We start from the raw sequence: 71,428 nt of genomic DNA on the forward strand, positions 1-71,428 counted from the left end.
CAACCTACCTGACGCAGGCTCCAGGGAGGGAGAAGGTCTGGCAGCTGCGTACTCTCACGGGCCTAACCACGAGGTCCCGACAACCAGCACTGAGAGAAAGCGCTGTTCCACAGGCTGCCTGTAGATGCGCCGGGCCGTTGTTGCTCCTGAACAAGACGGAGGGGTCCGGTTGGAGCGGACCCCGGCTCATGGGCTGGTGAGAGCCACGACTGGCTGTATGGATGGATCCCAGGGGCGAGCTGGAGCACACACCCAGCGGAGGGAAATCCTGCAGGCTTAGGACGTCATACCTGTTATCCAGCGGTAGATCTGGAGACGGAAGAGGGAGATTTGGGTGTGCCCCAGTGTCCCTGTTCACTACTGACGAGGGTTCACTCGGCTTGAGTGGAGATGAGCTCACCAGAACTGGAGCCACCGCTCTGCCTCCCGGATGGAGCACTGCCACTCCGCGGGGCGAAGGCAGGAGGTGGAGGGTACCGATGACTTGGGCTTGGCTCCCCGGTGGTGCCAGCGGGACTCTGCAAGTGCTGGTGCCAGTGATCCGGTGGTGATGGAGCCAGTCCACGGCAGGGCGGTGTTGTCGGTGGCTGTCATGCTCTTGTCACCAGCGCCGAAAGCCCTAAGATGGACCACAAGCTTCGCCTTAGTCATGGCGAAGATGGAGAGACCCAGGGACTCTCCCTCAGCTTTGAGAGCGTGGGGAGACAGGACTCGCACACATCATATCGCAAACTGTGCTTGGAATCCGTCATCCCGGGACACAGAACCACCACAGGGAGGTGAGTTTAATTCCGGCCCTGGAGCCGAAATGTCCAGGGAGCCCTTTTCTTGATTCTTCTTGTTATTATTAATTATTGTTTCAGACGCTTTATAACAAGAATAACAATCAAACATTCTTTTGGTTATTTTTAAAAGAAAACACGTATTTAATAAAGTTTATACAGAAAACTTTTTCTTCAGAGTCTCAGTTCAGAACAAGTTTCTCCTGAAAGTCAACAGCAGTCGGCAGCATCACAAGAGCTGAACGGACAGAATCATCATAAACTTACACCGTTGTTTCAAAACATTCATCAAGAAGAAAAACTCAAATAAAATGTGGAGTTTTGGAGTTTTATTAAATTCAGCCCTCGTGTCTCACTACTGACATTTTTGTCTTTGAATGTTTCGATGGTTGTGGCTGTGTGAACACATATGACACACGTTTTGGCTCCTCTAACCTGATTTAATCTTTATTTAATCAGGCAGTCTCCTTGAGATCAGGATCTCTTTTTCAAGAGCGACATGAGAACAAGAAACATTCAGAAGAACGCAACAAAAACAACACAATCATACAACAACAGGAGATTACAAAGAGATACAGAAAAACTCCTGTTGATAAAACTTTAAACTCTCAGGAAAATGTTTGACTTTATCTTTAGGAAAGTTTGTAATTCATCTCAACATTTGTGTGTTAGAGACGGACATTTAAGGTCAAATACTGGATTGGCCCAAAAAAGACCTCTGCCTCTCTGTTCTCCTCAGTTTGACTCTAATGGAGCTTTGAGGACTAAAGACCAACACATTTATGGTCTTTGACCCGATAACGCCAGGCAAATCTTTTGTGACAAACACTGCAGCTGTGAGGGTTTTCTCCTGTGTGAGTTCTCATGTGTAACTTTAACTTATCCTTTACTCCAAAAGATTTCTTACAAACTGAACAGCTGTAAGGTTTCTCTCCTGTGTGAGTTCTCATGTGTTTCTTTAGATATCCCTTCTGTCCAAAAGATTTCTTACAAACTGAACAGCTGAAGGGTTTCTCTCCTGTGTGAGTTCTCATGTGTTTCTTTAAATTTCCCTTCTGTCCAAAAGATTTCTTACAAACTGAACAGCTGAAGGGTTTCTCTCCTGTATGAGTCTTCACGTGTCTCTTTAAATGTCCCTTCCCTGCGAAAGATTTCTTACAGACTGAACAACTGAAAGGTTTCTCTCCTGTATGAGTTTTAATGTGATGCTTTAAACTTTCTCTATATGCAAATAATTTCTTACAGACTGAACAGCTGTGAGGTTTCTCTTCTGTATGAGTTATCATGTGTTTCTTTAAAGTTCCCGTCTGTCCAAAAGATTTCTTACAGACTGAACAGCTGTAAGGTTTCTCTCCTGTATGAGTTATCATGTGCCGCCTCAGATTTGCCTTGATGCCAAATCTTTTCCCACACTCAGAGCACTTAAATAGTTTCTCTCTACATTTTGAATCACTGACAGGAACTTCATCATCTTCCAGAGACTTTGAACCTGACTGAGGTTCTCTTGTCTCCTTCCAGTCAGCACTGTCATCAGTCTCAGGTTCAGAAGAGTCTCCAGTCTTGTCTTCAGTCTCTGGTGTTAAATGTGTATCTGAATGTGTGTTCCTGTCTGGTTCTGGTTCTGGTCCTCCACAGTCCTCTCCATCAGCTTCTGTCTCCATCTGTGAGGACTGAGGTTTCTCTTCATCATCTTCACTCTTCACAGGGACAGGAGTGAATGTGAACTTGGTGATATCAGCCTCCTCCAGCCCTTGAAGCTGCTCTCCCTCCTCACTGCTCCACGGTTCCTCCTGTTCCTCTTTAATGTGTGGGGGCTCTGGGTCCTCCTGGTCCAGACCAGAGCTGCACTCCTGCTGCTCAGGGGGAACCTCTTCTTTAACCACCGACAGCTGCTGGACGTCTGCAGGAAACAGGAAACACACACAGAGGAAAACTAAGATTGTGTGTGTTCATCTGTTTGAAACAGAGACAGGTCGACACGTGAGCTGCACTGAGAATGTTCTGTCTGCATACTGTGATGGCTTTTGTGTGAAACTATCAACTATTGTTTTTGTTTCCTTTATGGGAGCCAGCCAGGAGGTTCCACGACCAAAGTTATAGAGTCACTCTCCAAATGTCAGCCCAAATACACAAAGGAGGTACGACTTAAATGTCAAACCAATTGTTCACACTACCTGAACAAAACAGGTCATTTGTAGGAAAAAGGAGACCCAGGGGCTGCAAGGCAGAGGCGAAGCTAAAGGCTCAGCGAGCGGAGAATCGGAAGCGCTACAAGCCATCGATTCCCTCTGTGGCTCATCTTTACAGAGACATGGCTAAACCACCTCGTACCGGATGCTATCGAGGACCTGCCGGGATTCACTGCCATGAGACAAGGACACAGAAGCAAGTGGAAAAAGCAAAGGTAGAGGACTCATCATATATGTGAACAACCGCTGGTGTGACCAAGGACATATCTCTGTAAAGAAAGTCTCATGTTGACGGGACCTGAAGTTGATAGCTGTTAGCTTGCGGTCATATTATCTGCCGAGAGAGTTCAGTCACGTGATCACCGTCCGTGTTTACATCCCTCCCAGAGCAGATGCAGCCACTGCCTGTGACAAGATCCAATCAGTCACTGCAGGGCTGCAGACACACCACCCTGAGGCGTTTATGATCATCTCTGGGGACTTTAATCATGCAAATTTGGATTCTACTTTGGCTTTTTTCACCAGGTTGTAGACTGTCCCACCAGAAACAACAGGACAATTGATCTCTTGAATGCTAATGTGAGTGATGCAAACAGAGCGTCTCCCCTCCCCCCACTGGGGAAGTCTGATAACAACCTGGTTCACCGTATACCTGGTTCACTGTATACCCCCCCGGTCCAAGAACAGATGGTGGCAACTTGCACCATCAGGAGGTGGTCCCCGGAGATGGAAAGTGCCCTGAGAGACAGTTACAGCACCACAGTCTAGGATGTGCTGATCAACCCGCACGGTGAGGACGTCGAGGGGATGACACATTGTCTGACAGAGTACCTGAACTTCTGCGCAGACGTGGTCTCCCCTGTCAAGAATGGCCGCAGCTCCCGGTACTTCCTAGTTTTTATTTTGTTTTTAGCGTATTTCTTTATTTATTATCTGTACCCCGCGCTGTGGATACACACTGTCCACACATCAAGATGTTTATCCAGCGGTTTGGATATCTCTTAGTTAGCTTTTTCGTGCTTTGGTCTTTCCTGGTGACTGGAAGCCGTGCCTGCTCTACAGCCGGCATTGTTTAAAGTCACCACCAGCTGATCGCCCCGGGGCCCCAAACCCTCTTCGTCGGGGAGAGACCCACAGTACCGAAGGAGCTAAGGAGGAGACATCGAGGCCGCAGAACAGGAGATAAACGGAGCAGGAAGTTTAAACCCTGCATCCCTGCAGTTCTTACTGGAAACGTAAGGTCCCTGGCAAATGAGATGGACGAACTGGAAGCGCTCGCCAGGACACAGCAGGAATACAGAGAGTCCAGTATCATGTGTTTCACAGAAACGTGGCTACACGACCAGATACCGGACTCAAACGCCACCATCCCCGGCTTCCACGCAGTCCGAGCCGACAGAGACCCCACTGCGAGCAGCAAGAAGAAAGGAGGGCTCGCCGCGATCGTCAACAACAGGTGGAGTCACCCCGGGCACATCTCTGTGAAAGACCGGTTCTGCAGTCCAGACATCGAGCTCATCGCGATCAGACTGCGTCCTTATTATCTGCCACGGGAGTTTACCAGCGCCATCGCCATTACTGTTGGAAATGCAGACGCAGCGGCCGACGTCATCAACGCTGCGACCGCGGCACTACAGACGAAACACCCCGGAGCATTCGTCATCATCACAGGTCACTTCAACCACGTCTCTCTCTCATACACTCTCCCAACGTTTCACCAGTTTGTCAAATGCACAACAAGAGACAATAAAACCATAGATCTGCTGTGTGCAAATGTCAAAGAGGCATACAGCTCCACGGCCCTCCCTCCCCTGGGAAGGTCAGACCACAACCTCGTCCTGCTCTCCCCATCATACACGCCTGTGGTTCAGCAGCAACCAGTGACAGAAGAACTGTGAGGAAATGGTCTCCTGAGGCCATGGAGTCACTGCAGGGTGCCCTAGAAGCCACTGACTGGGATGCACTTTACATACAACACAGCGAGGACATTGATGGCATCTCTGATTACATCACTGATTACATTGAGTTCTGCAGAGACACCATCCACAGTAAAGAGGTCCGCTGTAACCCAAATAACAAACCCTGGGTTACCAGCTACCTGAAGGCCCTACTCAACGAGAAAAAGAGGGCCTTCAGGTCAGGGGACTGTGCCGAACTCAAGCATGTTCAGAGAGAAGGAAAACTACAGGAGAAGACTGGAATCCAAACTGGAGAACAATAACAGCAGGGATGTATGGAGGGGGATGAGTGAGATCACCGGCTTCCAGAGGAAAGGAGGAGGAACAGCTGAGAGAAATGAACAATGTGTGAACGAGTTTAACCTGTTTTTCAACAGGTCCGACCTCAGCTCCCCCAGCAGCTCTACACCAGCCGCACAACCCCACACCAACCCCCGCAGCAGACACCAGGTTCAACCACCTCCTGCTCCCCTCCCCCCAACCTCCCTGATGGCCCCCACCAAAGACCGTCTCACACCCCCCTCCCTGCTGGCCTCCCCCAGGACCCTCGCACTTCCCCCACTGCTGCCTACAAACTTCTGCAGCAGTCACCACTCTGCACCACCTCCCACCCCCCAGTCTGGACTTAACATCACAGCCAGCCCTGTGAGGAGAGAGCTGGAGAGGCTCAGTCAGAGAAAAGCTGCTGGACCGGACCGCATCAGCTCTCGCGTGCTGAAGGCCTGTGCCGGCCAGCTCTGCGGAGTTCTCCAGTACCTCTTTAACCTGAGCCTCCACCTTCAAAGGGAAGGAAAACATCCTGCCTTGTTCCAGTGCCCAAAAAAGGACATCCTGTGGCTCTTGATGACTACAGGCTGATGCACTGACCTCTCACATGATGAAGGTCATGGAGAGGCTGGTTCTTAAACACCTCAGGCCCCAGTGTGCCCATCACAGGACCCCCTACAATTAGCAGATCAGCCCCATGTTGGGGTTGATGTGAATGCAAAAGGAGCCGTTGGGCTCGGGTTCTTGCAGCTCTTGTCGGGTTCTAGCTCTTCTGGGTTTGAACCCTAATTACACAGATGACCAAACAGAAATAATGGAAACTGCTTCATAAAGCAGCAAACAGAATTCAGTGAGTTTGCATTTTTGAAATGAACTCAGGGTTTTTCCTCAGCATCATTCAGGCTCTGATGTCTGGAGGCTGCACGTCTGCTCATCAATCACACTTAGTGATCACAGACACTGATTAGAGATGGATTTGCATTTACAAATGCTTACAAATGTTTTACTTTATCTGCTGAACGTGAACAGAGTTCCTGGAGGTTTAATAGAGCTGACCGCGACCCCTGCAGTGAGTAACGTCACAGAAGACCGACTCCTAAAATGTGCTGACTTCACAGATTCTGAATCATCAGCAGGGTCGTCAGAGTGAACAGAGACAAGAAGCAGAGAAGGGAACAAACCTGCTCTGTGGAGCCGCAGCTGAGGGTTGAAGACAGCGTCCAGTAGCTTCTGTTGTCGCTCCTTCTCCTCTTTTGAACGACAAAGTTCCTCCTCGTACTCTGCTATCGTTCTTTCAAAGAGCCCAAATATCTCTTCAGCAGCCAAAGTGAGGCGCTGCTTCACCAACGCTCTCTGCAGTGAGGACTGAGGTTCCTCTTCATCATCTTCACTCTTCACAGGGACAGAAGTGGATGGGAACTTGGTGATATCATGATCTTGAAGCTGCTCTCCCTCCTGGCTGCTCCAGAAGATCTGCTGTTCCTCTTTAATGTGTTGAACCTCCTGCTCCAGACTGGAGCTGCACCCCTGCTGACACCAGCAGAATTCAAAATGACGTCATCAAACGTCAGCACCTCAGGTTTTCCTAGACACGTCACATCCGGACTAGATTCTACTGAAGAGTCGACATTTTCTATCAAACTCACTTTTACATTTGTGAAAGTTGGATTCTGAAAATGCAAAGAAGCTAGATTTCTCTTTTCCCTTTTTTCAGAACCAACAACATAAGACCAGGTCCAGAACCAGAGCCACTGTTCCTGGACCTGTCAGATCTGGACCGGATCACAGTAGAGAGGCTGAAGTTTCTAAAGAGCAGAGAGAAGAAGCAGAGAAGGGAGCAGACCTGCTGTGTGGAGCCGCAGCTGAGGGTCGGAAACAGCGTCCAGTAGCTTCTGTTGTCGCTCCTTCTCCTCTTTTGAACGACAAAGTTCCTCCTCGTACTCTGCTATCGTTCTTTCAAAGAGCCCAAATATCTCTTCAGCAGCCAAAGTGAGGCGCTGCTGCACCAACCACCTCACCCGCTGCACTGCACTCATGCTGCTAACTCACAGCTAGCATGCTAAGCTAACTCGGATATCTCTGGATTTACCGGGAGATGAGTCAGAGGTGAAACCTTCAGAATAAAAGGTGAAACCTTCAGAATAAAAGGTGAATTCAGAGCGGTGATGATCAGTGCTGCTGGAGCTCACACACACTTTCTAGACACAACTACGGACTCTGCTCACACACGTCTGTTCTGGACGCCATCTTGATCACAGTGTGTCGTTCTGTAAAGAATACAGCTTCCGGGGCGGCGGCTTCTTCTTCTTCGTGTTATTTGGCGGATTGTAAACCAGCTGTAAGGAGCATACCGCCACCTACTGTACTGGAGTATGTAGGACAGGATCTAGTAGCCTATAGTTTTACATTAAATGATCTTATAGAATAATAATAATGACACAAAACAAGACAAAGCAGAAAAAACTGATATATACAAACTCAGAAAGGCTCTGAAAGACCTGGCTGAGGAGGCTGAGGAGGGAAGCTTCTGGCTTTGGCTAAGAAGGAAGGACCAGGCATGGGGAAAGCAAGGGTTAGCTGCAGGGAGACGTCCCTGCTGTTGCTCCACCACCGTGAGATGTCCCAGGATTAATGGAGCGAAACATCAATAAAGGGTGGCTACCTGCAGCTACCCGCAACCGCACCGCCGGAGGTGCAACAAGCAGAAATGTTAAGCAGGCAGTCACTTGCCTGTACTACCATCTACAATGTCATGTTTAAGCATTAGAGCCAATGAGATGATAGCACATCTCCTCTTGCTACAAGAATCTCATCTTTGCTGTTTGAGCCTCAGAATTGAGGCGGCGTCACACACTACTTTGTGTTGACGACTTGACTTCAGTATCAGACATATGGGACTCTGACATTTTCTTTTCTTTTCTGGAATCATAATAAATTCTTCCCTAACAACCCTCTGCCCGGGCACTTACGTCCCTCTGAACTTACACAGATAAAACCGAAAATGTTGAATTGAAAATACGATGGTGGTGATAAAAATGAATTAACAGTTGGAGCAAATGAACTGACATCTCCCTGAGTGGAAAGACCTTACAAGGTTAGCGAGAGCCCTGATGAGGCAGGACCAGGACCCAGTAGCAGAGAAATGACAGGTGCAGGCATGTTTGGCAATAATGTGCATGAGGTCAAAGAGGGGGTTTGCATTTAAACAGTATGTATCAACATTCACTGCTTCAGACACCTTTGAACAAGAATCACAATCAGACTTTCTTTTGGTTTGTTTTAAAGAAAACACATATTTAATAAAGTTTGTACAGAAAACTTTTTCTTCAGAGTCTCAGTTCAGAACAAGTTTCTCCTGAAAGTCAACAGCAGTCGGCAGCATCACAAGAGCTGAACGGACAGAATCATCATGAACTTACACCGTTGTTTCAAAACATTCATCAAGAAGAAACACTCAGATAATCTAAAAGTTACAAATCATCATCAGTTGCATCATACAACAACAAAGATTTACAAACAGATACATCAGAAAAAAATGTCTTTTTATAAAACTAAAAAAGTCTGTTGTGGAAATGGATTCTTCAATAAAGATCAACAAACAGGATCAGCTTTTTCTCCGTGGTTTATTTTGCCAAAGCATTTTCCTCTGCAGACAAAAATACGTTCATCCCCAAATCCTCACAAGTTAGAGTCTAGCAGGGAATGACGATTTGCCAAATCCCGCACAGTCTTTTAGTTAGAGGGACAGGACGCGAATAGCCTTGGTTGGGTGACGTCTTTAGACCAAACAAAAACACGCCTTAGACGTTACAACTCTGAACATTCTGAACCTCTCTCATCACAAGGTCTCTAACACAGGGTACAGATGCACAAATATGCCAATATATCATCATGAGTTAGTTATTTCCATTATCCATTAAGAATGTGAGACAGAGGAGACACTGAACTGTGTCTGACCTGACAAAACTATGATTATGAATTACAAATATCCAAAATTCCCACAACAAGTCTCTCAGGAAAATGTACGACTTTATCTTGAGGAAAGTTTGTGATTCATCTCAACACAAGGTCAAATACTGGATTGGCACAAATATAAGACCGTTTTTTGTTCCTGGAAATCCTTCTGATAAAGAGCCTCTGCCTCTCTGTTCTCCTCAGTTTGACTCTAATGGAGATTAGAGGACTAACGACCAACACATTTATGGCCTTTGACCTGACTACGGAAAGCAAACTGTTTGTGACAAACACTGCAACTGAAAGGTTTCTCTCCTGTGTGAGTTCTCATGTGATTCTTTAAAGTTACCTTGTCTCCAAAAGATTTCTTACAAACTGAACAGCTGAAGGGTTTCTCTCCTGTGTGAGTTGTCATGTGTCTCTTTAAATTTCCCTTCAGTCCAAAAGATTTCTTACAGACTGAACAGCTGTAAGGTTTCTCTCCTGTATGAGTTATCATGTGGATCTGTAAATCGCCCTTTTCTCCAAAAGATTTCTTACAGACTGAACAGCTGTAAGGTTTCTCTCCCGTGTGAGTACTCATGTGTATCTTTAAATATCCCTTCAGTAAAAAGGATTTTTTACAGACTGAGCAGCTGTGAGGTTTCTCTCCGGTATGACTTTTCATGTGTCGCCTCAGATGTGTCTTGATGCCAAATCTTTTCCCACACTCGGAGCACTTAAATAGTTTCTCCCTACTTCTTGAATCACTGACAGGAACTTCATCATCTTCCAGAGACTTTGAACCTGACTGAGGTTCTCTTGTCTCCTTCCAGTCAGCACTGTCATCAGTTTCAGGCTCAGAAGAGTCTCCAGTCTTGTCTTCAGTCTCTGGTGTTAAATGTGTGTCACTAACAAAGGTAAGGGCCACTTTCTCTCTTCTGTGGAGTCTCTTGTGTTTCACAAGAGCTGCTCTATATTTAAAACACTTCTTACAAACTGGACAGCTGAAAGGCTTCAGGCCAGTGTGACATCCCTCATCGCTCACAAAGACTTTGTTTGGTTTCAGAGCCGACTGAGATTCACTGGGAACTCTCCAATAATCACTGTCATCAGTCTCAGAAGAGTCTCCAGTCTTGTCTTCAGTCTCTGGTGTTAAATGTGGATCTGGATTTAAGTCCCTGTCTGGTTCTGGTCCTGGTCCTCCACAGTCCTCTCCATCAGCTTCTGTCTCCATCTGTGAGGACTGAGGTTTCTCTTCATCATCTTCACTCTTCACAGGGACAGGAGTGAATGTGAACTTGGTGATATCAGCCTCCTCCAGCCCTTGAAGCTGCTCTCCCTCCTGACTGCTCCACAGTTCCTCCTGTTCCTCTTTAATGTGTGGGGGCTCTGGGTCCTCCTGGTCCAGACCGGAGCTGCACCCCTGCCGCTCAGGGGGAACCTCTTCTTTAACCACCGACAGCTGCTGGACGTCTGCAGGAAACAGGAAACACACATTGAGGGAAAACTGTTAACTAGGGGTTTAACATTGTGTATGTTAATATGTTTGATGCAGAGACAGAATGACAAACGCATGGTACTGTACTGAAAATAAGCAGATTTTCCTGTGCTTACTTAATGATGTTGCTATAGGCCCAGTCTACGGGGGGACAATCCTGCTCCTGATCCTCTGAGCTTCTCTCCTCTCTTCTTGTATCATTCATGTCTCATCAGTGCACGTTACTAATTTAACTTCTTCCCTGGAGTTGTTTGTTCTTTGTCGTCTCTCGGGTCTCTGAGCGTGGTGATACCTGCTGCCGTGGTCCTGCATGATGCTTCCTGCTGCTATTATAACTGTTACTCATATATCATTTGATTTTTTATATATATATATATAAATAAATAAATAAAACGTAACATAACATAATATACATGTATATCTCATTGTATCACAGCTGTTATTACCACTACTCATCATCATCAGGTTGGTACTCGAGCTGAGGGAGTCCACAGACGAGTCCGTAAGGAATGCAAATGCAAAGTTTCAAACTGGCCGCAAGTGGAACGCCCTGTCGAGGTCGACCAAGCTGTCGGTCGGCTTTAGCACCGGGAGATTATGGGCAGAGTGCCGGCAGGAAGAGCAGGGCTAGGGTGGGGAGAGGCGCCACGCTTTTGGTCCAAGGCCAACCGCAAAGAGAGGAAGGAGATGGTGGTAGCAGAGGTGACAAGGACAGAGGAAGCCCACTACAAGAGTCGACAAGGCAGTTGGACAACCTGGGAGGGAATCGTGAACCGGAACATCAGTTGGTCAGGAGTGTGGAAGATCCCCCAGGCAAGACTCAGCTTCCTCATTCACTCAACGTACGACACGCTTCCCTGCCCTCTGAACCTTCACCAGTGGTTGGGTAGAGAAGAATCCTGTGCACTCTGCAATGCCCCCAACACAAGCCTCCAGCACATTTTGTCAGACTGCAAGATTGCTGTCTCACAGGGGCGCTACAGATGGTGCCACGACCAGGTCCTCAGAAAGCTAGCTGAAGTGCTAGGGGAGTGTCCACAGAGTAGCAAGCAACCCCCATCAGAAGAGGACCCTACCATCTTTGTCTCGGAAGGAGGAGTAAGGAGAAGCCCCAGGCCAAGAAAACCGGCAAGGCCCTTCTCTCTCGGCCATGAGTGGAACATGAGGGGTGACCTGGACAGGCAGCTCAAATTCCCCACAGAGATAACCCCGGCATCCCTCCGGCCAGACATAGTTGTGTGGTCAACCAAGGCAAGATCTGTGCACCTCATCGAGCTCACAGTACCACCTGAGGAGGGGATTGAGGCCGCGTTTGAACGGAAGAAGGCCAAGCACACAGAGCTCGCTGATGAGTGTCGGGAAGCTGGCTGGAAGACTGCCATCTACCCAGTGGAGGTCGGATGTCGAGCCTTCTTGGGCTTGTCGACCATGCGCCTCTTGAGGGAAGCAGGAGTAACTGGAAGGAAGTTAAGGAGTGCAACAAAGGATCTGGCAGAGGAGGCTGAGAAAGGGAGCTTTTGGCTCCGGCTAAGGAGGAAGGATCAGTGTTGGGGGAAGAACATCTAACCCCAGATAACAGCCACAAGGGAGAACAGCCATCAGCTGCAGGGGTGACAGGGAGACATCCCTGTCACTGCTCTGCCACCAGGAGACGTTCCAGGATCAAAGGGGCGAAACGTCGAAGAATGGTGGTTCCTGGCTGATGACCCTGCAGCTGACGACCCTGTGGCTCCCCATGGGCACTGGAGGAGGTGCGACAGGCAGCAATGCCAAGCAGGTGGTAACATCTTCCAGTGCAATTACTAATCATATTTACCACAATAATTATTATCATTGTCATATTCTATCACCTAACATGGAGTTGGATGTGGTGCATCAGAAAGCCCACGCAAACAAAGGTAAATCATCTTTGTACGGGTGAAGAGGACAATGGGTCAGCAGCATCCCATAGCACTGTGCCATGGGGATCAGTATGGATGTGGCTGGCTCCGTGGCAGTGACAGGTGAAAGGGAAAAAACACCTCTTGGTGCTTCCAGATTCAATGTCAGGATAGGTGGTCATCAGTACAGTGAGGGAAGCTAACAGCAGGAGTGTTGTAGCATGCTTGATCAAGTTTTCAGTACCTTTGGATAGCCCAAAGAAGTTCAAACAGACCATGGAACCTTTTTTCACAATGTACACGTGGACCAGTGGATCCAGTGACATGGAGTATGAGGTTCTACTCGCCACCGTACTCTCCGCAAGTGAACGGGATGGTGAAACAAACCTGAGGGCTCTGAGTGAAAAAGTACCCTTATAAGTTTAATGTTGTTTAGCTGATGCTTTTATCCAAAGCGACTTCCATTCACACCCACACCACTACTTCTGGGCTTGCAACATTATTAAACTTTTATATTGGCTCCGTGGTGAAGTTGTAGACGTCTGCCCGCCATGGGCTCATACTGAGAGAACATCTTCTTCCTGCTCCTTGCACTTGAAAAGGGCTTCGATCCTTGACCAGTTTTGAATAACTATTCGTTTCTCCCTTCCTGCACCGACCCTGCATTCCTCTTATGGTCAGATAAGGGCCTCAAAACTCTTGAGGACCTGTATGATGAAGGTGTTTTTGCTTCCTTTGCATTTATTTTTATCAAAAAGCCATTCCCACATTTTCCGAACCGCCCCCCTGAAGCTGAGATGGACCAATTCCTGTCCAGTCGTCACTGTCTCACCTAAAAATGCATGGGAAAAGGATTTGGGGGTAGACATCACTGATGACCAGTGGAGGGACATGTTAAAACTGGTCCACTCAAAGTCAATTTGTGCCAGGCACGGCCTATTAAAGTGGAAGGTGCTTCATAGAGCCCATTTCACCAACGCTAAACTGGCTAAGATATACCTTAGTCACAGTGACGCTTGTAACCGCTGTAAGCAGGCCCCAGCCGACCACACACATGCTCACACAAGCTTGCTGAATTTCGGTCTGATTAATTTCAAACAGGCTCTTGACACAAATTTGGAACCAAATCCCCTGACTGCTCTTTTTTGGTTCCCTCCGTCTAAAAATCTGCCCATCACTACACAACGTGTGGTGCCCTTCACCACCCTGCTCGCCAGACGTAACATTCTCCTTAAATGGAAACATGTTTCTCCACCGACTCACAAAAGGTGGATACGTGAAATTCTACAATTTCTAAGGTTAGAGAAGTTAAGGTTTTCACAGAGGGGATCTTTGACAGCACCAAACCGAACAGCGTCGTCAGAGTGAACAAAGAGAGAGAAAGGAGCAAACCTGCTCTGTGGAGCCGCAGCTGAGGGTTGAAGACAGCGTCCAGTAGCTTCTGTTGTCGCTCCTTCTCCTCTTTTGAACGACAAAGTTCCTCCTCGTACTCTGCTATCGTTCTTTCAAAGAGCCCAAATATCTCTTCAGCAGCCAAAGTGAGGCGCTGCGTCACCAACGCTCTCTGCAGTGAGGACTGAGGCTCCTCTTCATCGTCTTCACTCTTCACAGAGACAGAAGTGGATGGGAACTTGGTGATATCATGATCTTGAAGCTGCTCTCCCTCCTGGCCGCTCCAGAAGTCCTGCTGTTCCTCTTTAATGTGTTGAACCTCCTGCTCCAGACTGGAGCTGCACCCCTGCTGCTCAGGAGGAACCTCTTCTTTAACCACCAACAGCTGCTGGACGTCTGCAGGAAACAGGAAACACAGACACATGAGTGACCACTCCGACTCGACTCACATCAATGATAAGGAGGAAAAGAACCATGAATGATGTGCCCGCTGTAAAAAGTGCAGAATGCTCCTTTAACACAAAATAACGGACATGTTTGATAAGCACATGGACTGGTGTGAAATCCACTCATGACACATCTCTGGGCTTGATCACTGACGGTGTCCTGTTTGCTGACACCAGCAGAATTTTGTGTTCCTTGACCTCAAGAAGGCATTTGATACTGTTAATCATAGAGTTCTCATGTCAAAGTTAGCTAGTTTTCATTTTTGTTCAGATACACTTAAGTGGATTGAATCATATTTGTCAAATCGATCTCAGTCGGTTCAGGTACAGAATCAGCCGCTCTCATCAATCCACAGGAGTCCCACAAGGATCCATACTGGGCCCTTTGCTATTTACATTATATATCAATGTCTTACCATATGTATATCCAGATGCCAACATCCAAATTTATGCTGACGACACAGTCATTTATGTACATGGTAGCAGCATGACACAGGCTGCTGATAAACTTACAAACTCCATGACTCATGTAACAACATGGTTAAAGCAATGCTGTTTAACGCTGAATGTGTCTAAAACAGTATGTATGTGTTTCACCAAGAAGAACAGTCCTAGTGTTGAGCCGGATATCTTTGCATCAGGGGAGAGGCTACAGGTGGATTCTGAATACAAGTACCTTGGTGTTTTGGTTCTAAACTTTCTTTCCAGGCTCAGGTGAAAAAGGTTTGTAACTGGGTCAAATTCAATCTCTCAGACTTCAGATTCATTTGAGATTATATGTCAACAGAGGCAAAGATGCATTCTATGTTTTTTTCCCACATCATCTGCTGTTTAACTATATGGTCACAGGCTGGCAACACTTCTCTAAAACCAACAGAATCTCTGTATAAACCAACAGTTAAAATCCTTGACAACAAACCAGTAGATTTCCATCATTGCTCAATATAAAGAAAAAAGAACCTGCTGAGTTGGGACAATTTGATTAAATATGTAAACACTTGTCTTATGAACAAGATGATACATGGTTCCACCTCTCCTCTGCTCAGACAGTCCGTCAACATAAGAACAACTGCACATGGGTTCACAAGAGGTGAAGCAAGAGGAGACTGTGTTATTCCACTGAGGAAAAGTTCCTTTAGTCCGTCTGCGTTCTGTGTCAGAGCTGCACTACGATGGAAATCCACCCCAGCAACTATTAGAGACCTGAACAGCTTTAGTTTACCCAGAGCTCATGTGAAGAGATGGTTCCTTGGTGCTCAGCTCTGTCAGCACTAACACCTGATGACAGCTTCCTGTCGTTGGTGCGTCTGTGCTGAACCTGCAGCCATCTTCTTTTTACTGCGTGCGTCTCATCGTGCTCTTGTTCTTATTGTGTTGCATCGTTCTGTGTTTGTGCGTCTGCTCTGCTGCTGTGGTGTGATGTGTCTTGCGTCTTGAATGATGTTTTCTAACTTGTTGCTACTTTGTCATGTTTGTTAGCTGCTGTGCATGTTTTGCAGTTTGCCCTGGCTTTAGTTTTGTAACTTTGTAATTTTAATCTCATTGTTTCTATATTCTGTTCAGTTTTTAGGGCGACGTTAACGTCTGTCCGGGGACGACAGGTGAAAAACAGCCTCTTGGCTCATTCTGGCTCATTTACAGTAATATTATTAATGTGCACTGTTTTCACATAAACTCAACTTAAACTGAATTCAAAATGACGTCATCAAACGTCACCACCTCAGGTTTTCCTAGACACGTCACATCCGGACTAGATTCTACTGAAGAGGCGACATTTTCTATCAAAGTCACTTTGACATTTGTGAAAGTTGGATTCTGAAAATGCAAAGAAGCTAGATTTCACTTTTCACTTTTTTTCAGAAGTAGACAACATCAGACCAGGTCCAGAACCGGAGTCACTGTTCCTGGACCTGTCAGATCTGGACCGGATCACAGTAGAGAGGCTGAAGTTTCTAAAGAACAGAGAGAAGAAGCAGAGAAGGGAGCAAACCTGCTGTGTGGAGCCGCAGCTGAGGGTCGGAAACAGCGTCCAGTAGCTTCTGTTGTCGCTCCTTCTCCTCTTTTGAACGACAAAGTTCCTCCTCGTACTCTGCTATCGTTCTTTCAAAGAGCCCAAATATCTCTTCAGCAGCCAAAGTGAGGCGCTGCTGCACCAACCACCTCACCCGCTGCACTGCACTCATGCTGCTAACTCACAGCTAGCATGCTAAGCTAACTCGGATATCTCTGGATCTACCGGGAGATGAGTCAGAGGTGATACCTTCAGAATAAAAGGTGAAACCTTCAGAATAAAAGGTGACACCTTCAAAATAAAAGGTGAATTCAGAGCGGTTTACCCGGACACACTGAGGCTCTGATGCATCACAAACACACGCTCACGAACAAAGACACACACCGACGCCATTTTGTTCTAAAGATTCAGCTGCGTGCAGAAGAAATCACTTCCGGGTCACCCTTCAAAATAAAACCTCCAGAATTTACCACGTTTATATGAAATGAAATATGAATGTAGCATTATGAGTTTTCTCCTTTATACATTATTCTGACAGCTTTAGTTACTTTACAAATGAAAACATATGAAAAGTTGTTCAAATGTGATATTTAGTCATTTACGAGCTGAAACCATCAATAATCCGACCGACAGGAAATTAATGTGAACCTGTTTTTCTGATTGAAGTCAATTTTGATTGAGAACAAAACTAAATCAATACTTACGTATGTTAATGTGTTAGTAATACTGTTGGTGTTTGGACCAATCAAACACTGTTCCTGTCCTTAATCCTGCTTTTGAAATGCTCCGTGCTGATGAGGGATTCCAGTGTGAAATGATCCTGTAGTTTATTCCAAGATAGGGGAGCGAAATATTTAAAAGCACTTTCATCAAACACAGTTTTGTTTTGAGGAACATTGAACATGATCAGGCTGCTGGAGCGGGTGCTGCAGGTTCTGGTGTTTCCAGGAGCCAGCAGAGAACACAGACAGGATGGACGTTGATGTGAAGTCGCCTTATAAAGAAACACAAGAACCAATGCTCCGTTCTACAGGTGTGTAATGAACGTGCAATGGTGAGTTCGGAACAAGGAAACAACATTTATTTCTTTACAAAAAAACAACTTCACCCTGATTGTTTTACTTCGGCTCAATATGGTTTTTAAAAGACAGATTTCCCCTTTAAGGAAAAAACTCAGATATTTATAGGATGAGACTTTCTCAATCACCTTTTTATTAAGAGGAACAATCCGGAAGTTCTTTACATTTTTTCTTACATAGAACTGTTTTAAGTGTTGAGAAGCTGATACTTTAGCTTTATCAACATTAACACAGGTCTCAAGCATCACAGAATTCTCTGAACTACATTAAAGGCAGATTGAAGGTCCTTAATTAAACTTATTAAAGATGAGGCAGAGCGGTAAAAAATGGTGTCATCTGCATAAAAATGAAATTTTGTATTTGTGACATTACTACACAAATTATTAATATACATATATATTCATTTGATTAGTCATGAAGTCAGAAAAAAGGTCAGCTTGGACACATTGTGTCCAATCGCTCAAGTAATTTTCAAACCATTGAACAGTTTTAGAGGCCGTCCCTTAGTTAACAAGCTCCTGTAACAGAACAGAGTCGTCCACTGTGTCAACATCTCGACCTATAACCTCATTTAATCCTTATTTAATCAGGCAGTCTCCTTGAGATCAGGAGCGACCTGAGAACAAGAAACATTCAGAAGAACGCAACAAAAACAACACAATCATACAACAACAGGAAATTACAAAGAGATACAAGAATAATAAAAGAAAACCTCCTGTTAATAAAACTTTAAAGTCTCAGGAAAATGTTTGACTATCTTTAGGAAAGTTTGTGATTCATCTCAACATTTGTGGGTTAGAGACGGACATTTAAGGTCAAATACTGGATTGGCCCAAATATAAGACCGTTTTTTGTTCCTGGAAATCCTTCTGATAAAGAGCCTCTGCCTCTCTGTTCTCCTCAGTTTGACTCTAATGGAGCTTTGAGGATTAATGACCAACACATTTATGGTCTTTGATCTGATAACGGAAGGCAAATCTTTTGTGACAAACACTGCAGCTGAAAGGTTTCTCTCCTGTGTGAGTTCTCTTGTGTCTATTTAAAGTTCCTATGTCTCCAAAAGATTTCTTACAGACTGAACAACTGAAAGGTTTCTCTCCTGTGTGAGCTCTCATGTGTTTCTTTAAATTATAACTATCTCTAAAAGATTTCTCACAGACCGAACAGCTGTAAGGTTTATCTCCTGTATGAGTTCTCATGTGACTCTTTACACTTCCATTGACTCCAAAAGATTTCTCACAGACCGGACAGCTGTAAGGTTTCTCTCCTGTATGAGTTCTCATGTGTATCTTCAAATGTCCCTTCACTCCAAAAGATTTCTTACAGACTGAACAGCTGTAAGGTTTCTCTCCTGTATGAGTTCTCATGTGTATCTTTAAAGTTCCACTGTCTCCAAAAGATTTCTTACAGACTGAACAGCTGTAAGGTTTCTCTCCTGTATGAGTTCTCATGTGTTTCTGTAATCTTCCACTCTCCCGAAAAGATTTCTTACAGACTGAACAACTGTAAGGTCTCTCTCCTGTATGAGTTCTCATGTGTATCTTCAAATGTCCCTTCCCTCCAAAAGATTTCTTACAGACTGAACAGCTGTAAGGTTTCTCTCCTGTATGAGTTCTCATGTGTCCCTTTAAAGTTCCCTTTACTCCAAAAGATTTCTTACAGACTGAACAGCTGTAAGGTTTCTCTCCCATGTGAGTTTTCATGTGTATCTTTAAATCTCCCTTCTGTCCAAAATATTTCTTACAGACTGAGCAGTTGTGAGGTTTCTCTCCTGAATGACTTAACATGTGCCACCTCAGATGTGTCTTGGTGCCAAATCTTTTCCCACACTCAGAGCACTTAAATAGTTTCTCTCTACATCTTGAGTCACTGACAGAAACTTCATCATCTTTCAGAGACTCTGAACCTGACTGAGGTTCTCTTGTCTCCTTCCAGTCAGCACTGTCATCAGTCTCAGGCTCAGAAGAGTCTCCAGTCTTGTCTCCAGTCTTGTCTTCAGTCTCTGGTGTTAAATGTGTGTCACTAATAGAGGTGGTTGACACTTTCTCTGTTCTGTGGAGTCTCTTGTGTTTCACAAGAGCTGCTCTATATTTAAAACACTTCTTACAAACTGGACAGCTGAAAGGCTTCAGACCAGTGTGACATCCCTCATCGCTCACAAAGACTTTGTTTGGTTTCAGAGCCGACTGAGATTCACTGGGAACTCTCCAATAATCACTGTCATCAGTCTCAGAAGAGTCTCCAGTCTTGTCTTCAGTCTCTGGTGTTAAATGTGTGTCTGGATTAGAGTCCCTGTCTGGTTCTGGTCCTGGTCCTCCACAGTCCTCTCCATCAGCTTCTGTCTCCATCTGTGAGGACTGTAGACCTGGTTCTGGTTCTGGTCCTCCACAGTCCTCTCCATCAGCTTCTGTCTCCATCTGTGAGGACTGAGGTTTCTCTTCATCATCTTCACTCTTCACAGGGACAGGAGTGAATGTGAACTTGGTGATATCAGTCTCCTCCAGCCCTTGAAGCTGCTCTCCCTCCTGACTGCTCCACAGTTCCTCCTGTTCCTCTTTAATGTGTGGGGGCTCTGGGTCCTCCTGGTCCAGACTGGAGCTGCACTCCTGCTGCTCAGGGGGAACCTCTTCTTTAACCACCGACAGCTGCTGGACGTCTGCAGGAAACAGGAAACACACACAGAGGAAAACTAAGATTCCATGCTGACGAGGAGTGAACAGTGTGTGTTCATCTGTTTGAAACAGAGACAGGTCGACACACAAGCTGCACTGAGAATGTTCTGTCTGCATACTGTGATGGCTTTTGTGTGAAACCATCAACTATTGTTTTTGTTTCCTTTATGGGAGCCAGCCAGGAGCTTCCACGGCCAAAGTTATAGAGTCACTCTCCAAATGTCAGCCCAGATACACAAAGGAGGTATGACTTAAATGTAAAACCAATTGTTCACACTACCTGAACAAAAACAAGTAATTTGTAGGAAAAAGACCAAACACACACAACAGGAAATACACTTAAATGAAAACAGACAGTGATAAAACTGACAGACTCTTGGAGCTCACATCTGCACCAATAACACCTGATCTTAGCACTGTGACAGGAGCCCACAGACAAATAACATCAATCACTCAACATCTACAAAACGATGTCAAAGTCTACTTTAAAGTGATGTGTAGAAAGCTATAGACAGTTTTAATGAACTCTAAACACTCCCTGACTAAAGTCTCTGAACTAGGACCTGGCTGTCACGTGACTAAAACAACCAATGAGAAAACAAAGAAATGAGGAGACTTGAAAATAATGAACTCCTCTAAAATGAACACCAGAGGGAGACATACTACACCAGATAAGAGCATTCTTACTGAACAGGACAAGAGGTCAGGAAATGGTCCGGACACTCACACTGATTCTAATGAGGGCTGCAGTCTGGAAACATGGACAGTTAGAAAGCAGCAGGAAACACTGGAAGCAAAGCAGAGCAGGTGTAGAGTTGGGACTGAACCGATCAAATACTGGTATCAGGTTCAATATCTGACCACAACCTGGTGCATCTCCTGCCTGTGTACAAGCCCCTCGTAAACAGGCAGCCAGTGGAAGTCAGCACAGTTAAAGCATGGACTAAGGAGTCTGAGGAGGCGCTGAGGGACTGCTTTGACTCAACTGTGTGGGAAGAACTTTGTGTTTCTCATGGGGAGGACATCGACAGCTTAACAGACTGCATAACGCACTACATGAACTTTTGTGTTGATAACACTGTACCCACCAGGACGGTACAGTGTTTTTCTAACAGCCATCCCTGCATTAATCCTGACATAAAGGCCCTTCTTAAGGAGTAAAGAGGCCTTTAGGTCAGGAGACAAGGAGGAGCTGAAGGCTGTGCAGAGGGAGCTGAGGAAGAAGATCAGAGAGGGGAAGAACAGCTACAGGAGGAAGATAGAAAACCAGCTGCAGCAGAGGAACGTCAGTGGAGTCTGGAAAAGCCTAAAAACTATCTCAGGGCAGAGGACACCAGGCCCCCAGGCTGAGGGGGATCAGACGTGGGTCAACAGTTAGATCAGACACCCACCCCTCCCCCGGCCCAGCCATCTCTGCTTCCCCCGACCACCTCTCCCATCCCCCGTCTACTGCCCTGTTATCACCTCTACCTCCCTCTCCACGCCCCCCCCATATCCGACACTCAGCCCCCCTGCTCCACTCTGTGCCTCTCGTCTCTCCAGGTGAGGAATGAGCTGAGGAAGATGAGGGTGAAGAAGTCTACGGGTCCAGATGGGATCAGCTCCAGGCTCCTCAGGTCCTGTGCAGACCAGCTGTGCAGGATTGTAGAGCGCATATTTAACATGAGCCTGAAGCTGGGAAAAGTGCCACTGCTGTGGAAAACCTCCTGCGTGGTACCTGTACCAAAGATCCCTCACCCAAAAGACTTCAACAGCTACACACCAGCTGCTCTCACTTCACACCTGATGAAGACCCTGGAGCGGCTGGTCCTCATCTATCTCCGCCCTCTGGTGGGCCCCTTTTTGGAACCTCTCCCGTTCGCCTACCAACCCGGCATCGGAGTGGACGACGCCGTCATCTTCCTCCTGGACAGATCACTGTCTCACCTGGAGAAGGCTGGAAGCACTGTGAGGATCATGTTCTTTGATTTCTCCAGTGCCTTTAACACCATCCAGCCTGCACTTCTGGGGACAAGCTGGAGCTGGCAGGGGTGACCCAGCACCTCACAACCTGGATCCTGGATCACCTCAATAACCGGCCACAGTATGTGAGGACTCGGGACTACGTGTCGGACACAACAATCTGCAGTACGGGGCCCCACAGGGAACGGTCCTGGCTACCTTCCTATTCACCCTGTACACCGCAGACTTCTACCTCCGATCCCCTCACTGCCATCTACAGAAGTTCTCTGAGGACTCTGCTGTCGTCGGCCTCATCAGTGACGGTGACGACGGAGCCTACAGAGAACTTATTCAGGACTTTGTGGACCGGTGCCGGAGGAACCACCTCCAGCTCGACGCCGGGAAGACCAAAGAGCTGGTGGTGGATTTCCGCAGGCACAAACTGGACTGGTCTGACCACACCGAAGCAACATATAAGAAAGGTCAGAGCAGACTGGACCTTCTGAGGAGGCTCAGGTCCTTTCACTCCTGACCTCCTTCTGTGACTCTGTGGTGGCATCAGCCATCTTCTATGGAGTCGTCTGCTGGAGCAGCAGCACATCAGCAGCAGACAGGAGGAGACTTGGCCGGCTCCATCCTGGGACGCCCTGTGGACCCAGTGCAGGTGGTGGGAGGGAGAAGGATGATGGACAAGCTGTCCTGGCTGCTGGTGCAGGAGTCCCACCCCCTGCAGGTCACTCTCACAGCACTGGGCAGCTCCTTCAGCAACACACTGATGCACCCTAAGTGTGTGAAGGAGAGGTACCCCAGGTCCTTCAGCAACACACTGATGCACCCTAAGTGTGTGAAGGAGAGGTACCACAGGTCCTTCAGCAACACACTGATGCACCCTGAGTGTGTGAAGGAGAGGTACAGACGCTCCTTCACACACTGATGCACCCTGAGTGTGTGAAGGAGAGGTACCGCAGGTCCTTCACACACTGATGCACCCTAAGTGTGTGAAGGAGAGGTACCACAGCTCCTTCACTTCACATTATTTTATTACAAAACAAGAACAACTGCACTATATCATGTGAATATGTACATATGTCTATTTATTTCCTTTTTAAATGTAATTTATTGCTTATTTTTCCTTTTTTTTGTCTTATTTTGTAATATTTTGTTGCTGCTGTGACAAACAAATGTCCCCGTCTGCATTAAACACTAAAGCTTTTCTGATTGTGATGAATCCGTGTTAGCCGCGGCCGGCTGTTTGAGTCTCTCATGAAAACCCGCGTTAACAGTTCATACAAGAAACGAATCGTGTCGATGGCTCATTTGACGACGACTTTGCCTGAAAAGACTCTGGGATGATTTTACACCAGAGCGCCACTCTGAGTCCAGAAGGTCTTGGGACGGGGATCTGACTCTGGAGCCCAGAGATCTACAAACCAGACGTTGACAGAAGTTCATTTCAGTTCTCCAGAACCTGAGTTCTATAAATGTCTCCAGCACCTGTTTGTGTGTGAAACTCCCCTCCCCTGTCCCCAACCTCCCTGATGGCCCCCACCAGAGACCGTCTCACCCCCCCTCCCCCTCCCCCCAGCAGCTCCTCCGAGCAATCACCTCTGGTCACAACCCCCCCCCCCCCCCCCCCCACAGCTACATACCAGCCCCACCCAACCCCTGCAGCAGACACCAGGTTCCTCCCCCTTCAAAGGAAAAGAACACATCCTGCCTTGTTCCAGTGCCCACAAAAGGACATCCTGTGGCTCTGGATGACTACAGGCTGATTGCACTGACCTCTCACATGATGAAGGTCATGGAGAGGCCGGTTCTTAAACACCTCAGGCCCCAGTGTGCCCATCACAAGACCCCATAGAATTAGCAGATCAGCCCCATGTTGGGGTAGATGTGAATGCAAAAGGAGCCGTTGGGCTCGGGTTCTTGCAGGTCTTGTCGGGTTCTAGCTCTTCTGGGTTTGAACCCTAATTACACAGATGACCAAACAGAAATAATGGAAACTGCTTCATAAAGCAGCAAACAGAATTCAGTGAGTTTGCATTTTTGAAATGAACTCAGGGTTTTTACTCAGCATCATTCAGGCTCTGATGTCTGGAGGCTGCACGTCTGCTCATCAATCACACTTATTGATCACAGACACTGATTAGAGATGGATTTGCATTTAGAAATGCTTACAATCGTTTTACTTTATCTGCTGAACGTGAACAGAGTTCCTGGAGGTTTAATAGAGCTGACCGCGACCCCTGCAGTGAGTAACGTCACAGAAGACAGACTCCTAAAATGTGCCGACTTCACAGATTCTGAATCATCAGCAGGGTCGTCAGAGTGAACAGAGACAAGAAGCAGAGAAGGGAACAAACCTGCTGTGTGGAGCCGCAGCTGAGGGTCGGAAACAGCGTCCAGTAGCTTCTGTTGTCGCTCCTTCTCCTCTTTTGAACGACAAAGTTCCTCCTCGTACTCTGCTATCGTTCTTTCAAAGAGCCCAAATATCTCTTCAGCAGCCAAAGTGAGGCGCTGCGTCACAAACGCTCTCACCATTTGGAGTTTACTCATTGTACTAATTCACAGCTAGCATGCTAAGCTAGCTCGGATATCTCTGGATCTACCGGGAGATGAGTCAGAGGTGAAACCTTCAGAATAAAAGGTGAAACCTTCAGAATAGGGATGGGCAAACGATACCGAGGCTTTGGAGCTTGTGTCGCTCTTCCTGAAGCAGGCTGGTCCGAAGCGCTGTGTCGAGGCTTGTATCAAATCTCCGCGATCACATGACCGATGACGTTTGAAGCTTCACACGTCACAACGAACCACCGGAAGTGAGGTGACTGATTCGAAACTTTGGCGCGGCTTCGTTCTCTTTAAGGAGACCGAGATGCCCAGTGTTCCCCCCGCCTCATTGCGTTCTTACAGACCTTTGACAGCGACAACCCTACTTGAGTGATGGAGAATCCAAGTGGAAGATTCTCCATCACTCAAGTATCACTTTTTTTTGACACTGTAGCACAAGCACAATCTCACATATTCACAAAAGTACCTCTACATTGTTGCATTTGAATCTTTTCATATTATGTTACATCACAATCATAAGTCATAACCATAAGTGGTTTCCACTGAATTGCATAAAAACTTCTCACAAACTCAGTCACACCTCCAAAACACACGTTTCAAGTAATTACAGGTAATAACAGGACAGCACATTTAACATTTTATTAGTCAATTGACATTTTATAGTAACACTAATGTGTGAACAGTGATTCTTAGAATGAAGACACAACTGCTTAATAATGACTTTATTGCTTTTGTGTTGGAACTGGAATCAATGATGTGTGAATCACTTGGAGGTTCATTGCTGCTATAATTGCAGCTGACCACTAGATGTCACTGGTAGCGTCTTTCTTTGAAGCTTTGAAGCTTCAAATCTTTTTTCGGTACAATCAGAAAGAAGCCTCAAAAGCTTCATGAGGCTTCATTTGCCCATCTCTACTTCTGAATAAAAGGTGAATTCAGAGGTTTATCCGGACACACTGAGGCTCTGATGGATCACAAACACACGCTCACGAACAAAGACACACACCGCCGCCATTTTGTACCTAAGATTCAGCCGCAGTTAGAAGAAAATCACTTCCGGGTCATCTCACCCTTCAAAATAAAACCTCCACGTTTATATGAAATGAAATATGAATGTAGCATTATGAGTTTTCTCCTTTCTACATTATTCTGACAGCTTTAGTTACTTTACAAATGAAACATATGAAAAGTTGTTCACATGTGATATTTAGTCATTTACGAGCTGAAACCATCAATAATCAGGAAATGAGTGTGTGTGTGATGTCATACTGAAACGATCAATAATCATCTCAAACAGGTTCAAAGACAAACAGATGAATTTCTAACTGAATCAGAGATGTTTGTATGTTTATTTATTTATATATTTTCACATTTCCCCTTACAACAAACCAAACTCTACAGAGTGATCAGGGAGGTGACGTTCACCAGGACAGCTACGCATCCTCTTCCTGTTTCGAACATCTCCGTCACCACGGCAACCGCACTCCTTAAAGCGGAGCAGCGGCGCTCAGTGAAGTGGCGTTAACAACGGGCTGCTTTCAGCTCAGACGCTGAGTCATCCGTGTCCTGCTGCTGTGGTCGAACACTTGTATTCTCCGTCTTTTCCCGATGTAGCGGCGTGCATCTGCAAAAACGCTGCGTGTGGAACAAAGATCCCTGAACAGCAGAACGAGAGAGGGGGGAGCCAAGGGAACCACCCGGGACCAGATCTGACCTTTGGGGGTTTTAGTAATGGAGTCACTGGAGCTACTGGAGTAAATGTTTCAGCCCTGCTTAAAAAATCCTTTAAACACAAACTGAAACTGTGTTTGACTAAATCAAAAACTCGAGGATGGAAATCCCCAGAACTGTGTCATGAATGAGTTGTTCTCAAGTCCATGTGACTCAAGACGACCTGGATCTGAGTCCCTGTCTGGTTCTGGTCCTCCACAGTCCTCTCCATCAGCTTCTGTCTCCATCTGTGAGGACTGAGGTTTCTCTTCATCTTCACTCTTCACAGGGACAGGAGTGAATGTGAACGTGGTGATGTCATGACCTTGACGCTGCTCTCCCTCCGCGCTGCTCCTGAGCTCCCCCTGCTGAGAGGAGTCACCGTCACACTTGTGGTTTTTGAACTGATAAAGCCAAGTGAATCTTTGGTGGCAGACGTTGCAGTTGAAAGGCTTCTCCCCTGTGTGCGTTCTCATGTGTAACTGTAAATGTTCGCTCCGTGAAAAACATCTACTACAGAGTGAGCAGCTGTAAGGTTTCTCTCCCGTGTGACACTTCAGATGGTTCTGCAGATGAGCCTTCTGACCGAATCTTTTACCGCACACCGAGCAGCTGAACGGTTTCTCTCCTGTGTGCGTTCTCATGTGCGTCTTCAGATTTGAGTTTTGGTTGAATCGTTTCCCGCACTGGGAGCAGCGGAAGAGTTTCTCAGAAGAATCACAGCTGTTGTGATTCAGAAGGTGTGAGTGAGATTGAGGTTCATTGCTGACTTCAGGTTCTTGTGTGGGACTCTGTGAGGCCTCATCACTGCTGGACGGTTGCAAATGTGGATCTGGATGTGAGTCCCTGTCTGGTCCTGGTCCTGGTCCTGGTCCTGGTCCTCCACAGTCCTCTCCATCAGCTTCTGTCTCCATCTGTGAGGACTGAGGTTTCTCTTCATCATCTTCACTCTTCACAGGGACAGGAGTGAATGTGAACTTGGTGATATCAGCCTCCTCCAGCCCTTGAAGCTGCTCTCCCTCCTGACTGATCCACAGTTCCTCCTGTTCCTCTTTAATGTGTGGGGGCTCTGGGTCCTCCTGCTCCAGACTGGAGCTGCACTCCTGCTGCTCAGGGGGAACCTCTTCTTTAACCACCGACAGCTGCTGGACGTCTGCAGGGAACAGGAAACACACACACACACACACACGTTACTCACTGGGTTTGTGTGGTCGAAGGAACTGAGCTCAGAGACAGAAATCAAATCCATACATTACCATGATTGTAAAATAATCATTAAGTACAACATCTTGGACTTTGATAGCTCCCAGTTGTTTTTGGATGTCTGCCTCATCTTTAAGGTTTCGAATGGACTCGCCCCTCCACTGTTACAGGCCTCCATAAAGAAAAACCAGAGCACTGAGCAGAGGAACAGAGAGGGAATACACTGGCACTGCTGTCAGAAACTGGGAGGACGACACCACCTTTAGGGCGCACTCACACTGTCCTTCCGCACCGCGCCAAAACAGGTTTTTCGGGTAAAGCCTAGTGCGTTTGACCAGTGTGAGTGCAACCGTACCACGTCTAGGAGCGGCACGCTTGCCGTCCACGGCCCGTTTGGGAGAGGTGGGCTTTAGTAAAGCACGTTTGCACGTGTACGAGCACGAGCGTGCGCACGTGTACGAGCACGAGGCCTACGGCGGTCCTGAGGTCATTTCCTGTGCGCCTGTTGGGACGTAGAAAAAAGAAGGAGGGACCATGCGCGGACATTTCAAACAATGGCGGTGAAAGGTTCACGTTGGTGTGATGCGGAGGTGGAGTGTTTACTGCAGATTTGGTCGATGAAAAGATTCAAAAACAGACGACAAGACGCACAAAAACTCAGAGGTCTACGGAAAGATCTGGAAACAAAGCCACGCATCGCCATGACGTCATCAATGCGTGTGACGTGTTGCGGCGTGATGACGTATAGGCAGCAAGAAGCATTCTCCGAGGCCCAGGTAGTGTGAGTACAAACGGGCCTGGAGGGGGGGACAAGGACCCTAAAGCACGGGGCGCGATGCGGAGGAACAGTGGGAGGGCGCCCTTAAAGAGAAAACGAGCCCCAGCTGCTGGGGAACCGCGTCCTCTTTTACCTTCTGGATCGATTTGAAGCTTTTTGTGACCAGGACTTAGTTTGGTGTCAAATGTCTTCACGGTTTCCTGTTCTCTCTCCTGTTGTTGCCTGTTTGTGTTTAGAAAACCTGCCTCAGGACGATGGGTGAACTCTAGCGATGCTGCTGAGTGTCGGTGTTCGACGCTGACGGTTATGAATATTAGGATTCGGACGGTGCAGCTTGTGTCATTGTTACTGTTACCCGTCACCTCTCACGTGTTTATTTGTACACTTCACATCTCTGCGTTATAAGTTTGTTTCAGGAGCACATTTAAACCTAAGTGCTGCACAGAAAACACGCAGGACCCCAGTCAGGCCTGAAGTCTCCAGCTGCGGTCTCCATCATCGTCTCCTCATCTGCAGCTCTGCAGCGCTGAACGTGAGACGCACCACAACATTCAGCGCTCCGGGTCACGACCAGTGAAATGACACGATTCTGCCAATTTGATCTAATTTACTTAAATATGAACTTCTTTAAAATTTCAAAATATTAAAACGCCATTTCTTTAACAGACAGAACAGAGTGCAGCAGAGAACACACACACACACACACAGTGTGTGTGTGTGTGTGTGTGTGTGTGTGTGCTTGCGTGTGCGTGGGTGCTTGTCTTTGTGTGTGTGTGTGTGTGTCTGTGTGTGTGTGTGTGTGTGTGTGTGCGTGTGCCTGTGTGTGTGTGTGCGTGTGTGTCTGTGAGTGTGTGTGCGTGAGCCTGTGTGTGTGTGTGTGTGTGTGTGTGCGTGTTCGTATGTGCTTGCGTGTGCGTGTGTGTGTGTGTGTGTGTGTGTGTGTGTGTGTGTGTGTGCGTGTGCCTGTGTGTGTGTGTGTGTGTGTGTGCGTGTGTGTGTGCGTGTGTGTCTGTGTGTGTGTGTGTGTGTGTGTGTGTGTGTGTGTGTGTGTGTGTGTGTGTGTGCGTGCGTGTGTGTGTGTGTGTGTCTGTGTGTGTGTGTGTGCGTGTGTGTGTGCGTGTGCCTGTGTGTGTGTGTGTGTGTGTGTGTGTGTGTGTGTGTGTGTGTGTGTGTGTGTGTGTGTGTGCGTGTGCCTGTGTGTGTGTGTGTCTGTGTGTCTGTGTGTGTGTGTGTGCTGGTGCACTGCTCGTTTCCTTGTCTGTCCAGTGAAACACTGCAAACACAAAAACAGAGGATTGAAACATCAGCATATTTTTCTGGATGTGTTGTTTTTGTGACAAACGTCTGTTCAGAGACTTTGGTGAAACTTTAGGGACCCGAACCCTGTTGAGCAGCTGCAGGAGCGGCTGCAGGCGCAGGATGGTGGAGCAGCACGGCTCTAAACGCTGCACAAAGGTTCACACACACAGTTCAGAAGCAGGTGTGTTTTCATGCTGGAAGTGTTGATGTGTTCATGTGTTCATGTGTTCATGTCATGGTCAGTTCTTTGTTCTTGAACTCAAACAGCGGCTGATTTAAAAGCTCATTCATAAATAACAGTTTGGTCATTTCATGTTTGCAGCATGACTCTGGAAATATGTATGAACTTTATTCATGTGCCAAAACCATCTCATATGTTTCCATAACTCTTTCTGAGCCCGTGCGTCTGTGCGCGTGAGTGAAGGGGACAAACCTGCTGTGTGGAGCCGCAGCTGAGGGTCGGAAACAGCGTCCAGTAGCTTCTGTTGTCGCTCCTTCTCCTCTTTTGAACGACAAAGTTCCTCCTCGTACTCTGCTATCGTTCTTTCAAAGAGCCCAAATATCTCTTCAGCAGCCAAAGTGAGGCGCTGCTGCACCAACCACCTCACCCGCTGCACTGCACTCGTGCTCACGGAGACAGAGACGCGCTGCGGACACACGGACGCCATCTTGTTTCACAGTGTGAAGTTCGCCGCAGTGACCAACACAGGAAGTTGTTGAACTTCCACAGATTCCGGGGTCCTGAGCTTCAAAATAAAAGCCCAGCGGTGAACAGGAAGGTTTAAAACAGTGGGAACATTCCGCTGAGTCAGGGTCCAGGACGTCACATGGACGGGTGCTGAACAGTCACAGCAGTGACGTGCAGTGAGGGTCGGGGAGGCACTGACTCACGAGTCAGATTTACAAACATACAGTAGGATGCTAATAGGATAGGATGAGAGAATAGGATGCTGAAAACCATTTTAAAACACCAGAGCCACTGCATGTTGCAGTATATCTTACCTTTACTGTAAATGACTGTATATTGCAGTATATCTTACCTTTACTGTAAATGACTGTATATTGCAGCATATCTTACCTTTACTGACTGAAAGTCCAGCTTTGAAAAATGTCTTAGTTTAGAAATCAAATCCTCCATTTTCAGGGGGAGAAATGACAGCGTGTCTCTGAGCTCTACAGCGTCGCACAGCACACACTGTGTTTACTTTATGCACACAGGTCAGAGTTCACCGTGATCTGGCTGCAGGCTATCAGGCTGCTCACTATCGCCACCTATCTTGAGGCAGAGGTACTGCCTGCCTCAAGGCAGCATTTTCCCTGTGGATTTATGTTTTATATCAATAAGATGTAAATATTACACACATACGTAAAACACATTACTGAACACCATGGAAAAGAAGACGTATGCTTTTATTACACAAAAGTGTCTCAACCATCATATTGGAAACGCCTTTTGCACGCGCTCAATCCAGTTTGTGAGTGATTGCGCAATCTGGAGGGAGGCTCGGCTGTCCGTGCCTCACCTCTCCTCTCCGAAGAGACTCCGTTTATTTAAGCAGGAAATACAGAATTTTTACTATAAAAACGGTCAAAATACACTAAGAACCACACCAAAATCATAGTCCAGAGGATAAATATTAATACTTGTGTTGTTTTATTGTTTCGTTTCTTTTTCCTCTCATGATGTCAGGGGAGGCACAGCCTCACCTGCCTCCCCTGACCGCACGTCACTGAGTCACAGAGATGCTAAACGACCCCAAACATACACCGAGCCGGGTCCAGGGTCCCCCTCACGGACTCAGTCTGGGTCCATCTGCGGCTCAGTCCGCTCCTGTGGAGGTCGACGGTGAACAAAGGTGAACAGGAGCCGACTCTGAGTTTGTGTCCCGAGGAAGAAAAGACACAAATATTCCCGATGATCCACCTGTTCATGATTTAATCACCTTCAGACGTCGCCATGGAAACGCCCGAGTGGATTACTGACACCAGGACACATTGTTTGTTCACAAACAGGGAATAATGGAGTTCTGTCTGTGCTGATTTCATAAATAATAACTGGAGCAGGGAGACGGAGCGCTGTGGTGGGTCACGGTGGAGACGGGGTTCGGACCTGTGTCTCTGACCAAAGCTGCTCAAATCATTTCTGTGTTTATGAAATTATTATAAATCAGGAGCAGGAAACATCTAAAGAGCTGATTTTTATTCAACGACAGAAACATTTTTCATTTCCTGTCATTTCTTTTTGATAATTGTAATAATTTTCATTTGTGTTTTTATTTATGGTTCATCATTTTAATAATTATAACATTGAAAGAATGAAATTGGAAGAAACATAACTGTAATTATTTGACACTAATTTATAGTTAATGATTATAAATCTTCTCCCTGCTCCAGTTATCAACACTTTCACCTGTTTGGACCCAACGTTTACGTCTGTGTGTGTTTATTAAATCACCACAGACACAATTAGATTATTAATTTGTCCTGATGTCAATAATCCACTCGGGCGTTGCCATGGTGACGTCTGCAGGTGTTGATGAACAGGTGGATCATCGGGGATGTTTGGGTCTTCAGAAGAGTTCCCTGTCTGGACTTTAGTTCTCCTGCTCTGGACTGAGGAAACTAAAGCAGACGCGTTCGCTTCCTTTGACCTTTGTTCTCACGACGGCGCCTGAACACTCGCTGTCTCCGGCTCCAAGATCCACACAGTCAGGAACGCGTCGGTTCACGGTTTGAATCCAGACTTTTAACACTTTGCTGCTCCTGCGAAAGCTTCACCATGAAGAACGAGGCTTTGTTTAAAGGATGGGTGTCAAAGGCAAGGCCCGCGGGCCAGATTCGGCCCGCCAATGAATGATCTTGGCCCCCGGGATGATATTTGATCAGTATTAGAACCGGCCGCACGCCAAAGCCGCCTGATGGTGCTTTTCACGCAAAAACTACATCTCTCATATCTCAAAGGTTCCTAAAGGTTCTCAAAGGTTCTTAAAGTTCTCAAAGGTTCTCAAAGGTTCCTAAAGGTTCTCAAAGGTTCTTAAAGTTCTCAAAGGTTCTCAAAGGTTTTTAAAAGTTCTCAAAGGTTCTTAAAAGTTCTCAAAGGTTCTTAAAGTTCTCAAAGGTTCTTAAAGGTTCTCAAAGGTCCTTAAAGGTTCTCAAAGGTTCTTAAAGGTTCTATAAGGTTCTCAAGGGTTCTCAAAGGTTCTTAAAGGTTCTCAAAGGTTCTTAAAGGTTCTATAAGGTTCTCAAGGGTTCTCAAAGGTTCTTAAAAGTTCTCAAAGGTTCCTAAAAGTTCTCAAAGGTTCCTAAAAGTTCTCAAAGGTTCTTGAGTGTTTTTAAAGGTTATCAAAGGTCCTTAAAGGTTATCAAGGGTTCTCAAGGGCTCTCAAAGGTTCTTAAAGGTTCTTAAAAGTTCTCAAAGGTTCTTAAAAGTTCTCAAAGGTTCTCAAAGGTCCTTAAAGGTTCTCAAAGGTTCTTAGAAGTTCTATAAGGTTCTTAAAGGTTCTCAAAGGTTCTTTAAGGTTGTCAAAGGTCCTTAAAGGTTCTCAAAGGTTCTTAAAGGTTCTCAAAGGTTCTTAAAGGTTCTCAAAGGTTTTTAAAAGTTCTCAAAGGTTCTTAAAGGTTTTTAAAAGTTCTCAAAGATTCTTAAAGTTCTCAAAGGTTCTCAAAGGTTTTTAAAAGTTCTCAAAGGTTCTCAAAGGTTCTTAAAGGTTCTTAAAGGTTCTCAAGGGTTTTCAAAGGTTCTTAAAAGTTCTCAAAGGTTTTTAAAGGTTCTTAAAGGTTATCAAAGGTCCTTAAAGGTTCTCAAAGGTTATCAAGGGTTCTCAAAGGTTTTCAAAGGTTTTCAAAGGTTCTTAAAAGTTCTCAAAGGTTCTTAAAGGTTCTCAAAGGTCCTTAAAGGTTCTCAAAGGTTCTTAAAGGTTCTATAAGGTTCTCAAAGGTTCTTAAAAGTTCTCAAAGGTTCATAAAGTTCTCAAAGATTCTCAAAGGTTTTTAAAAGTTCTAAAGGTCCTTAAAGGTTCTCCTGGCCGAGGAAAAACCCAGAGGAGCATCTTTCAGACTGATGCCCCCCGGTGGCCAAAACATGAACCAGCCCATTGATTCGGTTTTGACCTAAACCTGAGTTTCTGTTTGTTCCGGAAACATCTGAAAATATCAGCAGCTCACATTTTTAACACAACTTTGTTTATTCAAAGACAAAACTCTGCACAGACGTTTCTAATGACGATGAGAAGAACTTTCTCTTCTGCTGCTTGGGTTTTGGGGCAACAAGCTTTTGCACAGAGGGAGCAGCCGTACGGTTTCTCCCTGGTGTGGGTTCTGAAGTGTGTCACACATCGAAATCTTCAGACAAAAACGTTAAATACAAGTTTTCTCTTGTGTGACATTTCATGCAACAACTACAGACAACATGTCACTCCTTTACCTCCATCTGCGCCCTGAACACCTGCGCTCACACTCGTTTCACTTTTATTTTGGCGGGATGGACTCGTTTTACAGAGAAAATGATTTCTGGATTCTTAAGAACTCAAAGGCTTTTTTGTGGTTCTGTTGAAAGGTGCCGACTCAGCAGGAAGACGTCATCAGCTCCGACCTCCTGCACCGGATCTCTGTTCAGGAGGAATCCACCACACGCTGAAGGAGCTGAGTTCATATGACAGATCCCACTGAGTGCTGGAGTGGAGAGTGTGTTTGGATTGAACCCATCGGCCGACATGAGAACGACTTTGGACAGAAACAAACACGGAGTGGATTTAGGATCAATAACATGCGTCTGAACACAGAAGGCCATTCAAACTGAATGGACTCGTGTCCACGTGATGCAAAAAAGGGCTCAGAGTAAAACCTTATTGGATATAAAGGGTAAATATACACACATGTTCTATTTCCTGTTAGTTTCAGCTGTTTCTTCCTATAATAAATATCCACCTGTGAGAGTCAGCCATTTTAAAACTGCTGCTCCTGTGCATCACACAGTCACATTAAAACCGCCTTAACACCACGTTCACAGAAGTGCTCACTTCCTGTCAGCTGGTTTTCCTGCATTCTGCAGCCGCAGCATGTCTGATATTACAGATGACAGTAACACATGAGGCCACGCCCCCATTCAGTGAAAACAAAGTGCCGGCTTTAACTGGGGGTAAATAACAATCCCACCGTGATCCGTCCTGATTTCCCCTTTTTTACCGTAAGCGCCTGAAAACCTCCTGCAGGCAGACAGATACCTGACGTTGTTGCAGAACGATGATCTGTTACATGGTGAATGTTTGTCCGGTGACCGGAAGAGAAGTGGGTGAAGGAGCCACTCAGTGTCCAGAGGAGACACCCACACATTTATTCTACCTCACTGAATCAGCAGGTGATGCGGAACTATGACAACATTCCCTTTCTCTGTCCTTTTTGGGGCGGCAGTAGCTCAGTCCATAGGTGACTTGGCTTGGAACTGTAGGGTCGCTGGTTCAAGTCCCTGTGTGGACCATGTATGGAGCATGGACTGGTGGCTGGAGAGGTGCCAGTTCATCTCCTGGGCACTGCCGAGGTGCTGTTGAGCTCGGGGCGCTGGTCACTGGCAGCCCCCTCGCTCTAACATCTCTCCTTAATTGCATGTTTATAGGTCCTGTTTGTGCATGTGTGTATTTCGGGCCTGTGTGTGTAACATGTATAAAAAATTCAATTTCCCCGTGCGGGATAAATAAAGTAATTCTTCTTCTTAACATACTGTCGTTTAAGAAGGCTCTGTGAAAGCAACCTGTTTCTGACAACCATCCCAGAACCACGGCCGTGCTCCCGGGAAAAGCTCTAACCACTGTCACTGCAGCACTGGGGGAAACAGAAAGAACCTACCAGGGGAAAATGGCTTTGTGACGATGTGAACTCTTGCCGACACTCACCTTACCTTTAGTTTCCCTGATAACCTGCAGCAACTTCACACAAACTACCTACCACACATCTCACCCGATGAAACAGTTCGCAAACATCGCTACTCAGAGCACCGGCTACTCGGAAACAAAAGCCGAATCGTAGAACTACAAACGCATCACAAAACAAACAGCCAAGGCTTTGTCCACCTGGGGTTAAATGATCTTCTCTCTTCACACACTCGCTGCCATCTGTTTGACATCATTCTGTCACTATAATGCATCGGATTTGTTTTTATAAAGAGTTCTCACTCCTGTTTCTCATAATCACCTCTTTACAACACTGACCTCTGTGTTTCCTCACTGCTTTGTTTTCACTGGCGAGGGGGCGTGGCCTTTCGTGTGACGTTACTGTCGTCTATAGTTTGATTTCCCGTCCATGTTTGTGATTGGTCAAGAGCTGCAAACCCCGCCCCTCTTTGTGTGACCACATCTATGGTTAGGTTGATAACTATCAGCACGTGCGGTCGTTAGGGAAGCGTGATGACAAAGATAAATTGTGGGTTTGTTGAACCTGACACTTGCGGCGCTGCCTCTCTGCTCTCCTCAGCTCGACTCTGAGGCTCTGACGGCTGACGGCCGACACACTTGTGTTTCTGAAGCTGGGAACGCCAAGCGAAACTGAGGTCGCAAACACTGCAGCTGTACGGTTTCTCCCCTGTGTGGACTCTCATGTGGTGTGTCATAGTTGTTCTTTCTATGAATTTCTTCCCACAGAACGCGCAGCTGAAGGGTTCCTCTCCCGTGTGAGTCGTCATGTGTAACTGCATGATCCTTTTGCGTCTGAATTTTTTCCCGCACACTGAGCAGCTGAACGGTTTTTCTCCCGTGTGTGTGATCATGTGATCAGTCAGATACGACATGCGGCGAAATGTTTTCCCGCACTCAGAGCAGCTTAACTGTTTCTCTCCAGTCTTAGGTTTCGTCTGATTTTTGGAGACTGCCATGTGCGATCTGATGTGTTGTTTCAGACGCCCGATGGTTCTGAATCTTTTCCGACACTCGGAGCACCTGAACGGTTTCTTATCCGCGCCGCATCTAGGATCACTGACAGGAAGTCTATCGTCTTTTAAAGAGTTTGAACCTGACTGTGGTTCTCTTGTCTGCTTCCAATCATCACTGTCATCAGTCTCAGGTTCAGAAGAGTCTCCAGCTTCGTCCTCAGTCTCTGGATCTGAATTCCTGTCTGGTCCTGGTCCTCCACAGTCCTCTCCTTCAGCTTTTCTTTCCATCTGTTCAGTTGAGCTGCCGGCTGGGAGCTCCGTCTCTCTGTTCTCTTCAGTTTGACGACCGGCACATTTATGTCTTTTGACCTGCTCAGGACGAGCAAAACTTTTGTTACAGTCGCTGCAGCTGAACGGTTTCTCCCCAGTGTGTCGTGTCATGTGGTGCGTCAGCTGCACCTTCTGGATAAATCTTTTCCCACACACTGGGCAGATGATTGGCTTCTCATCACTATGAGTCAACTTGTGTCTGTTCAGATCCGCCTTGTACCAGTACGTTCTCTCGCACTCTGAGCATTTGAACGGTTTCTCTCCCGTGTGGACGATCATGTGTTTCTTTAAACGTCCTTTCCACGCAAAAGATTTCTGACAGACTGAGCAGTTGAACGGTTTCTCTCCTGTGTGAGTTATCATGTGTTCCTGCAGGTGTGTCTTGCGGCCGAATCTTTTCCCGCACTCAGAGCACTTGAACGGTCTCTCTCCCGTATGTGATCTAAAGTGTCTCTTCAGATGTGCCTCGCGGCCAAATTTTTTCCCGCACACGGAACAGCCAAACGGTTTCCCACCAGGAGAACATCCTGAATCAATGACAGGATCATATTGTAACTGAGGTTCTCCGGTCTCCTTCCGATTATCGTCACTGTCGTCGGGTTCAGAAGCAGTTTTTCCCGGGTGACCGGCGCACTGATGGTTCTTCAGGCTGGTGCACCACGCGAAACTTCGATCGCAAACGCCGCAGTTGTACCGCTTCTCTCCTGTGTGGACGGCCATGTGTCTCTTCAGATTCCCGCTTTCGCCAAAAGCTTTACCGCACACCGAGCAGCCGAACGGTTTCTCTCCCGTGTGCATCCTCATGTGCGTCTGTAAACGCCCTTTCCACGCAAAATATTTCTTACAAACCGAGCAGCTGTAAGGTTTCTCTCCCGTGTGAGTGATCATGTGTCTCTTCAGGGTCGCCTTGAGGCCAAACCTTTTTCCGCACTCGGAGCAGCCGAACGGTTTCTCCTCAGCGCTGCAATCACTGAGAGGGCTTTCGTCATTTTCGAGTCCCGACCGAGGTTCTCCGGTCTCCCCCCACTCTTCATCACAACTGACTTCGATCTCAGCGAAAGAAGAGTTTCCGGTCTGTTCTTCCTCATCTTCACTCTTCACAGGGACAGGAGTGAATGTGAACTTGGTGATATCAGCCTCCTCCAGCCCTTGAAGCTGCTCTCCCTCCTGACTGCTCCACAGTTCCTCCTGTTCCTCTTTAATGTGTGGGGGCTCTGGGTCCTCCTGGTCCTCCTGGTTCTCCTGGAGGCTCCACTCCTGCTGCTCCTCTTTAACAACGATCTGTTTTATGTCTGAAACATAGGCACAGAATTATTAATGTATATTTAACACATGGCAAACTCCTTTATTTATCTTTAATAACTGAAAGACCCGTTTGGGGGTTTAACCCTCATGCCTCAGATTTACTGACACTGAAACATACTTTGATTCAAACAGACGATGAGAAACGTCCAAAAACAAAACACCGCACAGAAAGTTCTCTTTGGAAAACACAAGAAACATTCATGTGAAATTAGGTGTGAATGGTTGTCTGTCTCTGTTCGTCTCTATGTGTCCTGTGATAGACTGGCGTCCTGTCCAGGGTGGACCCCGCCTCACGCCTGATGTCAGCTGGGATCGGCTCCAGCCCCCCGAGACCCCGACCCCGGGATAAGTGGTTGAAGATGAATGAATGAATGTTGAATTGTTCATTTTATTTCTGAAACAGTTCAAAGTTTAAAATAAAGTTCTGTTCCTGAACACTTTGGCATCATTCTGGTTCAGCTCGTGTCAGAACGTTTGCTGAGAACTTTTTATTTTCCAAATCTGTGAAATCTTTTTCTCTGGCGTCTTTTGTACGTCAGTGATTCAGTTTGTGTTCACAAACAAAAGCTGCTACAAAACCGTCATATTTCAATATAACGTTCAGATTGTTTTTGCTTAAATCTCTGAATCGACTTCAGTTCTGATCCAAATGATCAAATGTTCAATCAGATCCTTTAAATGTCGGTTAAATTATTAAGTTTGAATTATTTATTACAAAAAACACAACGATGAATTATTTCCAGATAATAAACAGCAGGAGGAAGAAACTCTGCTGCTGATCAGAGTCTTGGATTGTTGAGTATTTTCATTGACTTCCGTTTAAATCTCATCACAGAGTCAAATCCTGCGTTCAGCGTTTCCTCCTGAAGAAAAGTCGTGATATGAAACATTTTTATTCCACCGTTCTCCCGTTAATGCTGCATGAAAACCTTCGTTTCATTAAGAATCAGATGAAGATGAATGGAGTTCTTCTCTCTTCGAGACCAGAACATGTGAGCACATTACACCAGCTCTTAAATCATTACACCGGCTTCCTGTTCGTCAGAGAATCGATTTCTAAATCCTCCTGCTCACGTATGAATCACTACATGGTCCAGGGCCGAGGTACATCACTACATAAGCTTCAGGATCACTAAGATCCTCTGAGACCGAACTGTTGGTGGTTGGCAGAGTAAACTCAAATCAAGGGAAAGCATCTGTCAGTCATTATGCAACAAACAGCTGGAATCAACTTCCTTTCACCCACTTTTAAAACTACACTGAACACTTTTATGTTCACCTCAGCTTTCTGCTGAATCTCTGCACTTTTAACGCCCGCACTGTTTTTATTATTGTCTATGTTTTCATTCTCTTTGTCTCTGTAATGCGTTTGAATTCATGACATGTTGCTGTGAAGCACTTTGAGTCTGCCTTGTGTATGAAAAGTGCGTTATAAATAAAGCTGCCTCGCCTTCGTTTGTATTTTTCACTCCATCTGATGAGTTTGTTATTAAAAATATGAAAAAACACATTTTATAAACGGTTTCCTGTGACGTTCACGCAGCAAAGCAAAGATTTCATAATAATAATGTTGATAAAACACCTTGTTTTTGTTAATATTCATATAAAGTGTCTCTGTTGTGAGTTCTGCTCTGAACAAACACGAACACGTCGTTTTAAATGAAAGGGAGTGAAATAAAAACAGCACAGTGTAAAAAAACTCCTGTTATTAGAGTTTAAAACAAGTGTTTTCAAATGTGTTTAAAGTTTAAAAGTCTGAGTTCTTCACTTAAAGGTCTTCAGTTATTCTCATTTTTAAAGAGTTCACGGTTCGATTTCTGCTCAAACATTTTTGATGCATTAGATTAAAGAAGAAGAGAAAAGCATCTGTCGATCAATGAAAACAGGAAGTCACCATTCAAACGCACGTTTAGCATTTTAAGCTCTTATCAACATGGAAGTGGACACATCTGCTGCTTTATGCCAAAGTGTGTTTATCGTCATTATTATTGCAACATGTTGATACAAAAAAAGGAATCCTGTCCAGAATCACTTGAATTTATCCTGAAGGTCACGTTACTCAGTAGAACCCGTGTGGTCTGTGTTTGGCGAGGGGGCGGAGCCTCTCTGCATCAGCTGCTCGTTTGTCCACCAGGATGTTTCTGCTGCAGCACTTCCTGATTTCACAGACGACGCTGTGGTTCGAGGGTCGTGACCACGGCACGTGGGCGTGTTCACTCGTTATTATCGCCTTTCCTTTGACAAACAAAAGACATTCAAGTGTGGGTGTGTGTGTGTGTGTGTGTGTGTGTGTGTGTGTGTGTGTGTGTGTGTGTGTGTGTGTGTGTGTGTGTGTGTGTGTGTTTAGCGCCCGTCTTTTTAAAGTAAATTCCAGCGTAAACTCCTCCTCCAGGGTCTTTGTCTGCACTTTAATCCTCAGTAACCATGGAGACAGTTTTTATTAAGGTAGAAATCAGGAGAGATGCTAACAGCCGGACGTGGCTAACAGTGGTTAGCTCGGGGCAGGACACACACACACACACACACACACACACACACACACACACACACACACACACACACACACACACACACACACACACACACACACACACACACACACACACACACACACACACACACACACACACACACACACACACACACACACACACACACACACACACACACACACACACACGAGAAGAGTCCCTACACACACAACAAAGCACCAATGGGCTCCTTCCACTGTAATGGACTTTACTATGAGAGGAGCTGGTGCAGGGGCCAGTAGGTAAGTCTTTAAAACACTCTTTAATAAACTCTGGCTTCACTAACTACGCTGATGATGCTTCATTATTCTCCAACTGCAGCGTTTCTCTGCCAGACCTTTAAATGTTGTGAACAAAAGGCTTTTGTTTCCATGAGAGAGGCCGGTGTGTGATGTGTGTATATACACACATCACATATATATATATATATGTGATGTGTGATGATGGTCGAGGGCTAAATGACTTTAAAGCAGTTCAAGGGCTTTTTGTCTTTCTGGCACAAACTCTCATCTCATTAATATTCTCATGTGTCACCTGTGTGGCTGACAGACGTGTGCTCGCTGCTCTGTGACTCCATGTCTCTCAGCTCTCTGCAGTCGTCCGTCTCTTCTTCTCTCGACCTGTCGACAAAAGACACGACTGATGAAAAGCAAATCAACACAAAAACAAAGAGAAAAGAACAAAGAGAAGCGTTTTTCTCAGGTGAAGTTTCAAAGATCATTTACTGCTGCTGCTCTGGATGCATCCACACATCACGCCACACGTCACACCGCCACACCGCCACACCGCCACACCGCCACACTGAGATACTATGAGACACCGGTGTGCACAGGGGGGGGGGGGGGGTTTAAGTGTCCACTTCAGTGGCGAGGACGCGATATATGTGCCCCTTTTTTCCCTGTTGGCCCCTGCCCTTCAAAAATCTGTGCACGCCGCTGCCGTGAGAGACACGTGAATGAACACGGAACAAACGTGCAGAATGGAACTTTACGTGAGACAGAACGGCTCTTTGTCTTCACGTTTGAACGACTATCCTGTGTGGGCGTAATAAAAATGTGCCGATATTTCACGTTGAGGGGAAAAGTTGTCTCACAATATCAACATATAAGTGGAAACAGCATCAGAGATGACAGATATCAGTGATTATATCAGGGGGGTGCCCCCCGTAAAGTCCAACAGCGTCAGATCCAACAGGAGTCATTTAAGGGTCCTTTGTCCTTTCACTAAACAAACTAAACAGACTTGTGTTTTTATCGGAGTGTAAATTCTGTCTCTATGGCGAGGGCAGCCTCTCTCTCCTCTGTGCTCTTCCTTTGGACCTTTCTGCAGCATTTGACACAGTTAACCACCAGATCCTTGTCTCACCCTACAGCTATCCGGTCTCCCCGCTCCGCCCTCTCCCTGCTCACATCCTACCTAAAATAACGCACATACCGGCTAACCTGGAGAGGCTCTGTGTCGGAACCCTGTCATCTTATTACTGGGGTCTCTCAAAGTTCAGTCTTGGGGCCTCTCCTCTCTGTGCACCAACTTAGACTTAGACTAAGAAACCTTTGTTTGTCCGATCACAGCGATGCTGATGATCCCCAGCTTACTCTCTCTCCCTCAGTGCGACTCACTCGCAGCAGGACGGATCTCTGTCTGACTGACTTCTCTCAGTGGATGTTTGCACGCCACCTGAAACTCAACCAAGTCAAGAAGAGTTGCTTTTTCTTCCTGGAACAGGTTCTTCCACCCAAGACCTGAAGAGGCAGCCCCCCCCCCAAGACTGCAAGGGACGTGGGTGTGACGACCAACTCTCCCTCATCCCTCTTCTGACCCAGAAGGCAGCGCAGGTTCTGGTCCAGGCTCTGGTCATCTCACTCCTCAACTCCTCTAACTCTCTCCTGGTCTCCTCTAACTCTCTCCTGGTCTCCTCTAACTCTCTCCTGGCTGGTCTCCTCTAACTCTCTCCTGGTCTCCTCTAACTCTCTCCTGGTCTCCTCTCTAACTCTCTCCTGGCTGGTCTCCTCTAACTCTCTCCTGGCTGGTCTCCTCTAACTCTCTCCTGGTCTCCTCTAACTCTCTCCTGGTCTCCTCTAACTCTCTCCCGGTCTCCTCTAACTCTCTCCTGGTCTCCTCTAACTCTCTCCTCCGCTCTCTTCACTTCCTGTAGCTGCATCCGTTTCGAGACATGAGCACTTGCTTATCGTGCTGCTAACGGCTCAGGCCCGGCTTACATCCAGGACATGATTGAACCTGACACCCGAGCCCGCCCTCTCCGCTCTGCATCCACCAATCGGCTTGCTGCTCCCTCACTGAGAGGAACACTTAGTCCAGTGTGTCTGCAGCGGCTGAACTGAGGCTGTGTTGTCTTTAAATGAGGGCGGGCGTCAGAGCGGACCTGAGCAAAGACACAGAACTAAATTCATAAATGACGACAGACGAGAGAAACGCCCAGAGAACGTTTAAACCGGCGCCGCGGCTCGGACACAGAATCCCGTCTGACGCAGTTTCCGTCTTTTTCGCGGTGCTTTCTCTGTGAGATCGCCACCAAAGCGCAAACAGACCGAGCCTCTGGGTTTTAAATAACGGTTTCAATCGATCGTTATTTCCTGCGGGTGTCTGACTGCGTCGGATAAATTTAGACGGCGGAGCATCAGACGAGACGTTCAGAGTCTGAGGTTCACTTCAGAAGCTTCCCGTTTACCTTCGGCGTGCTGGGGGGTGCTGTGGCGTGCTGTGGCGTGCAGGGGGGCTGCAGCTGCTGACCGGCTCCCCTGGGACGGGGAGGATCTGGACCGGGTCTGTGTCCTCCTGCAGTGGACTGACGGACGCCTCCGGAGCTGCAGAGACAACACAGAGATCCTCGTTTACATCAGAAGTTTGAGGATTTAATGTCGACAGAATCACCCTGGATATGGTAGAGCACATTTAATAATCTCAACTCATCTCCAGCCTCTGATCCTGGATCAGGTCTCAGGGGCAGCAGCTCCAGCCTCTGATCCTGGATCAGGTCTCAGGGGCAGCAGCTCCAGCCTCTGATCCTGGATCAGGTCTCAGGGGCAGCAGCTCCAGCCTCTGATCCTGGATCAGGTCTCAGGGGCAGCAGCTCCAGCCTCTGATCCTGGATCAGGTCTCAGGGGCAGCAGCTCCAGCCTCTGATCCTGGATCAGGTCTCAGGGCAGCAGCTCCAGCCTCTGATCCTGGATCAGGTCTCAGGGGCAGCAGCTCCAGCAGGGACCCCAAACTTCCCTTTCCCGGGCCACATTAACCAGCTCTAACTGGGGGATCCTGAGGCGTTCCCAGGCCAGTGTGGAGATCTAATCTCTCCACCTGGTCCTGGGTCTTCCCCGAGGCCTCCTCCCAGCTGGACGTGCCTGGATCACCTCCCTAGGGAGGCGCCCAGGGTTCATCCAGACCAGATGATCCTGAACCACCTCAACTGGCTCCTTTCAACACAAAGGAGCAGCGGCTCTACTCCGAGTTCCTCACGGATGCTGAACTTCTCCCCCTCTCTCTAAGGGAGACTCCAGACCCCCTCCTGAGGAAACACACTTCACACGCTTGGACCTGGACCTGGTTCTGTGGGTCCTGACCTGGACCTGGTTCTTTGGGTCCTGACCCAGCTTTCAGGACCACAGGTGAGGGTAGGAACCAGGACTGAGGGAAGATCCAGAGCTTTGCCTTCCTCAGCTCTCTGTTCATCACAACGGTGCAGTTTATATAATAACTATGTTATTATAGTTTTAGTCTATTATTGTGTCCCTGTGCTTCATGTTGTTATTGTTCATGTTGTTATCGAACATCGAGAGTCCGTCTCATCGGTGGTGAAACGTCGATCAATCGATTAAACGGTCGCTTGAATTGACTGAACTTTAATATTTGTGTCAGATTTGATGTTTAATGTTTGATCTTTGTCCCCGGTGTGAAAAAGGCCGTTAGCAGGAGCTAGCTAGCTGCGGCTAACGTTACTCTAGCTTAGCTTAGCACGAGCTCCTCTGCAGCACGAGCAGGAAACGCGTTTCCGGTGAGTGAACGAAAACAAACCTGATGTTGAATCTTCGTTTGCAGCTTTTAAAACGTTTCTTTATCCATAAAAACGAAGCACCGGAGCGTTTTTACTGCTCCGGCCTCAACACGGGCTCCCACACACAACCAGTTCCGGGAACGGAAGGATTAGGGGTCGGACCGACTACTTCCGGGGAAAGATTTTGTTTTTATTTCTTTAAATCAAAAATCTACAGTTTATAAAAGTATCACACGGGGAAATATGACACCGGATATAAAATCTAAATAAATATGATTTTACAGTGAAAGTGTTTTTCAGAAGAAGATTAAAACAATAAAACATAAAGAACAGAGTGGATTTAGTTTTATATAGTTTAAAATCGTTCTTTGGGTTATAGTGAATGTTAGAAACATTGTTATCGATATTATAATTATTTGTATTATTATTATTATTATTATTATCATTAAATATTAAATTATATTATATTGGAAAGTATGTTTTAATGCATTTCCGTGGCCTGTAGTGTTTAAGTGATGTCATTTCTGTGTGTTGTTAAATGTGTTGTGTGAAGTTTGAAACGAAAACAATGATAAAAGTATTTCTGATCTAATAACGTTTACGTCCCTCTCGACTTTTATTTTGAAGCTCAACAACTTCCTGTGTTGGTCACCGCGGCGAACTTCACGCTGTGAAACAAGATGGCGTCCGTGTGTCCGCAGCGCGTCTCTGTCTCCGTGAGGACGAGTGCAGTGCAGCGGGTGAGGTGGTTGGTGCAGCAGCGCCTCACTTTGGCTGCTGAAGAGATATTTGGGCTCTTTGAAAGAACGATAGCAGAGTACGAGGAGGAACTTTGTCGTTCAAAAGAGGAGAAGGAGCGACAACAGAAGCTACTGGACGCTGTTTCCGACCCTCAGCTGCGGCTCCACACAGCAGGTCTGCTCCCTTCTCTGCTTCTTCTCTCTACTGTGATCCGGTCCAGATCTGACAGGTCCAGGAACAGTGACTCTGGTTCCGGATGTGACGTCTCTAGGTGTTGGTAGTGGTTCTAATTCTTGACCGGATCCAGTCTGGACTGGAGGTTCAACACATTAAAGAGGAACAGCAGGACTTCTGGAGCCGCCAGGAGGGAGAGCAGCTTCAAGATCATGATATCACCGAGTTCCCATCCACTTCTGTCCCTGTGAAGAGTGAAGACGATGAAGAGAAACCTCAGTCCTCACTGCAGAGAGCGTTGGTGACGCAGCGCCTCACTTTGGCTGCTGAAGAGATATTTGGGCTCTTTGAAAGAACGATAGCAGAGTACGAGGAGGAACTTTGTCGTTCAAAAGAGGAGAAGGAGCGACAACAGAAGCTACTGGACGCTGTTTCCGACCCTCAGCTGCGGCTCCACACAGCAGGTCTGCTCCCGCCACTGCTTCTGTCAGGTTAACGAGCCGCCGTGGTCCCTGAACGCGCCATGGCGGTGACGTAACCTGCAGGAAACAGGAAGAGACGTTTTAAAAAAAAAACTTTATTTAAAACAGTTCAGAATATTGGATTTGATATTTTTACAAAAACGTTTTTAAAAAGTATTCAAAAGGCACAAAAATAAAATAAAATACATAAATAAATAAAAATAAAATACATGAATAAATAAAATAAAATACATGAATAAATAAAAATAAAATACATGAATTAATAAAAATAAAATACATTAATAAATAAAAATAAAATACATGAATAAATAAAATACATAAATAAAAATAAAATACATGAATAAATAAAATACATAAATAAATAAAAAATAAAATACATAAATAAAAATAAAATACATGAATAATAAAATAAAATACATAAATAAATAAAATAAAATACATAAATAAATAAAAATAAAATACATGAATAAATAAAATAAAATACATAAATAAATAAAAATAAAATACATGAATAAATAAAATAAAATACATAAATACATAAAAATAAAATACATTAATAAATACAATAAAATAAAAAAAGGTTAGTAAATAAATAAAAATATAATAAAGATACAACCCTCAACACAACACACCAACCTCTGAACCACGAGAATTTTCTGGGCGGACTTTTCCGTGCAGATGATGCTACACTCTGAAATCTGAGTTTTCTTAATGTGTGTTTCCCGTTTCCTGCAGACGTCCAGCAGCTGTCGGTGGTTAAAGAAGAGGTTCCCCCTGAGCAGCAGGAGTGCAGCTCCAGTCTGGACCAGGAGGACCCAGAGCCCCCACACATTAAAGAGGAACAGGAGGAACTGTGGAGCAGTCAGGAGGGAGAGCAGCTTCAAGGGCTGGAGGAGGCTGATATCACCAAGTTCACATTCACTCCTGTCCCTGTGAAGAGTGAAGATGATGAAGAGAAACCTCAGTCCTCACAGATGGAGACAGAAGCTGATGGAGAGGACTGTGGAGGACCAGGACCAGGACCAGACAGGGACTCTAATCCAGATACACATTTAACACCAGAGACTGAAGACAACACTGCAGACTCTTCTGAACCTGAGACTGATGACAGTGATGACAGGACAGAGACCAGAGAACCTCAGTCAGGTTCAAAGTCTCTGAAAGATGATGAACTTCCTGTCAGTGATTCAAGACGCGGTTCTGCTGAGAAACGATTTCTCTGCTCTGAATGTGGCAAAAGATTTGTCCGCAAGCACCATTTAAAGATACACATGATAACTCACACAGCAGAGAAACCCTTCAGCTGCTCAGTTTGTAAAAAAACCTTCACACAAAGTGGAAATCTACAGTCACACATGAGAATCCACACAGCAGAGAAACCATTCAGCTGCTCAGTTTGTAAAAAGACATTCACACAAAGTGGGAGTCTACAGTCACACATGAGAATCCACACAGGAGAGAAACCCTTCAGCTGCTCAGTCTGTGGGAAAGCGTTCTGTGAAAGTGGAAATCTGAAGAGACACATTAAAACTCACGCAGGAGAGAAAAGTTTAAGCTGCAGCTTTTCTGACCAAACATTGACTTTGCTGTATCAGCTCAGATACAATCAGTGTGTCGATCATCAGTTCTCGAGGCTGAATGAGGAAAACAGAGATGCAGAGCCGCCGGCCAGCAGCTCCAGTCTGGACCAGGAGAACCAGGAGAACCCACACATGAAAGAGGATCAGGAGGAACTGTGGAGCAGTCAGGAGGGAGAGCAGCTTCAAGGGCTGGAGGAGGCTGATATCACCAAGTTCACATTCACTCCTGTCCCTGTGAAGAGTAAAGATGATGAAGAGAAACCTCAGTCCTCACAGATGGAGACAGAAGCTGACTGAGAGGACCAGAACCAGAACCAGGACCAGACAGGGACTCACACCCAGACACACATTTAACACCAGAGACTGGAGACAGGACTGGAGACTCTTCTGAGCCTGAAACTGATGACAGTGCTGACTGGAAGGAGACAATAGAACCTCAGTCAGGTTCAAAGTCTCTGGAAGATGATGAAGTTCCTGTCAGTGATGAGAAACGGGGGGAGAAACCATTCGGCTGCTCTGAGGGTGGCAAAAGATTTGATATCAGTGGAAGTCTGAAGAGACACGTTAAAACTCACACAGGAGAGAAACCTTTCAGCTTCTCAGTTTGTGATAAAAGATGTTTGAGCAAGACGGATCTGACGAGACACCTGCGGACTCACACGGGAGAGAAACCACTGAGCTGCTCTGGTTTCATCGGGAGCGGGAATCTCGGGAAACACATGAGGATGCACACAGGAGAGAAACTATTCAGTTGCTTTTTATGGATTCATCTCTTGGGTCCGACCAAACTGGCAACCCGACTGCTGCTGGAGTTATTTTTTGTTGTTGCGACTATGATTTCTGCGATCTCCTTTTTTTTTTCACATATTCTGTCTCTCGCAGTCTCGCTCGTATTTGCCAAAATTGTGCATGAGGCGCCAAACTTCCTCTGCAGCTTCGTGAGCACTTCATGGTCGACGTACGCTTTTCTATATTAAGTTATTGAACCTTAAATATTTTATTTAATCTTGTATCTGCCTGTGTTTTTCTGAGGGACACTGTATTTTCACCGATGGACTTTTATTTTGAAGTTCCTGCCTGGTTCAGAAACATGGCCCATAGAGGCGTCAGTGTTAAATCTGTGTTTAATGTTTCAAGCATGAAGCTATTTCAAGCTTTTATTTTGAAATATCTCCACGGTGCTTCAGTTGAAACGTTGGATTTTGTGTCTCAGATGTTTCAGTGATTGTGAGGAATTGTTTGTTTTTCCCTCACAAGCTTTTGTTTTTGATGACTACAACAATAAAAGCAGTAACTTCCTGTTTCCTCCACATCGACTAAAATCAACTGAATCCAGATTTCAGAAAATCACATTACACTGTTTTTTTTGTGTTTGTTCCATTTGATTCTTTAAATCCTGATTGAAGTGTCGTTTGTGTTCGGGGCACTTTGAACGAGCTTCAGCACGAAACATTTCTTCTGTTGTGAAAGTGACACAATAAAAAATCCTTCAACAACAGAAGAAGTCACTCTAAAGGGACGGCTGCCGTCTCCACTGCAACATCCAACAAGAGATGGAGAACTCCTCCTTTCCTCTCACTTTACAGCTAAAGACAGAGTCATGTTTGATGAGTGTGGTCTGGTTTACACTGTGGAGTTATTGACGCTGCGTCAGAGATTCGTCTCAGGCTTCAGGTCTGAGGAAAACTCTGTTGGTCAAACATTTGTTTGCTGTGAGTTCACATGATTCCCAGCCTGAAGACGGCGTTTCTAAGTGTGAGGGAAGTTTGTTTTAAACGGCATTTCAGAAAGTTTGTAATCAGCAGGCGTCAGATTCTTCCTGGTGTCTGAACGTGAGCAGCGTCACGGAGCGGGAGAGATCAGTGACGCTGCTCTGAACAGAGTCACACAGGCTGAAGGGAAAAACAGGTGCAGCTGCAGGTGTGATCCAGGGGGACCTGTGGCTGAGCAGCTTCAAGAGAGTTAAAGAGAGTGGACGTCTGATGCGGAGAAGAGCGATAGACTGAGGAGGAGGAGGAGGAAGAGGGGGAGGAGGACTTCAGTCCTTCACAATAAAAGTCCATCAATGTTTTCCAAACATCAGTCCTTCACAATAAAAGTCCATCAATGTTGTCCAAACATCCAGGACCAAACTTCAGCCCTTCACAATAAAAGCCCATGCTTTAACAGCTTCATAATAAAGCGTAAAATCATTTTGAATGTAAACAGCACCTGAGCCTCAGGCCGAGCGTCTCCCAAACGTTCTGACTGTTTCTCTTAACATCACTTTATTTTAATAAACTGACACAAAAACGTTCAGATCTGAAATTCACCTGGAGATTCTGACGAGTGTGTGAATGAGTTCTACTTCCTCTTCGTGCAGATCACCTGGAGTTCAAGACCGTTCCTCTGACGACACTGAAGCCTTTGTTTACTCGTGGAGCCGTCGCAGAACGAGTATTATTGTTGAGACGTTACGCTGAATTGTCGTTCTGACATCTGCAGAAGAACCACAAAGCCTCTGAATCTTCCTCTGTAGTTTTAATGAGGGCCAACATGTCACATGACACACACTGATAAAATACACACATGAATGAGAGGCCATCACTCTTGAGAACAGATAAAAAGATGGACTGGAGAAGAGTTGAAGAGTAGAAGCAGGATCCTCATGACAGGAAGTCCCTCACTTAAGGATGATTTATGTTATAAATAAAAAAAATTGCAGCACTATTGCTGTCAAGTCTGTATAACGATGATAAGCTTGGCACCCAGCAGAACTGCGGTCCACTATCCCCTTTACTTGTTAGCTAATGTTAGCAAAACGTTAGCTAGGTAGCTTACATCAAGAAGAAATAGCCTTGATCTTCTCTGACTTGCGATGATTCATTCCACCTTAAAAATCTGTCAGCAGAAAGAATGAGACACCTGACATGAAGTGAACTCCCGTATAAGTGGCTCTGTATTAACGCCAGAGGAAGCTCATGTTTGGCTAACAGCAGCTAGAAAAGGGGAAAGTGGACTGAGGTCCCAAACTCATAGGTGTACAGATCAGACTCCACGGTGCTGTGACTCTGATTCAGGACAGGATCTGTTTCATCCTGACCTCTGAAACTCTGCAGTGAGTAAAACAAGTTTCTGTGATTTCATCCTGAACTGAGATCATTTAGACTTCAGACTGAGGAACTTTCTGGAAAGAGGCTCCTGAATCACTTCTTCTTCTATTCAACAGAAACTTAATTAAACAAAGTATAGTCTCCAGAACTGTGTCATAAAAGTACAATGTATTATTATTATTATTATTATTCTTAGTGTCTGTTTACAGCTTCATTCAAACACGACAGTAAACTGAACCTCTCTCTCAACAAGACATGAGAAAACACTCCACAGCTTCACTTCCTCTCTCTCAACAACAGCTGATTGAACCGTCTTCTGACTTACGTTTGGTGCAGCTACATGGTTTCTCTCCGTAAAGCATCTCCACGCGAGGACTGGCCGGCACACTGGTGATATTTCAGCTCCGTGTACCAAGCGAAGCCTTTCTCACAGACGCTGCAGCTGTACTGTTTCTCCATCGTGTGCACCACCATGTGAGACTGCATACTCGCCTTGTGAGCGTATTTCTTACCGCACACGGGGCACGGGAAGGGTTTCTCTCCCGTGTGAGTTCTCATGTGGATCTCCAGATGGGACCTGTAAAGACATTTGATACCACACATGGAACAAAAGAACGCTCTCTCTCCTGTGTGATATTTCATGTGTTTCTTCATGTTGCAGTGGTGGAGAAACCTTTTCCCACACTCAGGGCAGCTGAACGCTTTCTCGAGAGTGTTACATCCAGGTTCACATTCAGGAAATGGGAGGTCATTGTTGTGCAAAGAGTTTAAACCTGACAGAGGGTCGGTGTCGTCTTTCCAGAAGTCGCCGTCGCCGTCGTCGCTGTCGGGCTCAGGACACTCGGACGGACGTTCTCTGCCCTCCTTCCAAAAGTCACTGTCAACACTTTCATCGGTATCTGGATGTGAGCTCCTGTCTGGTTCTGGTTCTGGTCCTCCACAGTCCTCTCCAACACTGCAGCTGAATGGTTTCTCTCCTTTGTGCGCTCTCATGTGTCTTTTCCCACATTCAGAGCACTTAAATAGTTTCTCTCTATAACTTGAATCACTGACAGGAACTTCGTCGTCTTTCAGAGACTTTGAACCTGACTGAGGTTCTCTGGTCTCCGTCCAGTCATCACTGTCGTCAGTCTCAGGTTCAGAAGTGGCTCTAGTCTCGATCCCTGACGGGAGTTTTCTGGTCTCCTTCCAAAAGTCACTGTCCACACTTTCACTGTCGGGTTCAAAATGTGAAAACTTGGTGATATCAGCCTCCTCCAGCCCTTGAAGCTGCTCTCCCTCCTGACTGCTCCACAGTTCCTCCTGTTCCTCTTTAATGTGTGGGGGCTCTGGGTCCTCCTGGTCCAGACTGGAGCTGCACTCCTGCTGCTCAGGGGGAACCTCTTCTTTAACCACCGACAGCTGCTGGACGTCTGCAGGAAACAGGAAACAGACACGTTACTGATGGAGTTTGTGTGGTTGAAGGAGCTCAGAGACAGAAATGTGGCACGACACAGATCAGACCGAGGCTACAACAGAACTTTATGATACATGTTGGCTGAGTGTTCGACACTGAGGGTGTTATAAATATTATAAGTTCTTAGTAAGTAAAGTTTTTTAAACCATTTAAACCAAAGTGCTGCACAGAAAAACATGCAGGACTCCCGTCTGGATGGAAGAAAGGGGTGAAGTCCTTTTTCCAGATCATCATTTTAAAACCAGTGAAATTACCTCCACAGTCTGCTTCCATCTGTGAGGACTGTAGACCTGGTCCTGGTCCTGGTCCTGGTCCTGGTTCTGGTCCTGGTCCTGGTCCTGGTTCTGGTCCTCCACAGTCCTCTCCATCAGCTTCTGTCTCCATCTGTGAGGACTGAGGTTTCTCTTCATCATCTTCACTCTTCACAGGGACAGGAGTGAATGTGAACTTGGTGAGATCAGCCTCCTCCAGCCCTTGAAGCTGCTCTCCCTCCTGACTGCTCCACAGTTCCTCCTGTTCCTCTTTAATGTGTGGGGGCTCTGGGTCCTCCTGGTCCAGCTCCCTGTGGACCACCACGTGTTGGCTCAGACCTCCTACCTCTGGACAACGTTCCCGTCCGGTGGGATTTCTTCTGTACATCTTCAGAAGGTGATTGTTTTTAAATGTTGCCTCCTGTTTCAGAGACTTTGAACGTGACACGTGTCCACTGCTGTCGTCACTGTCGTCGGTCTCAGAGTCAGAAGAGTCTAAAGACGTCTCAACAGTCTCTGATGTTAAATCTGTTCCTGGATCTGTTTCCATCTGTTCAGTTGAGCTGCTGGCTCCATGCTCCGCCTCTCTGTTCTCCTCAGCTGAGGACTGACGGCCGACACACTGATGGGATCTCAGCTGATGATGCCAAATAAATGTTTTGTCACAATCTTTGCAGCTGTAACTTTTCTCCTTTGCGTGGACTTCCATATGTTTCGTCAGGTATCTTCTCCAGGCGAATTCTTCCCCACAGACCGGGCACCCGAACTGGGTCTGTGTGGTGTGGATCCTCATGTGCTGAACCAAAGCGTCGCTGTCACTGAAACCTGCGTCACACACGGAACAGCAGAAAGGTTTCCGCCCCGCGTGACACGTCACATGAGAACGTAAACTTTCGCGTTTGGAAAAAGTTCTTCCGCAAACGGAGCAGCCGAATGGTTTCATCACCGTGTGAAGTCTGGTGGGAACCTGCAGCTGGTTCTTACGGTTAGAGCCGTCACCACACGGAGAGCTGACGTGAAGCTGAGCGGACTGAGACGCCTCGTGTGTCAGCAGAGCGGGACTGTCTTCAGATGTTTCAGGACACCCAGAGGAGCTGAATGCTTTCTTGTCAGAATGACATCGTGTATCACGGACAGAGACGTCCTGAGTGTTCAGACGGTTCAAACCTGACTGAGGTTCAACACCGTCATCATTTACACACACTTTTCTATTTCTCCCGTAGGTGAACCCTGACTGATGTTGCCTGGTCTCTTTCCAGAACTCAACGTCGACACTGTCGTCGGTCTCAGATGTCGGTCCGGTGTTTGTGTAATTATCTAGTGTTAAACGTCCACTTTGACCCGACTCCCCTGGTTCTGATCCTCCACACTTCGCTCCGTTAAAGCGAGTTCTTCTTCGCAGCCAGGACTCGCCGAGACACTTGTGTTTTTTGATCTGAAAATGCCAAAAGAATCTCCTTCCGCAGACGCCGCAGCTGAACGGCTTCACCCCCGAGTGCACGGCCATGTGTTGCGACATAATTCCCCTCTGAGAAAACGTTTTACCGCAAACGGAGCAGCTGTACGGTTTCTCTCCCGTGTGGGTTCTCATGTGTATCTCTAGGTGTGAACTAAACTGACGTTTCACGCCGCAAACGGAGCAGGTGAACAGTTTCTTTCCTTTGTGCATCCTCACGTGGGTCACCAGGAGGTAGTTGTTGGGAAATGTTGCGTCACATTCGGAGCAGCTCAGCACTTTCTTACGTTGATCGCTTTGTCGTCTGTGAAGCCGAGAGAAGTCGCCGATGCACTTGTGGACTCTGAGCTGCGACGTCCCCCTGAATCTTTTACCACAAACGCTGCAGCTGTACGGTTTCACCCCCGTGTGGGTCGCCATGTGGTACGTTACAGCCCCTTTGTTTCGAAATGTCTTGTTACAAACAGAGCAGCTGAACGGCTTCTCTCCTGTGTGAGTCTTCAGGTGGTAGTCCAGACCCGGCTTTTGACTGAAACTTTTACCACACAAAGAGCAACTAAACGGTTTCTCTCCAGTGTGAGTTCTCATGTGTATGTTCAGATTCCCCCTGTGTCGAAATGTTTTGCCGCACAAAGAGCAGCGGACTCGTCTTCTGTCGGGATCCTTCCGCTCGGTTTCAGTCTCACGTTCAGAGGAGTCTGAAGTCTCGCCTTCAGTCTCTGGATGTGCGTCCCTGTCTGGTCCTGGTCCTGGTCCTGGTCCTGGTCCTCCACAGTCCTCTCCATCAGCTTCTGTCTCCATCTGTGAGGACTGAGGTTCCTCTTCATCATCTTCACTCTTCACAGGGACAGGAGTGAATGTGAACTTGGTGATATCAGCCTCCTCCAGCCCTTGAAGCTGCTCTCCCTCCTGACTGCTCCACAGTTCCTCCTGTTCCTCTTTAATGTGTGGGGGCTCTGGGTCCTCCTGGTCCAGACTGGAGCTGCACTCCTGCTGCTCAGGGGGAACCTCTTCTTTAACCACCGACAGCTGCTGGACGTCTGCAGGAAACAGGAAACACACAGAAACAGACTTTGAGGAAACTGCAACTTCATTAATAATGTCACAGCAGCAGTTTGAGCATTTATTGCATATCCTTTTTATCAGACATCAGTAGTTGGACTAGTTGATGTTAGTTAGACTAGTTAATGCTCACTGCTTAACTAGTTGTGGTGTCTTTTGAATTCACAAGTGAACTATCGAGGCTCAAAGCGTTTGTTAGATAATTTTGAAAGGTTGTAAACGTTGACAGCGGGGCCAGGCCTGTCGCCATAGCAGCAGCGATCATTTCCACTTTTCCCTCCATCAGAGAGCCTGGAAGACAAAAGTTTTTATTCCGGTGCGTCAGTTTCTACGGCGCCCTCTGAACCCTGGTGTCGGGTCCGTCACCTGTCAGCAGCACGCTCTCTGTGTGTGGAGGCGCACCCCTGGCGTTACCCAGAGTGCAGCAGGAGAGCCCTGTGAGGAGCAACACACGCTCGCTGAGATCTGGAGTTTTAAAAAGAGGAAATTAGTTTCAAAGCCCGACTGGCCTGTGACGGGGCAGACTGGACTGTGACGGGGCGGACTGGACTGTGACGGGGCAGACTGGGCTGTGACGGGGCGGACTGGGCTGTGACAGACTGGGCTGTGACGGGGCAGACTGGGCTGTGACGGGGCAGACTGGGCTGTGACGGGGCGGACTGGGCTGTGACGGGGCAGACTGGGCTGTGACGGGGCGGACTGGGCTCTGACGGGGCAGACCGGGCTGTGACGGGGCGGACCGGGCTGTGACGGGGCGGACCGGGCTGTGACGGGGCAGACTGGGCTGTGACGGGGTGGACTCGGCTGTGATGGGGCAGACTGGGCTGTGACGGGGCGGACTGGGCTGTGACGGGGCGGACTGGGCTGTGACGGGGTGGACTCGGCTGTGACGGGGCGGACTGGACTGTGACGGGGCGGACTGGGCTGTGACGGGGCAGACTGGACTGTGACAGACTGGGCTGTGACGGGGCAGACTGGGCTGTGACAGACTGGGCTGTGACGGGGTGGACTGGCCTGTGACGGGGCGGACCGGGCTGTGACGGGGCAGACCGGGCTGTGACGGGGCAGACCGGGCTGTGACGGGGCGGACTGGGCTGTGACGGGGCGGACTGGGCTGTGACGGGGCGGACTGGGCTGTGACGGGGCGGACTGGGCTGTGACGGGGCGGACTGGGCTGTGACGGGGTGGACTGGCCTGTGACGGGGCGGACCGGGCTGTGACGGGGCGTGTGTGTGTGTGTGTGTGTGTGTGTGTGTGTGTGTGTGTGTGTGTGTGTGTGTGTGTGTGTGTGTGTGTGTGTGTGTGTGTGTGTGTGTGTCGTTCATTCCGACCCGTTTGAAGTGTGTGACACAAGAGTCGCAGCTGTTTTGATTCATATTTGATTCATGTTTCATAAATAAATACAAATGTTTTTCTGCAGATCAAAGGGACCGAGCGGCTTCACACACACACACACACACACACACACACACACACACACACACACACACACACACACACACACACACACACACACACACACACACACACACACACACGCTGTCAACTTCAAATGGGATCTGGATTTTTATATATTTCATATATTTTAAATTTATATATATTAAATTTAAAATATACGAGGACCAGGACCGGGACCTTTCGAGTCTTAACGAGCTAGCTGCTAACAGGCTAGCTGCTAACAGGCTAGCTGCTAACAGACTAGCTGCTAACAGTCTAGCTGCTAACAGGCTAGCTGCTAACAGCTGGGTGTGTGAGAATGGTTTAGCTTAGCACAAAAACATCAGCAGTGAAGAAGGAGAATGTAAACCGACCTCTCATTATAATAATAATAATAATTATTATTATTATTATTATTGTTATTGTTGTTATCATCATCATCATCATCATCATCATTATCACCTGCTTCTGTCCGCAGCTTGAGCTCCACATCCAGCTGCTCCTGCTGACAGCTCCACCTCTGCATGTCCGGATGTAGCGTGTTGTTGTTGTTGTTGTTGTTGTTGCTGTTGTTGTTGTTGTTGTTGTTGTGTCCGCTCAGGGGTCCGCGGGCCGCACTTTGAACCAAAGCTTCAGCTCCTGAACTCTGGACTTTAGTCTCTGTCCGTTTACACTCACACACATGCTAACGGTGCTAACGATGCTAACTGCGTTCCGTCAGAAGGCCGCACTACCCGGAAACGCAACTTCCGCTGTGATTTTCAGAATAAAAGCGTGAAGAAGTTTGGAACTTAAATAAAGACAGAAAAAAGAATAAAAAACAACAAATAGTTCAACAAACAGACAAACAGAACTCTGTATTGTTTGTTTGTAATAAATTAATAAACACAAACACCATGGAAGCGTCAGGAGAGGCTTTTATTTTGTCAGTCGCCCCCGGAAGTGGCGCTTCCTGTGTGCGCGCGCTGAGCCCCGGGAGCAGAGAGGAGAGAGAAGCCGTTTCAGAACCCAGAGATTTGTGTTTGTTTCCAGGATCGTTGGAACAAATGTGCTTCCGCTTGTTCCGCAGAGATGGAGCCACAGCGGAAACGGCTGCAGGGGACTTTCAAACTAAAGGACACACAGCTGCAGCGGCAACCAGGTGGGTGGGTTTCTGCTGCTCTGCTAACCATGCTAAGCTAACGTTAGCTGTTAGCGTAGCTCCTGAAGCACACACACGGCACCGCTGGGCCGTGATGGGGACTCGGGGTGAGACTCACACCTCGAGGGGCGGCACCTCTGCACGCAGGCGGACCGCACCTCTGCACGCAGGTGGACCGCACCGCTGCACGCAGGTGGACCGCACCTCTGCACGCAGGTGGACCGCACCGCTGCACGCAGGTGGACCGCACCTCTGCACGCAGGTGGACCGCACCTCTGCACGCAGGTGGACCGCACCGCTGCACGCAGGCGGACCGCACCGCTGCACGCAGGCGGACCGCACCGCTGCACGCAGGTGGACCGCACCGCTGCACGCAGGCGGACCGCACCTCTGCACGCAGGTGGACCGCACCTCGGCCCGGGCTGTGATCTGACCCGGTGTCTGACCTGCAGATGAACCAAACAGTGAACGGCCTCTCGCTGTTGCGCCTCCTCCTGTTTCAGTCCTTTTCTTTGAGATCACAGTTTTATTTAGACACACACAAACGTTTTATCTGAATTTCATTCACTGAATTCCAAAACTATGAGACAGGAAATCCTCATGAATGACTCAGAACCACAGATGGACCGACCCGAGCCTGTGTCCGGTCCCTGCCACTCTTCTTCTTCTTCTTCCCCCCCATTACAGGTGATATTCTGGATCATAAGTCTGTTGTTTCCACCTATAGCAGTAGTTTATACACAGCTAACCACATTAAAAACACACCTTTGAACCTATGAAGTGCAGAAAAGCTGGGATTATATTTAGGAAACAGAGTCAAACACATTCAACCTGCTCCAAAGATCCATTTAATCATGTTGTAATTCTGCTGCAGTTTATTTCAACAGAACAAACAAAAAGTCTTGTTTTGTGTTCGCTATTATCCAAGTTTTTGATTTTTAAACTCTTTAAAATAGTTTAAAGACTGTGAGTAAACAGTGGTCTGACCGTGTGGGTTGTGAACGGCTCTACAGGACACAGGCCCGGAGGCCCTGACTCAGAAAAATGTTCTGGAAACAAAAATGATTACAAAGACGACCATAAAACATACACCAAACAACTGAACTGAACCAGACTGAACCAGACTAAAACAGGCTGAATCAGGCTGAACCAGACTGAACCAGACTAAAGTTGTTACAGGAAGACACGTCTCCGTGGTGACGCCCCCCCCCCACGATGGAGGCCTCTTCCATGTCTGTGCTCCATTGGCTCATAAACCGTCCATGTGTGTAACTGTCAACACGTCACTGATGTGCTACTGCGACCAGTGTCTCACGCAGCCACCGAGCCAAAGTGTGGTGACGTCATCATTTATCAGATGACTAATAATATAATATAATAATAATAATAATAATAAGTAACTTAAGTCATCAGACAAATGCAGTGCAGTATTTAAACCTGAGGATGAATAATAACAGGAGGTCCTCCGGTGCTTCTCTCTCCTCCGCTGTGACCTCGTGTCTTCACCTCTGATCTCCCGTCAGCGTCGCTCACGTGTCCCCAGCGTTCATGTGACGCTGGAGCGAGCGTCTGCACTGGTCCTGTGGTCCAGACACTCAAACATGCGTCCGTGTCTCTGCTGATGGATGAAAACTCCACAGAGCAGCTTCAACATCAACACGTGTGTTTCCTTTAACAACCGTCTGTCTGTGTTTCAGCTTTACCTTCAGATGTTCACACAGTGATCGTTGGTGAAGAAGAGCAGCTGTCTGTGGTTAAAGAAGAGGTTCCCCCTGAGCAGCAGGAGTGCAGCTCCGGTCTGGACCAGGAGGACCCAGAGCCCCCACACATTAAAGAGGAACAGGAGGAACCGTGGAGCAGTCAGGAGGGAGAGCAGCTTCAAGGGCTGGAGGAGGCTGATATCACCAAGTTCACATTCACTCCTGTCCCTGTGAAGAGTGAAGATGATGAAGAGAAACCTCAGTCCTCACAGATGGAGACAGAAGCTGATGGAGAGGACTGTGGAGGACCAGGACCAGAACCAGACAGGGACTCACATCCAGACACTTATTTAACACCAGAGCCTGATAAGAGGTCTTCAGACTCTTCAGAGACTGAAGTCAGTGACGGGGACTGGGAGGACACTGAACCTCAGTCAGGTTCAGACTCTCAGCAGAAAAACAAAGTCACCGTCGGTGATTTTAACTCTGCGGAGAGGTCGTTCAGCTGCTCTGAATGTGGACAAAGATTCGGCCGCAAGCCTCACCTGAACGCACACATGCGAATACACACGGGAGAGAAACCATATAGTTGCTCTTTTTGCGGTAAAAGATTTTCTCAGAAGGGAAACTCAATTAGTCACATGAGACTGCACACAGGAGAGAAACCCTTCAGCTGCTCCATCTGTAAAAAGAGTTTCAGATACAGTGGCGACGTTAGCAGACACATGAAGATCCACACAGGGAAGAAAACGCCCAACTGCAATGTTAGCGACTGCAGCACTCCCAGTGGATCAGAACCAGATCCCCCAGGTCTGTCACAACCAGACACTGGTGAAAGTGGTTGGAAGGAAACCAAAGAGGCTCAGTCAGGCTCAAACTCTGATGAGGTCTCTGTGAGTGACGAGAGATGCAACACCGACAAAGAGTCGTTCAGCTGCTCTGAGTGCGGGAGAGCGTTTTGTCGCAGGGACCATCTGATGAGTCACATGAGGACTCACACAGGAGAGAAACCGTTCAGGTGCTCAGTCTGTCAAAAGCGTTTCAGCTGCAGTGGAAACATTTTGGCGCACATGAGAACTCACACCGGAGAAAAACCGTTCAAATGCTCGTTTTGCGTCAAAAGTTTTAGCCAGAAAGGAACGCTGCAGCTGCACATGAGAATTCACACGGGGGAGAAACCGTTCAGTTGCCCCTTTTGCAATAAAAGATTTGCACACAAAAGACGAATGACGCTGCACATGTCGGTCCACACGGAAGAAAAGCGCTTCAGCTGCAGCGCCTGTGACAAAAGATTCACTTGGTACACGCAGCTGAAAACCCACAGGTGCGTCGGCGAGTCCTCGCAGAACCGTCACAGTGAGAAAAAGGCTGCGGCCAAGGAGCCGTTCAGCTGCAGCGAGTGCAGTAAAAAATTTACCCTGAAGGGAAATCTGAAGACACACATGAGAATTCACACCGGAGAGAAACCGTTCAGCTGCTCCGTTTGTGGAAAGAGTTTCAAACAAAACGTTCATCTCACAGAGCACATGACCATTCACACGGGAGAGAAACTCTTTAAATGCAGCGTTTGTGGGAAAGGATTCAATAAGAAGTCGCTGGTGAAAAACCATTTGTGTTTTTAACGTGTTTGTCAGATCGTGATCACACCCTGACTTCATAATTCATGTTTCCAGAGAGTTTGTTTGGTGCCTGTGACGTCATATCCAAGTATCTGTCTGAGGTAACACCCTTTCAAAATAAGATTTCCGGGTCCAAACGCTCCGCTGAAACCAAACAGAACCAAGGTCCGAACATGTGAAGAATCAGGATCAGCTCTGTGCTCAGTTTGACTCTTTTTCATCCAGAGGAAAGAGGTCAAGGTCAACGATGATGTTTTTTAAAAACTCACGTCTGCTCAAACAACGGGGACACGGCACTGCGGCGTTGGAGAAATACGAGGTTTGGACAGGAAATCTTATTTCGAAAGGGCGTTACGTCACGACTGAACAGACGGATAGAAGCAACACAACTTCCAGTGCTGCAATATTTCACTTTGAAACCTTCTGGATTGTTTCTGTTCTGTAAATATAAAGTTAAATATACGTAACATTTGTCAGCATCGGCTCAACGTTTGTGTACATTTATTTTATATGTTCTCATTTTAACGTATTACTTTTCTTTTTACTTTTTAAGTTTTTTCTGTTCTGCACTTTGAGATTGTTGTTAAGTTCAACACAAATAAAATGTATTATTAATAATATTGCTGTCAACATTAATAACACAGTGCTGGTCAGATTGTTGCTGTGGTCGTATAATCATCATGTTTTTATGTTCATCTGTTTTATGTTCATGAAGCATTCATCTCTAAATATGACACTTGGATAAAATGATGATTATCAAGTTATTCTGTATATTTAATTATCAAAGTAACCGTTATTTTAATCTGAGCTGTGATGAATATGTTTTATAAACTGCAGTGATCATAAACTCAACGTGTACGCTGACGATGCACTCGTGTTTCATTTCATGTGATTTTAGACTTAAACTCCAGTTCTGTTTCTGTTTCATTTACAGTTAAATCACAGTTTGATCTTTGTTTGTTCTGTTTGTGTTTATTAAAAGATTAAAGATTACAGTTGCACGGATAAAACTCTAAACTTTCCTAACATCACACGAGGAAATGTTTTTTATCCCTGTGCGCCTAAAACATACATTTTACTTAAAAAACACTCCATCAATTAGCATTTCAGATCATAAACATAATTTGTAATAAGACGTATATTTATGGTTTACAGAGAACCAACAACTCCCCCATGAGCACCTCATGTGTGACACGGCAGAAAGGAAAGGAAAAATATATACTCTTTAACAGGAAGACTTTGAGTGTGAGTGAGTCTGTGTTCACCAACAGATGCAACCACAATCACATGAATACCATCAATATTAATAACAGACACACAACAATATAACAACAGTGGATACAGTCGACCTACATGACAAATGGCAACAATAGCAGGAATATTTAGACACACACAGACACACACACACACACACACACACACACACACAGGAGCAGCCTGATCATAAGGAGTTGCAATAGTCCGGCCTAGAAGGAACAAATGCATGGACGAGTTTTTCTGCATCTTTCTGAGACACAATGTTCCTAATTTTCACAATATTACGCAGGTGAACATGTGCAGATATCCTGATCAAAAATAACACCCAGGTTCCTGACTGTGGTGCTGGAGGACAACACAACATCAACCAGAGTAACAATGTCTTTAGATGTTGAGTTTCAGTCCAATAACTTCAGTTTGATCTGAGTCTAACATCAGAAAACTGCAGCTCATTCCTCCTCCAGGCTCTTTCTCTGCACTTTAATCATCAAATAAAACATAGAGACAGTTTTTCCTGTAACAACTATTAAGGTAGAAATCCAGGAGAGATGCTAACAGTCGGACGTGGCTAACAGTGGTTAGCTCGGGGCAGCACAGTGAAGGCATTCAAAGGTCTTTTTTAACCACTAATGCTGCTGAAAATAACAGCAAACCTCTGCAGCAGCATGAGAAGAGTCCCTACACACACACACACACACACACACACACACACACACACACACACACACACACACACACACACACACACACACACACACACACACACACACACACACACACACACACGAGAAGAGTCCCTACACACACAACAAAGCACCAATGGGCTCCTTCCACTGTAATGGACTTTACTATGAGAGGAGCTGGTACAGGGGCCAGTAGGTAAGTCTTTAAAACACTCTTTAATAAACTCTGGCTTCACTAACTACGCTGATGACGCTGCTTCTTATTTAATGTATGTATTTGGTGAATGCCGGAAAAGAATTTCACTTCAAGCCCTCGTCCAAAAAACCGGCAGGTGATTAATCATCATCAGAATCATTCAAGGTTGAATACGGAGAATGAGCAGAACACCTCCGTCGAGTTTATCAAGATCTTAGTTGCAACAAAAAATTAAATAATTCAAGCAGTCGGGTTGCCATGTTTGGTGCCAACGACTCATTTACACTAATCAATGAATTTGACGACAGTGTTTAACGTGAGCCAGTCTGCAGCTGAGTCCATCAGCTCTCAACTCAACATGATCAACAACAGGCAACCCTGGCAACCAGCGTACAGTAGCTGCACCCAACAACAGACAACCCTGGCAACCAGCGTACAGTAGCTGCACCCAACAACAGACAACCCTGGCAACCAGCGTACAGTAGCTGCACCCAACAACAGGCAACCCTGGCAACCAGCAATGCCCAACGCTACAGGCTGCTACCATGGCAACACATCAGGACAGGAAGTCAAACATTCATTCAGACTAAATATATTTTTTTATGGAAAAGCAAAACTTTGGTTCTGTTCCCCTCAAAACGGAAAAATATATATTCTAATAAAGATTCAACCTTCAAGTTCACTACAAACGTAATTTTCCCTCTGCTGCAGATCGATACCGCGATCGATCAATAAATAAATATATATAAAACCAATCTGAAGTGCCAGATGATCAGTTTCTTGATTGAAACACATTCTTCTTCATCAGCAGATTCATTTGAAAGCATCAGAACATTGAACTTGTTTGAGATTTCAACTGTTTTGACATTGAACTAAAATGTCAAACTTTAAACAGTGAGTCAGAATTGAATGTGTCACAACTTGAAATATGGGAAAACGAAATGTGACCTGAATTTTTGATTCTTGACACTTTCTAACGTCCACTCGTCTTCGTCTTCCTTCAAACACGAGTTCACTCGTTTCACAGCAGTGATTCAAAAACATCAACATTCGTCCATCGACAATAAAATCATCGCTACTCAATCGTTAAAGTTATTATTGATGCTAAAACGGCAGAAAGTTTTCAGCTGCTCAAATCTGGAGATTTCCCACTTTCCTCTTTTTAAAATCGTATTAAAGTGAAGTCTTTGGGTTTGGGACAAAACAAGACATTTAAAGACGTCACCTTCGGTCGACTCAGATCAGCTGAATGATTCATCACTGACAGAAGCTTCTGGTCTGAAGTCGGTTTTCTCCAAACTGTATTTAAGCTGCTGGTTTAACAGGAAACGAGAGAGGGAACTTTTACCTGCTGTGACGTTTTAGTCCCAGCCTCTTTATGTTCTGACTTAAAGAAACAAAAGATCACAAAAGAGCACATCCAACATCTTTGTTTAATTAGAAACAGGTTCATATCCGAACATGTCTACATCTAAATAATAATAATAACTGGACATTAGCTAAAATCCTTTCAAACCTTAAAACACTTCTACATCAGAGAGTTTGAGTCTTCTTTGAGCCGCTGCAGCTGAAAAGTGTCTTCTCTTCGTCGTCGTCAGGAACACTGGACCTAACCCGACTGGGGTTCTCTGATCTCCTTCCAGTCATCACCACCGGCTTCACTTTCCTGTTTGTAACATTGTGAAGTCTTTTCACTGTTGGACAGCTGTAGATGTGGATCTGGATGTGAGTCCCTGTTTGGTCCTGGTTCTGGTTCTGGTCCTCCACAGTCCTCTCCATCAGCTTCAGTCTTTCTTTCTACCGGTTCAGGCTGAGCACATGTGGATCCTTTCTCCCCGGTGTGAACAGCCGTGTGTTGTGACAACTGATCTTTTTGTGAAAATATTTGACCACACGCTGAACAACAACATGGTTTCTCTCCTGTGTGAGTTCTCAGGTGTCTCTTCAGACTTCCCCTGAAGAGGAATCTTTTCCTACAGATGGAGCAGCTGAACGTCTCCTCTGAATGAGATCTCATGTGTCTGGTCAGATTTGTCTTGCGGACAAATCTTTTCCGACACTCGGAGCAGCTGAACGGTTTCTCTCCTGTGTGGATTTTCTTGTGTGCCTGTAAACTTCCACTTTGTGTAAAAGATTTCTTGCAGACTGAGCAGCTGAAGGGTTTCTCTCCTGTGTGCGACCTCATGTGTAGCGTCAGAAGTCCATTGGTGCTAAACTTTTTCCCACACTCAGAGCAGCTAAATGGTTTCTCTCCTGTGTGGGTCTTCTTGTGTTTCTGTAAACTTCCACTTTGTGTAAAAGATTTCCCACACTCAGAGCAGCTGAACGGTTTCTCTCCTGTGTGAGTAACCATGTGTCTCTTCAGAGATGCCTTGAGGCCAAATCCTTTCCCACATTCAGAGCAGAGAAATGGTTTCTCTCCTTCTCTGACAGGAACTTCATCTTTCAGACATATTGAACCTGACTGAGGTTCTCTTGTCTCCTTCCAGTCAGCACTGTCATCAGTTTCAGGTTCAGAAGAGTCTCCAGTCTTGTCTTCAGTCTCTGGTGTTAAATGTGTGTCTGGTGAGTTCCTTGCTGGTTCTGGTCCTGGTCCTCCACAGTCCTCTCCATCAGCTTCTGTCTCCATCTGTGAGGACTGAGGTTTCTCTTCATCATCTTCACTCTTCACAGGGACAGGAGTGAATGTGAACCTGGTGATATCAGCCTCCTCCAGCCCTTGAAGCTGCTCTCCCTCCTGACTGCTCCACAGTTCCTCCTGTTCCTCTTTAATGTGTGGGGGCTCTGGGTCCTCCTGGTCCAGACTGGAGCTGCACTCCTGCTGCTCAGGGGGAACCTCTTCTTTAACCACCGACAGCTGCTCTTCTTCACCAACGATCACTGTGTGAACATCTGAAGGTAAAGCTGAAACACAGACAGACGGTTGTTAAAGGAAACACACGTGTTGATGTTGAAGCTGCTCTGTGGAGTTTTCATCCATCAGCAGAGACACGGACGCATGTTTGAGTGTCTGGACCACAGGACCAGTGCAGACGCTCGCTCCAGTGTCACATGAACGCTGGGGACACGTGAGCGACGCTGACGGGAGATCAGTGGTGAAGACACACAGCGGAGGAGAGAGAAGCACTGGAGGACCTCCTGTTATTATTGATCCTCAGGTTTAAATACTGCACTGCATTTGTCTGATGACTCTAGTTACTTATTATTATTATTATTATTATATTACCATGATTATTATTCATCTGATAAATGATCTGACCTGAAGTCACATTCAGCTGCAGGTCGAGGCGGAGGAACGACAGTGAAGTGGCCTGACGAGGGAGCGCTAGCATGCTAACATGCTAACCCACCATGAGATGATTGGACAATCTGTCTACTGGAGCTAAAGTTATGTGGTGAACTGAATGGTTGGGCAGCCCAGCGCTGTTCTCCGTGGTCACAACAATGGTACTAACCAGAGCTCTGAGCTGGAGAACGTTACTGAACACGCCACTGAACACGCCGCTGAACACGTCGCTGAACACGTCACTGAACACGTCGCTGAACACGTCACTGAACACGCCACTGAACACGCCACTGAACACGCCACGGAACACGCCACTGAACACGCCACTGAACACGTCACTGAACACGTCACTGAACACGTCACTGAACACGTCACCGATCACGTCACAGAACACGTCACAGAACACGATACAGAACACGTCACTGAACACGCCACTGAACACGCCACTGAACACGTTACAGAACACGCCGCTGAACACGCCGCTGAACACGTTACAGAACACGTCGCTGAACACGCCACTGAACACGCCACTGAACACGCCACTGAACACGTTAGCTCAGTGGCTGCCTGAGACACTGGTCACAGTAGCACGTCTAAGTGACGTGTTGACAGTTCAAAAGAAGAAGAAGAAGCAGCAGCGAGGTCTCAACCCTCTGAGTTCTCGTGTACTCACGCCCATCCCCTCGAACCACATACCAACTCATCACGTCATTACAAGAAGAGCAGTTTTTGTGACGACACAAGTCACAAAAACAATCAGAAGGAACGAGAATCTGACCAGGAATGGACCCGGTGCGTTTAATCAACGTGGGACTCGTGGCCCTGTGCGGTGCTCACCGCGGGGTCGGGCGCAGCGACTCAGCAAGGCTCAGTCAGCATCGCTAGGCAACAGCAGCGCCGGTCGTCACCCCCAGCAGTAGAGAACAGAAGAGGAGAGAAAGAGCGTATGGGACATTGTTTCTCTTGCGCTCACTGTTCTTGTTGAAAGTGGCCAAAGAAGAAGCAGGAAAGAGTTTGTGTGCATCATCGTCTGTACAAAGATTCAATAAAATACAATCACATGTAACGGGACTGAGCTCATCGCATGTTTAATTGTTGCAAGATATTCATGTAGCAGCCGTTAGCTGCTAAACTGTGATGCTGAGAAACCTCCATCATCACCTTTTCTTCTGATGTGAAACAACTTTAAACTCTGACACAAACAAGAACCTTCTCAGTCTTTCCAACCGCCGTGACGTCGCTCTCTGGTTGCCTAGGAAACATAAATGTCACACTCAAAGCTTCTCTCTCATTGGTCGAGCTTTTCAAAGGTCAAAGTTCAGCTGATTTGAACTTTAAGAGGAAATCTGAGCGGAGCACGTCGCTACATTGATGTTAACGCTGCTACATTGGTGCTAACGCTGCTACATTGGTGCTAACGTCGCTTCATTGGTCCTAACGTCGCTACATTGGTGCTAACGCCGCTACATTGGTGCTAACGCTGCTACATTGGTGCTAACGCCGCTACATTGGTGCTAACGCCGCTACATTGGTGCTAACGCCTCCTCCAGGATCATGGGTCCGGGCCTAAAACAACATTTCTGGCACCGCACCGCACAGGGCCTTGAGTCCGACACTGATCAAACACACCGGGTCCATCCTGGTCAGATTCTCGTTCCTTCTGGTTGTGTTTGCGTCACTTGTGTCGTCACAAAAGCAGCTCTTCTTGTGATGACGTCATGATTACAGGGTTGTTTGTGTTCACTGAATCCTGGGAGAACGCGCATTAGCTTCAGGAGCTACGCTAACAGCTAACGTTAGCTTAGCATGGTTAGCAGAGCAGCAGAAACCCACCCACCTGGTTGCCGCTGCAGCTGTGTGTCCTTTAGTTTGAAAGTCCCCTGCAGCCGTTTCCGCTGTGGCTCCATCTCTGCGGAACAAGCGGAAGCTCATTTGTTCCAACGATCCTGGAAACAAACACAAATCTCTGGGTTCTGAAACGGCTTCTCTCTCCTCTCTGCTCCCGGGGCTCAGCGCGCGCACACAGGAAGCGACACTTCCGGGGGCGACTGCCAAAATAAAAGCCTCTCTCAAGACCACATATTCGCTTCCATGGTGTTTATTAAGTTATTACAAACAAACATTAGTGGACTGAATAATATTCACATGATTGTTTCAGTTCGTTATATATTTGATCTGTTTCTTTATTATTTACTTTATTAGTTTATTCATGTTGTTTTAAGTCACATTTATTATTATTATAATTATATTATTATGTTTTATTAAAGTGACAGAACAGCGCGTGGACTCACGTGTGTGTCGCTGTTAAATTCATAAATAATAAAGAAGAAAAGTAGAAAATAAAAATGATAATAATGAATAAAACAGAAAAGAGAAATAATAATAAATAGATGAATCATAAAAAGTCCCTGGTGTCTTTGTTGTTGTTGAAAAGAGATTTGATTTAATAAATATATTTATTCATGAATCTGAAACATCAGTCAGACATGAACCATTTCCTCAGATCTTCTGTAGATATGAATGTTTCTTATTATTCTTTTATTCCTTTTATTCCTTTATTCTTTTATTCTGTTTTTCTCTGAACATCTTTAATATTTTCTGCTCTTTGTTTTCTGCAGATTCTGATTCTTTGCATCGATATTTAAAAATGATCTGTTGAACTTTGTGTTTCTAAAACTGAACCTTTAACAGATTCATATTTTCATATTTACATATTTACATATTTACAGTGAAGAATCAAAATGAGTCTAAATAATATAAAATAATCACTAAAACACTAAAGAAGGACTCAAAGCCACCGAGAGGAAAACAAAGAGTCAAAAATCTAAACAGGGATTTAAAATAAAAAGAAATAAAACAATAATAATAAATTATTTACAAAGGGATTTATATTTATTAACGTTATTATTATATTTATGTTTATGTTTATTATGATTCAGACTCGTGCACTCACAGTCCAGGGCGCGAGGGGCGCTGTGCACGTGCAGCTGCTGCTGTACTCAGCAAAACCCACGAAGAAGAAGGAAACAGAGAAGGACAAGATGGCGGCGGACAAGATGGCGGCGGACGCTGCTCATCCTCCGCTCCTCCAGTGAGCTGAGGCCGAGACGAAGAGCTCCGTGAGCGGCTGCAGAGCTCCAGCTGCACCCGGAGGTCCAGCTGCACCCGGAGGTCCTCCACCCGTGGGTCTCTGTTTAATGTGTGGTTTTATTCATATTTATGAGTTAAATACTGTGGTTATTATAATATTTATAAGTTTAATAATGTAGTTATAATCATATTTATATGTTTCTTCTTCTATTCTTCTTCTCTTCCTCTCTTCTTCTTCTTCTCTTCTTTTTCTTCTACTTCTTCTTCTCTTCTTTTTCTTCTTCTTCTTCTTCTCCTTCTTCTTCTTCTCCTTCTTCTTGTTTGATTTATTTATTTATTTAAACGGATCAAACCATAAGAACCGGACGCAGCGGTCCGGCCCCGTCTGACTCTGACAGGACGTGAGCGGAGCGGGACTCAAACCCACGGCTCCTCTCAGAAAGTGATGATGTCGACTGTTTTTCTTCTTCCAGGTATGAAAAAGGCCGTTCAGCATCAACACCACCGAAGAAGAGTGTCTGTGGCGTCCTGCCTCCTGAAGCGTCCAGCACTGACCCGGTTCCCTCGTGGGCTCGGTAAGGGTTCCTGAGGAAGCGTCCTGCGGTCTGGACCCACACGCCTCACTCACGTGTCCGTCTCCTTCTACAGTTTGGGAGCTGCTCCCGTGTGCGCCGGGTCGAGCCCCGCCCTCCCTGAGGAGCTGGCAGCGCCCGCTCCGGTGGAGGATGTGGTTCCTGCAGATCCTCAGCAGCTCCTGATGGAAGAGGACCTGAAGCCGCTGTGGCTGCAGCGGATCCAGGGCCCGGATGGGGGCGGTTCAGGTGAGCGGTCCCTCACAGCTGCGGGGCGCTGACGGGTCCGAGCCGCAGAGATGCACGGATCAGACGGCGGCTCAGACGGTTCCACTGACGGAACCAACACCGTTCATCTGTTCATTCACGTGCACGTGATTCATTTTGCCTCCTTCTCAACAGACGCAGGATTGCTAACTCCTCCATCGTCGCCGTGTTTGTTGTTTTTCTTTCCAAACTTTATTGGAGTAACTTTTTAACCTGAACGACGAGGATGTTTTGCTCAACGTCCATTTCAGCGTAAAGGACGCATGAAAGCATGTGGACATCTCATCTCATCTCCAGCCTCTGATCCTGGATCAGGTCTCAGGGGCAGCAGCTCCAGCCTCTGATCCTGGATCAGGTCTCAGGGGCAGCAGCTCCAGCCTCTGATCCTGGATCAGGTCTCAGGCGCAGCAGCTCCAGCCTCTGATCCTGGATCAGGTCTCAGGGGCAGCAGCTCCAGCCTCTGATCCTGGATCAGGTCTCAGGGGCAGCAGCTCCAGCCTCTGATCCTGGATCAGGTCTCAGGGGCAGCAGCTCCAGCCTCTGATCCTGGATCAGGTCTCAGGGGCAGCAGCTCCAGTCTCTGATCCTGGATCAGGTCTCAGGGGCAGCAGCTCCAGCCTCTGGTCCTGGATCAGGTCTCGGGGGCAGCAGCTCCAGCCTCTGATCCTGGATCAGGTCTCAGGGGCAGCAGCTCCAGCCTCTGATCCTGGATCAGGTCTCAGGGGCAGCAGCTCCAGTCTCTGATCCTGGATCAGGTCTCAGGGGCAGCAGCTCCAGCCTCTGGTCCTGGATCAGGTCTCGGGGGCAGCAGCTCCAGCCTCTGATCCTGGATCAGGTCTCAGGGGCAGCAGCTCCAGCCTCTGGTCCTGGATCAGGTCTCAGGGGCAGCAGCTCCAGCCTCTGGTCCTGGATCAGGTCTCAGGGGCAGCAGCTCCAGCCTCTGATCCTGGATCAGGTCTCAGGGGCAGCAGCTCCAGCCTCTGATCCTGGATCAGGTCTCAGGGGCAGCAGCTCCAGCAGGGACCCCAAACTTCCCTTTCCCGGGCCTCATTAACCAGCTCTAACTGGGGGATCCTGAGGCGTTCCCAGGCCAGTGGAGATCTAATCTCTCCACCTGGTCCTGGGTCTTCCCTGAGGCCTCCTCCCAGATCTTGCTCTTGGTTTATAAAAAGGTAAATGCTAACTACACGCCTGAAGTGGCTCTTGATGAGAAAGGAGGTAGCACGAGTTTGAATCAGTCATC

The 71,428-nt window shown here is 46.7% G+C and overlaps 4 protein-coding genes across 5 annotated transcripts in view; 2 read left to right on the plus strand and 2 right to left on the minus strand.

Moving 5' to 3' along the window:
- Positions 1–33,819: 33,819 nt before the first annotated feature.
- On the minus strand, positions 33,820–44,781 carry LOC310955669 (uncharacterized protein). 2 transcript variants are annotated; one of them, XM_083925637.1, is made up of 4 exons: positions 44,664–44,781; positions 43,324–43,459; positions 41,169–41,254; positions 33,820–38,090 (listed from the first exon to the last, which is right to left on the minus strand). In XM_083925637.1, the coding sequence occupies exons 3-4, from the start codon at positions 41,209–41,211 to the stop codon at positions 35,995–35,997; spliced, it is 2,139 nt and encodes a 712-aa protein (XP_083781763.1). In that variant the 5' UTR covers positions 41,212–41,254; positions 43,324–43,459; positions 44,664–44,781; the 3' UTR covers positions 33,820–35,994. The 2 variants fall into 2 exon arrangements, 1 of the variants encoding a protein (XP_083781763.1); XR_014593454.1 differs by lacking the exon at positions 33,820–38,090 and adding an exon at positions 40,071–40,338.
- Positions 44,782–45,323: 542 nt separating this feature from the next.
- LOC310955429 (uncharacterized protein) lies at positions 45,324–50,082 on the plus strand (the record flags this gene model as incomplete). The annotated part of the gene is made up of 4 exons (XM_083925245.1): positions 45,324–45,383; positions 45,812–46,022; positions 46,776–46,950; positions 49,983–50,082. The coding sequence occupies 4 exons, from the start codon at positions 45,324–45,326 to the stop codon at positions 50,080–50,082; spliced, it is 546 nt and encodes a 181-aa protein (XP_083781371.1).
- Positions 50,083–51,048: 966 nt separating this feature from the next.
- On the minus strand, positions 51,049–54,561 carry LOC310955430 (uncharacterized protein; the record flags this gene model as incomplete). The annotated part of the gene is made up of 4 exons (XM_083925246.1): positions 52,674–54,561; positions 51,766–51,925; positions 51,491–51,576; positions 51,049–51,289 (listed from the first exon to the last, which is right to left on the minus strand). Exons 1-4 carry the CDS (start codon positions 54,461–54,463, stop codon positions 51,049–51,051), a joined length of 2,277 nt encoding a protein of 758 aa, XP_083781372.1. The 5' UTR covers positions 54,464–54,561.
- A 14,736-nt stretch (positions 54,562–69,297) lies between these two features.
- The window catches only part of LOC310955431 (uncharacterized protein), a gene marked incomplete at both ends in the record, with an annotated part of 13,011 nt that continues 10,880 nt past the window's right edge, over positions 69,298–71,428 (plus strand). Inside the window, 3 exons of the mRNA XM_083925247.1 lie at positions 69,298–69,347; positions 69,820–69,921; positions 69,995–70,167. Coding sequence (XP_083781373.1) covers positions 69,298–69,347; positions 69,820–69,921; positions 69,995–70,167 — 325 coding nt within the window. The remainder of the gene's footprint in view (positions 69,348–69,819; positions 69,922–69,994; positions 70,168–71,428) is intronic.

The sequence above is a fragment of the Echiichthys vipera genome, assembly GCF_963691815.1.
Source record: "Echiichthys vipera genome assembly, chromosome: 13".
In the NCBI taxonomy this organism is placed as follows: Eukaryota; Metazoa; Chordata; class Actinopteri; order Perciformes; family Trachinidae; genus Echiichthys; species Echiichthys vipera.

Bases quoted from the DNA above. Each gene is read 5' to 3' on its own strand.
- LOC310955669 (XM_083925637.1), bottom strand. From the start codon at position 41,211: ATGGAGTCACAGAGCAGCGAGCACACGTCTGTCAGCCACACAG. The intron at 38,091-41,168 runs GTGACACATGAG...CCTATGTTTCAG, and splicing joins CACGTCTGTCAGCCACACAG to ACATAAAACAGATCGTTGTT.